The 72,089-nt window shown below is 39.8% G+C and overlaps 2 protein-coding genes and 1 non-coding gene across 3 annotated transcripts; all 3 read right to left on the bottom strand.

The window, feature by feature from the left end:
• Positions 1-7,238: 7,238 nt before the first annotated feature.
• LOC130948210 (small nucleolar RNA R71) lies at positions 7,239-7,346 on the bottom strand. The gene has a single exon (XR_009072973.1). It is a non-coding gene; the product is annotated as a small nucleolar RNA R71 (small nucleolar RNA).
• Positions 7,347-27,049: 19,703 nt separating this feature from the next.
• LOC130976084 (uncharacterized) lies at positions 27,050-27,955 on the bottom strand. The gene is made up of 2 exons (XM_057900839.1): positions 27,671-27,955; positions 27,050-27,292 (listed from the first exon to the last, which is right to left on the bottom strand). The coding sequence occupies exons 1-2, from the start codon at positions 27,953-27,955 to the stop codon at positions 27,050-27,052; spliced, it is 528 nt and encodes a 175-aa protein (XP_057756822.1).
• A 27,050-nt stretch (positions 27,956-55,005) lies between these two features.
• On the bottom strand, positions 55,006-56,664 carry LOC130939195 (protein ENHANCED PSEUDOMONAS SUSCEPTIBILITY 1-like). Its single transcript, XM_057867318.1, has one exon. It carries the CDS (start codon positions 56,536-56,538, stop codon positions 55,231-55,233), a length of 1,308 nt encoding a protein of 435 aa, XP_057723301.1. The 5' UTR covers positions 56,539-56,664; the 3' UTR covers positions 55,006-55,230.
• Positions 56,665-72,089: the final 15,425 nt, after the last annotated feature.

The following is a 72,089-nucleotide window of genomic DNA, read 5'->3' on the forward strand; positions in this document are numbered from 1 at the left end:
TACACAATAACTAACAAAGTCTTGATCAAATGAAATTCAACGACAAAAGAAATTAACATACAATAATTAAAGAAGTTTAAAAGTTCAATAGTCAATACAACAAAAAATAAATATAAATTTCCAGTGTTTCTACGAGGAGCTGGCGCAGCAGGCAATGTAATTGGAAATCTAATGCTTGTAGATTCATTTGGAAGAGGAACTGGCACAGCATCAATCCATCATCATAACACAAAAACTCTTTCATGACCATCTATATGCTATTTTTGTTTTTTGTATCCTGTAAATTTCTGCAGATTTAAACAATAGGAAAGGATATTTTTAGCTCATAAACATCATGATTCACTGAACATTAAAAATACCTGCAGTTTGATAGGTTCTCCAAAGTTGTTCATATGAACTTTTTTCAACTGAATGCATAAAATCTGCAAACAGAGATCCAAACATTTCAAGCAATTGGGAGATCCAAAACTAACTGTATCATTGAACAAGTATGTCTAGCTGATCGAAGAAATGGAACACATACCCTTGGACATCGAGTAATACTAAGCTACTTCAGAGTCTGAGAAAACCTATTTGACCAAGGTAGGTTTTTAAGATTACACATCTCTGGTAGTCACATAATTCTTGGACAGAGCATCTCCTAAGCTTTTCAAGTTCTACCTGATTAATAAAGCCATAAATTTACAACAAGGAAAGCAGTCAACTGCAAGATTCTGACCACTATTTATGCATCCCACAGCTGCCTGTACCATCTCGAAACAATTACCTCGCTTCGTTCCATTAATGAAAGATACTTGATCGCAGCATTATGCTAACAGTAGTGGCAGTGATAGTTCTCAACATGCTCACCAACAATGAACAATCAGAAGCAATTTTCCTAAATAAATACATTGAACAGTGAACCACAGAACCAATTTCCCTAAACAAATACATTGAACAATCAGAAGCAATTTTCCTAATCAAATACGTTAAACAGTGAACCACATAACCAACAATCAAAAGCAATTTCCATAAACAATGACAACAAATAAAACAATGAATAGTGAACCAGCAATCAGAAGCAATTTCAGTAAAAAATGAACAACAAATAACACAATGAACAACAATCAAAAGTTGTTGAACAGAATAAAACAATGAATCAATAATTATTGAACAAAAATTAGTCAAATTACATACCTGACTCGGAGGCTCGGGCTCCATATTTGACTTGAATCGGTGGCTAGGTGGCTCGGTACTGTGCTGTGTTGTGGGGGGGGGGGGGGCAGAAACGCTGCTGGGAAGAAAGTTTCGACACTGCTGGGCTGTGCTGTGTGTTGTTCTATGCTGGGTGGCTCGGTGGGAACTGGGAAGAAGGCTTCGGCATTGCTGGGAAGAACACTACTGCCTGCTGGGTCCGTGCTCGCTGTCGTTGAGAAGAAGGCTTCGGCACTGCTGGGTCGATGCTTGCTGGGAAGAGTGCTGTTGGGTCAGCGCTCGTTGGGAAAAAGTTTTTGGCGGTGCTGCGAGGTGGCAGAATTTAAAGTCCACAAACTAACCGGCAAGTACACTAGGTTGTACCAAGTAGTACCTCAAGTGAATGAGGGTCAATCCCACGAAGATTGATGGACTAAGCAACAATGATTGCGTGATTTACTTAGTTAGACAAACAAAAAATGGTGTTTTGAGAGTTCAAAAGCATTAACAGTAAATTTAGAATATCAGAAAGCAAGCAGTAAGTTGTTGTGAATTATATGAGTAAAACAGTTAAGTTTTCAGAGATATTTATTTTTCGGATTAACTTTTCTTACCAACTATTTTAATCATGCAAGATTCAATTCATGGCAAACTATATGTGACTAAACCCTAGTTCCTTATACCTTTTTAGTCTCCTCTAACCTTCATCAACTGCCAATTCCTTGGTCACTTGATTTCAATTAGAGGGTTAAGTTCAATTCTAGTTTATATGCCACAGAAATCCTAATTATCCAAATATAAGAGGATTATATATCACGTATCCCGTTAAGTCTAGATAATTAGAAATTTAGGAGAAATTATTTTTAAACTGTTGTTCAAGCAAAGAGCTTTTCCAAGTTTTACAAGAACTCAATTAGAACAAGGGTCATACTTCTGTTCCACTTAGATTCATAAGATAAATAACAAAAACAATTCTTGAAATTGAAATCAATACATGAATTAAAATAGAACAATAATAGTATTAATCCATAGAATAAACAGAGTTCCTAACCTTAACAGTGAAGGTTTAGTTGCTCATGGTTCAGAGAGAAAACAAGGATTCTGTAAAACTGTAAAGTGCGAAATGCGGTAAGAGAGAAGAGAAGCCCGAAGGGCTGATTCTTTTCCGCTTTGATATATCTAATCCTAATTAATGTAAAATATATTTTCTAAAACTAAATAATATCTTTTCCTATTTATAAATAAATTAAGTTTTAATAAAAAATTAATAAAGATCTTTGCATGCTGCTTGATTGAGTGTGGGAACCATTGCCTTTCCTATAGCTGGCGCCTAACTTGATGGAGATGGCGCCTAACTTGAGCCTGGCCAAATAAAATTGGATGCTGATGGTTGTCCTGGCGCCTAACTTGAGAAACTCCAAGTTAGACGCCACCTTGGCAGTGGGCACTTGAAGGCTTTTCTCTTGTCTTGGCGCCTAACTTGGGATTATGCAGCGCACAACTCAAAGCAATCTTTCTTCTGGCACCTAACTTGAGAAACATGAAGTTAAGCGCCAGTATGGCCGAATTGTTGGGAAAGAAGTGTATACTATTATACATCGTTGGAAAGCTCTGGAAGTTAGATTTTCAATGGCACTAGAATCATGTCAATTGGATCTCTGTAGCTCGAGTTTTTTTTTTTTTGGAGTGCAAGAAGGTCAGAGTTAACAGCATCATTCACTTTCTTCTCTTTTTCTACAGAAACTCTGTCAAATCCATCTAAATACTACCTGAAATAAATAGAATTGCACACAACTCAAAGTAGCATCCTTAGTGGCTAAAAGATATTTAAATCTTGATCAAACTTAACAATTCAAATACAAATTCACTAGGAAAAGATAGGAAAGATGCTCATGCATCACAACACCAAACTTGAATTGTTGCTTGTCCTTAAGCAACTAAAACTAATATAGGCTCAGGAAGTGAATTTGCATGAAAAGTGAGTGTTCCATTAAGTGCCTGCCTCTTCTTAAAGTGGGGTTTACACATTACAATCCTGAATAGTTTTGACATTTCACTATCCTTTGAATCTGATGAATATCACTGTCATTTGGAATTGGAATCCGGATAATATTATAAATTCTCTGGCCTTTATACTTTGGTTTAATCCTTGAACATAGCAAAATTTCTTTCATTCTCTTTTCCTTGGTGCTTTGCACCTTAAGCCTAGCCGTGACTTTAAGTGCTTTGTCTCAAGCTTTACTTGACACAAAAACACCACAAGCACTTAACTAGGGGACTCTCTTTAGGTTCTGATTTTTCTTTCAGTTACTCCCAAATAGTGGTTGATGAGCGGATAATTTGTACCCTTTTTGGCATTGTTTTTAGTATGTTTTTAGTAGTTTTAGTTGAGTTCTTAGTATATTTTTATTAGTTTTTAGCTAAAATTCACTTTTCTGGACTTTACTATGAGTTTGTGTGTTTTTCTGTGATTTCAGGTATTTTCTGGCTGAAATTGAGGGATCTGAGCAAAAATCTGATTCAGAGACTGAAAAGGACTGCAGATGCTGTTGGATTCTGACCTCCCTGCACTCGAAGTGGATTTTTTGGAGCTACAGAAGCTCAATTGGCGCGCTCTCAACGGCGTTGGAAAGTAGACATCCTGGGCTTTCCAGCAATATATGATAGTTCATACTTTGCCCAAGATTTGATGGCCCAAACCGGCGTTCAAAGTCACCTACAGAAATCCCAGCGTTAAACGCCGGAACTGGCACCTAAATGGGAGTTAAACGCCCAAACTGGCATAAAAGCTGGCGTTTAACTCCAAGAGGAGTCTCTACACGAAAATGCTTCATTTTCTCAGCTCAAGCACACACCAAGTGGGCCCGGAAGTGGATTTTTATGTCATTTACTCATCTTTGTACACCTTAGGCTACTAGTTTTCTATAAGTAGGACCTTTTACTATTGTATTTGACATCTTGGGATCTGAGATCATCTTTAGGTCTTTGAATCTTTTGATCACTTTGGGAGGCTGGCCTCACGGCCATGCCTAGACCTTGTTCTTATGTATTTTTAACGGTGGAGTTTCTACACACCATAGATTAAGGTGTGGAGCTCTGCTGTACCTCGAGTATTAATGCAATTACTATTGTTCTTCTATTCAATTCCGCTTGTTCTTTGTCCAAGATATCACTTGTTCTTCAACTTGATGAATGTGATGATCCGTGACACTCATCACCATTCTCACCTATGAACAAGGTGACTGACAACCACTCTTGTTCTACAAGCATATGAGGCTCCAGTGTTTATCTCTTGGATTCCTGATACACGATGCATGGTTGATCGCCTGACAACCGAGTGCTCGCCTGACAAACGAGCCAGCCATTCCGTGAGATCAGAGTCTTCGTGGTATAGGCGAGAACTGATGGCGGCATTCAAGAGAATCCGGAAGGTCTAACCTTGTCTGTGGTATTCTGAGTAGGATTCAATGATTGAATGACTGTGACGTGCTTCAAACTCCTAGCAGGCGGGGCGTTAGTGACAGACGCAAAAGGATCGATGGATTTTATTCCGGCCTGACCGAGAACCGACAGCTGATTAGCCATATGCTGTGACAGAGCATGGGAACATTTTCACTGAGAGGATGGGAGGTAGCCACTGACAACGGTGAAACCCTACATGAGCTTGCCATGGAAAGGAGTAAGAAGGATTGGATGAAGACTGTAGGAAAGCAGAGAGACGGAAGGGAAGGCATCTTCATACGCTTATCTGAAGCTCTCACCAATGATATACATAAGTATCTCTATCTTTATCTTTATGCTTTATTCGTTTATCACTATACCCATTTGAGTCTGCCTGACTGAGATTTACAAGGTGACCATAGCTTGCTTCATACCAACAATCTCCGTGGGATCGACCCTTACTCGCGTAAGGTTTATTACTTGGACGACCCAGTGCACTTGCTGGTTAGTTGTGCGAAGTTGTAGTGATCACAATTTCGTGCACCAAGTTTTTGGCGCCGTTGCCGGGGATTGTTCGAGTATGGACAACTGACGGTTCATCTTGTTGCTTAGATTAGGTATTTTTTTTAGAGTTCTTAAGAATGAATTCTAGTGTTTCAAGGTGATGTTCTTATCATCACCAAAGCTGATTGATCCTCATCAATTTAGCTCTTGAATGCAATGTCCTGCTGAAGCTTGGCTAGCTATGTCTAATTCCTTTAGACTAAAGCTTTAGACTAACATTGCATGATTCCTGGAATTCTCATTAAGAATTTTGATACCTTTATTTTCCTTTTCACCTAATTTTCGAAAAATCCAAAAAAAAAAATTTACAAAATCATAAAAACCAAAAATATTTTATGTTTCTTGTTTGAGTCTAGTATTTCATCTTAAGTTTGGTGTCAATTGCATGCATTCATTCATGTGTCTTAAGGATCTTCAAGTAATTCTTGATTATTTCTTACTCTAATCTTTAAATTCTCTTGACTTGAGTGTTTTGTTGTTTCTCATATGCATTCTCATTTTGTTAGTGTCAATAGTATACAAACTGCTAAGTTTGGTGTCTTGCATGCATTGCTGTTTGATTTTAGTTGCATTTTGATTATTCCTCATTATTAAAAATCCAAAAATATTTTTAATTTGTGTCTTTTCAAGTCAATAATACAGAGAATTGAAGATTCAGAACATACTGCAGAGGAATTATACAGAAAAAGCTGGGCATTCAAAATGCCCAGTGAAGAAGACAGACTGGCGTTTAAACGCCAGCCAGGGTGCCTGGCTGGGCATTTAACGCCCAAAAGGGTAGTAGTTTGGGCGTTAAACGCCAGAATGTGCACCATTCTGGGCGTTTAACGCCAGGATGGCACAAGAGGGAAGATTTTGTTTTGAAATCAATTTTTTTTCAAGTTTTCAAAGTTTTTCAAAATCAAATCTTTTTCAAATCATATCTTTTCAATCAAATGTCTTCAAAATCAATTTCTTTCCTTTTTCAAAGATACTTGCTAACAATTAATGATTTGATTGAACAATTCAAGTATGTTGCCTTTTCTGTTGAGAAAGGTTTAATGTTTGAATCATATCTTTTCTTGTTAGGCAAGTCATTAATTTTTAAAATCAAATCTTTTTAAAATGTTTTTCAAATCATATCTTTTAAATCACATCTTTTTAAAACCAATCATATCTTCTTAACCACATCTTTTTCAAAATAGTTTTCAATCAAATCTTTTTGATTTCTAATTTCAAAATCTTTTTCAAAAAATCACTTGATTTCTTTCCCACTTTTATTTTTGAAAATCAATTAGTGTTTTTCAAAATGTTTTCAAAATCTTTTACTTAATTTTCGAAAATTACTTCCCTTCTTCTCACATCGTTCTGTTTATGGACTAACACTATCCCTTAATGCAAAATTCGAACTCCATCTTCTTTGATAAGTTCGAATTTTCTACTTCTGTCTTCTATTTCTCTTCTTCCTCTGACACCTCAAGGAATCTCTATACTGTGACATAGAGGATTCCATATTTTCTTGTTCTCTTCTCTTTCATATGAGCAGGAACAAAGACAAAGGCATTCTTGTTGAAGCTGACCCTGAACCTGAAAGGACCTTGAAGCGAAAGCTAAGAGAAGCTAAGGCACAACTCTCTGTAGAGGACCTAACCGAATTCTTCAAAGAAGAAGAAGACATGGCAGCCGAAAACAACAACAATGCAAACAATGCAAGGAAGGTGCTGGGTGACTTTACTGCACCTACTCCCGACTTCTATGGGAGAAGCATCTCTATCCCTGCCATTGGAGCAAACAACTTTGAGCTTAAGCCTCAATTAGTTTCTCTAATGCAACAGAATTGCAAGTTCCATGGACTTCCATTGGAAGATCCTCATCAGTTTTTAGCTGAGTTCTTGCAAATCTGTGACACAGTCAAGACTAATGGGGTTGACCCTGAGGTCTACAGACTGATGCTATTCCCTTTTGTTGTAAGAGACAGAGCTAGGACATGGTTGGACTCACAACCTAAAGAAAGCCTGGACTCTTGGGAAAAGCTAGTCAATGCCTTCTTGGCAAAGTTCTTTCCACCTCAAAAATTGAGTAAGCTTAGAGTGGAAGTCCAAACCTTCAGACAGAAGGATGGAGAGTCCCTCTATGAAGCTTGGGAAAGATACAAACAATTAATCAGAAAATGTCCTTCTGACATGCTTTCTGAATGGAGCATCATAGGTATTTTCTATGATGGTCTATCTGAACTATCCAAGATGTCCTTGGATAGCTCTGCTGGAGGATCTCTTCATCTGAAGAAGACGCCTACAGAAGCTCAAGAGCTCATTGAAATGGTTGCAAATAACCAATTCATGTACACTTCTGAAAGGAATCCTGTGAACAATGGGACAAGTCAGAAGAAAGAAGTTCTTGAGATTGATGCTCTGAATGCCATTCTGGCTCAGAACAAGATATTGACTCAACAAGTCAATTTGATTTCTCAAAGTTTGTCTGGAATGCAAAATGCACCAAGCAGTACTAAGGATGCTTCATCTGAAGAAGAAGCTTATGATCCTGAGAACCCTTCAATGGAAGAGGTGAATTACCTAGGAGAACCCTATGGAAACACCTATAATTCTTCATGGAGAAATCACCCAAATTTCTCATGGAAAAATCAAGAGAGACCTCAACAAGGTTTCAACAATAATAGTGGAAGAAACAGGTTTAGCAATGGCAAGCCTTTTCCATCATCTTCTCAGCAACAGACAGAGAATTCTAAGCAGAACCCCTCTGACTTAGCAACCATGGTCTCTGATCTAATCAAAATCACTCAAAGTTTCATGACTGAAACAAGGTCCTCCATTAGAAATTTGGAGGCACAAGTGGGACAGCTGAGCAAGAAAGTTACTGAACTCCCTCCAAGTACTCTTCCAAGCAACACAGAAGAAAATCCAAAAGGAGAGTGCAAGGCCATCAACATGACCGAATTTGGAGAGGAAAGAGAGGAAGTGGACGCCACTGAGGAAGACCTCAATGGGCGTGCACTAGCCTCCTCTGAGTTCCCCAATGAGGAACCATGGGAATCTGAGGCTCAAAATGAGACCATAGAGATTCCATTGGACTTACTTCTGCCATTCATGGGCTCTGATGAGTATTCTTCCTCTAAAGAGGATGAGTATGTCACTGAAGAGCAAGTTGCTAAATACCTTGGAGCAATCATGAAGCTAAATGACAAGTTATTTGGAAATGAGACTTGGGAGGATGAACCTCCTTTGCTCACCAAAGAACTAGATGACTTGTCTAGGCAGAAATTACCTCAAAAGAGACAAGATCCTGGGAAGTTTTCCATACCTTGTACCATAGGCACCATGACCTTCAAGAAGGCCCTGTGTGACTTAGGGTCAAGTGTAAACCTCATGCCTCTCTCTGTAATGGAGAAGCTAGGGATCTTTGAGGTACAAGCTGCAAGAATCTCACTGGAGATGGCAGACAACTCAAGAAAACAAGCTCATGGACTTGTAGAGGATGTTTTGGTGAAGATTGAAGACCATTACATCCCTGCTGATTTCATAGTCCTAGAGACTGGGAAGTGCATGGATGAATCTATCATCCTTGGCAGACCTTTCCTAGCCACAGCAAAGGCTGTGATTGATGTTGATGGAGGTGAACTGATCATTCAAGTGAATGAAGAATCCTTTGTGTTTAAGGCTCAAGGATATCCCTCTGTCACCATGGAGAGGAAGCATGAAGAGCTTCTCTCAAATCAGAGTCAAACAGAGCCCCCACAGTCAAACTCTAAGTTTGGTGTTGGGAGGCCACAACCAAACTCTAAGTTTGGTGTTGAACCCCCACATTCAAACTCTAAATTTGGTGTTGGGAGGTTCCAACATTTCTCTGAGTATCTGTGAGGCTCCATGAAGAGCCCTTTGTCAAGCTACTGACATTAAAGAAGCGCTTGTTGGGAGGCAACCCAATGTTATATTTTATCTATTTTCTTTTGTTATTTTATGTTTTTTGTAGGTTGATGATCATAAGAAGTCACAAAATCAATTGAAAAAGCAAAAACAGAATGAAAAACAGGAAGAAAAACAGCACACCCTGGAGGAAGAACTCACTGGCGTTTAAACGCCAGTGAGGCTAGCAGTTGGGCGTTTAACGCCCAGTCTGGCACCATTCTGGGCGTTTAACGCCAGAAAGGGGCACCAGACTGGCGTTAAACGCCAGAAAAGGGCAAGAACCTGGCGTTAAACGCCAGAAAGGGGCACCAGCCCGGCGTTTAACGCCAGAATTGGCTCAAAACGTGTTTTTGAATGCCATTTGGTGCAGGGATGACTTTTCCTTGACACCTAAGGATCTGTGGACCCCACAGGATCCCCACCAACCCCACCACCCTCTCTCTTCTTCACCCATTCACCAATCACCTCAATACCTCTTCCCCAAAAACCCCCACCTATCAAATCCCACTATCATCATCACTCCTTCATTTTCACACACCCTAAACACTACTTCTTCCCCTAATGGCCGAAACACAAAGCCATTCCCTTCTTCCTCATTTCTTCTTCTTCTACTCTCTTCTTTCTTCTTTTGCTCGAGGACGAGCAAACCTTTTAAGTTTGGTGTGGTAAAAGCATCGCTTTTTGTTTTTCCATAACCATTTATGGCATCCAAAGCCGGTTCAATTGAGAAGGCATGACCTCAAGCCCATTACTAAAGGATGGAGCAAACAAGAGACCCCTCTCATCATGAGATCCCTGAGATGCCTCAAGGGATGCACTTTTCTCCACAAGACTATTGGGAGCAAATTAACACCTCCCTAGGAGAATTGAGTTCCAACATGGGACAACTAAGAGAGGAGCAACAAAGACAAGGAAGAGACATTGAGGAGCTCAAGCACTCCATAAGACCTTCAAGAGGAAGAACAAGCCGCCATCACTAAGGTGGACCCGTTCTTTAATCCCCTTGTTCTTTATTTTTCTGTTTTTCGAAAATTATGCTTTATGTTTATCCATGTTTGTGTCTTATGATCATTAGTGTCTTAGTGTCTATGCCTTAAAGTTATGAATGTCCTATGAAATCCATCACCTTTCTTAAATGAAAACTGTTTTTATTACAAAAGAACAAGAAGTACAGGATTTCGAATTCATCTTTAAAACTAGCTTAATTAGTTTGATGTGGTGACAATACTTTTTGTTTTCTGAATGTATGCTTGAACAGTGCATATGTCTTTTGAATTTGTTGTTCATGAATGTTAAAATTGTTGGCTCTTGAAAGAATGATGAAAAAGGAGACATGTTACTGAGGATCTGAAAAATCATAAAAATGATTCTTGAAGCAAGAAAAAGCAGTGAATACAAAAAAAAAAGAGAAAGCAAGCGAAAAAAAAAACGAAAAAGAAAGAAAAAAGAAAGAAATAAAGTTGTGATACAAGGCAAAAAGAGTGTGCTTAAGAACCCTGGACACCTCTAATTGGGGACTCTAGCAAAGCTAAGTCACAATCTGAAAAGGTTCACCCAATTATGTGTCTGTGGCATGTATGTATCCGGTGGTAATACTGGAAGACAGAGTGCTTTAGGCCACGGCCAAGACTCAATAAGTAGCTGTGTTCAAGAATCATCATACTTAACTAGGAGAATCAATAACACTATCTGGATTCTGAGTTCCTAAAGAAGCCAATCATTCTGAATTTCAAAGGATAAAGTGAGATGCCAAAACTGTTCAGAGGCAAAAAGCTACTAGTCCCGCTCATCTAATTTGGAGCTAAGTTTCATTGATAATTTGGAGTCTATAGTATATTCTCTTCTTTTTATCTTATTTGATTTTCAGTTGCTTGGGGACAAGCAACAATTTAAGTTTGGTGTTGTGATGAGCGGATAATTTGTACCCTTTTTGGCATTGTTTTTAGTATGTTTTTAGTAGTTTTAGTTGAGTTCTTAGTATATTTTTATTAGTTTTTAGCTAAAATTCACTTTTCTGGACTTTACTATGAGTTTGTGTGTTTTTCTGTGATTTCAGGTATTTTCTGGCTGAAATTGAGGGATCTGAGCAAAAATCTGATTCAGAGACTGAAAAGGACTGCAGATGCTGTTGGATTCTGACCTCCCTGCACTCGAAGTGGATTTTTTGGAGTTACAGAAGCCCAATTGGGGCGTTCGCAACGGCGTTGGAAAGTAGACATCCTGGGCTTTCCAGCAATATATGATAGTCCATACTTTGCCCAAGATTTGATGGCCCAAACCGGCGTTCAAAGTCACCTACAGAAATCCCAGCGTTAAACGCCGGAACTGGCACCTAAATGGGAGTTAAACGCCCAAACTGGCATAAAAGCTGGTGTTTAACTCCAAGAGGAGTCTCTACACGAAAATGCTTCATTTGCTCAGCCCAAGCACACACCAAGTGGGCCCGGAAGTGGATTTTTATGTCATTTACTCATCTTTGTACACCTTAGGCTACTAGTTTTCTATAAGTAGGACCTTTTACTATTGTATTTGACATCTTGGGATCTGAGATCATCTTTAGGTCTTTGAATCTTTTGATCACTTTGGGAGGCTGGCCTCACGGCCATGCCTAGACCTTGTTCTTATGTATTTTCAACGGTGGAGTTTCTACACACCATAGATTAAGGTGTGGAGCTCTGCTGTACCTCGAGTATTAATGCAATTACTATTGTTCTTCTATTCAATTCCGCTTGTTCTTTGTCCAAGATATCACTTGTTCTTCAACTTGATGAATGTGATGATCCGTGACACTCATCACCATTCTCACCTATGAACAAGGTGACTGACAACCACTCTTGTTCTATGGTGCACGAAATTGCAATAACACTTTTGCAATCCCGCACAACTAACCAGCAAGTGCACTGGGTCGTCCAAGTAATACCTTGCGTGAGCAAGGGTCGATCCCACGGAGATTGTCGGCTTGAAGCAAGCTATGGTTATCTTGTAAATCTTAGTCAGGATATCAGAAATTATCAGGATTGATTGTAAGAAGCAAAAGAACATGTAATGGTTACTTGTACTGCAGTAATGGAGAATGGGTTGAGGTTTGGAGATGCTCCATCTTTCGAATCTCTGCTTTCCTACTGTCTTCTTCATCAAACACGCATGTCTCCTTCCATGGCAAGCTCGTGTAGGGTCTCACTGTTGTCAGCAGCTACCTCCCATCCGCGCAGTGAAAGCTAATGCACACACTCTGTCACAGTGCTGCCAATCACCGGTTTGGTTCCCTCCCCTACCGGAATAGAATCACTCTTTTGCGTCTGTCACTAACGCCCAGTAGGTTACAGGTTTGAAGCACGTCACAGTCATTCAATCATTGAATCCTACTCAGAATACCACAGACAAGGTTTAGACCTTCCGGATTCTCTTGAATGCTGCCATCAGGTCCTGCCTATGCCACGAAGATTCCGATGAAAGAACCCAAGAGATAACTACTCAATCTAAGATAGAACAGAGGTGGTTGTCAGGCACGTGTTCATGGTTGAGAATGATGATGATTGTCACGGATCATCACATTCATCCGGATTAAGAACAAGTGTTATCTTAGAATGGAAGCAAGCATGATTGAATAAGAAACAGTGGTAATTGCATTAATCCATCAAGACACAGCAGAGCTCCTCACCCCCAACCATGGGGTTTAGAGGCTCATACTGTGGAAAGAACGTGTACAAAATGTTATGAGGTCATAAGGTTCGGATTACAATGTAAAAAGGTCCTATAAGTAGTAAACTAGTATCCTAAGGTTTACAGAAATGAGTAAATGACAGAAAAATCCACTTCCTGGCCCACTTGGTGTGTGCTTGGGCTGAGCAATGAAGGAAATTCGTGTAGAGACCTTTTCTGGAGTTAAACGCCAGTTCTCATGCCAGTTTGGGCGTTTAACTCCAACTTTTATTCCAGTTCCGGCGTTTAACGCTGGAATTTCTGAGGGCGGGTTGCTACGCGGGTTTGGGCCATCAAATCTTGGACAAAGTATGGACTATTATATATTGCTGGAAAGCCCAGGATGTCTACTTTCCAATGCCGTTGAGAGCGCGCCAATTGGGCTTCTGTAGCTCCAGAAAATCCACTTCGAGTGCAGGGAGGTCAGAATCCAACAGCATCTGCAGTCCTTTTCAGTCTCTGAATCAGATTTTTGCTCAGATCCCTCAATTTCAGCCAGAAAATACCTGAAATCACAGAAAAACACACAAACTCATAGTAAAGTCCAGAAAAGTGAATTTTAATTAAAAACTAATAAAAATATACTAAAAACTAACTAAAAGATACTAAAAACATACTAAAAACAATGCCAAAAAGCATACAAATTATCCGCTCATCACAACACCAAACTTAAATTGTTGCTTGTCCCCAAGCAACTGAAAATCAAAATAGGATAAAAGAAGAGAATATACTATAGACTTCAAAATATCAAAGAAACATAGTTCCAATTAGATGAGCGGGACTAGTAGCTTTTTGCCTCCGAACAGTTTTGGCATCTCACTCTATCCTTTGAAGTTCAGAATGATTGGCATCTATAAGAACTTAGAACTCAGATAGTGTTATTGATTCTCCTAGTTAAGTATATTGATTCTTGAACATAGCTAGTGTATGAGTCTTGGCTGTGGCCCAAAGCACTCTGTCTTCCAGTATTACCACCGGATACATACATGCCACAGACACATAATTGGGTGAACCTTTTTAGATTGTGACTCAGCTTTGCTAAAGTCCCCAATTAGAGGTGTCCAGGGTTCTTAAGCACACTCTTGTTGCCTTGGATCACAACTTTATTTCCTTCTCTCTTTTTTTTTTTTTTTTAAATTTTTTTCGAAAATATTTTTTTTTTGAATATTGCTTTTTCTTGCTTCAAGAATCAATTTGATGATTTTTCAGATCCTCAATAACAGTTCTCTTTCTCCTCATTCTTTCAAGAGCCAACAATTTTAACATTCTCAAAACAACAAATTCAAAAGACATATGCACTGTTCAAGCATTCATTCAGAAAACAAAAAGTATTGTCACCACATCAAGCTAATTCAACTAGTTTCAGAGATAAATTTCGAAACCCTGTACTTCTTGTTCTTTTGTGATTAAAGCATTTTTCTTTTAAGAGAGGTGATGGATTCATAGGACATTCATAGCTTTAAGGCATAAACTTTATTAATTTTATTAATTAAGAACAAGACTCAAATATAGATATAAGATGAGACTAAAAATAAAGGAAAAAAAAATAATAATAAGAAAAAACGAAAAACAGAGGCTCCTAATGATAGAGGTTTCACAGAGTTAGGACTCAACAACCTTGATTTTGAGAAGTGGATGCTCTCTCAGCTTGAGAGGAGAGCTTTTGGCGCTTTAGTTCTTTGATTTCACGCCCCTGCTTCTCTTGTTCCTTCAGCAATTTGCAGATCATGCAGTTCTGATTCTGCTGTTCTTCCTTTAGTTGCTCCATAGTCTCTTGCAGCTTGTTGATGGATGCTTCTAGGCTGGCCCAGTAGCCAATTTCAGGGAATTCAGGGAGGAACTCACGCGCCCTCCTCTTGATAGAGTTGTCTTGCACTTGTCCTTCCATTGACTTCTTGGTGATTGGATGTTCAATGGGTATGAACTCATCTACTCCCATCTTTACCCCAGCCTCTTTACAGAGCAAGGAGATTAAGCTTGGGTAAGCCAATTTGGCTTCAGTGGAATTCTTATTTGCAATTGTGTAGATCTCACAAGCAATCACATGATGCACCTCCACTGCTTTTCCAAGCATAATGCAGTGAATCATCACTGCTCTCTTGATGGTGACCTCAGAACGGTTGCTAGTGGGCAATATGGAACGCCCAATAAAGTCTAGCCAACCTCTTGCAATTGGTTTGAGGTCTCCCCTCTTGAGTTGGTTTGGGACACCCTTAGAATTGGTTATCCACTTAGTTCCAGGGAGGCATATGTCCTCTAGAACTTGATCCAACCCCTTATCTACTCTCACCATCCTCCTATTAAAGGAATCAGGATCATCTTGTAGTTGAGGCAACTTGAAGATTTCTCTTATTTTGTCCAGATGGAAGTATATAACTTTCCCTCTGACCATGGTTCTATGGGTATGGTAGGCAGTTCCAGTCATTCTTTGCTTATCTGTTAGCCACAGATTTGAATAGAATTCCTGAACCATGTTCCTTCCAACCTTTGTCTCAGGATTGGTCAGAACTTCCCAACCTCTGTTTCGAATTTGCTCTTGGATCTCCGGATATTCATCTTCTTTCAGATCAAATTTAACTTCCGGGATCACTGACCTCAGACCCATTATTTTGTGATAATGGTCTTCATGTTCCTTGGTTAAGAACTTCTCTTCATTCCAAAGATTCTTTGGATTATTCTCTTTCTTGCCTCTTAAATTGGTTTGTTTTCCCTTAGGAACCATGATATTGATGAATCTTGGTGAATCTTGGCTTAGTGATCACGGAAAAGCACACCAAACTTAGAGGTTTGCTTGTCCTCAAGCAAAAGAGAAGAGAGAAGAGAGGGGGAGGAAGAGAAAATTCGAATGGTGTGGTTGGAAGAGTGGAACAAGCGTGTATTTAAAAGGTGGGGAGGGTAGTTTTTCGAAAACAAAGAGGAATTTGAAAGGGGATTTGAGAAGATTTGAGAAGAAATTGAGAAAATGGTGAAATTTTTGAACAATGTTTGTAATTGATTTGAAATAAATTTGAAAAAGAGGTTTTGATTTTTGAAGATTTGAAAGTGAATGATGAATGATTAAAGTGTGATTTTGTAGAAAAGTATGGGTGAGAAAAGGAAAGTTTGAAAAAAATCTGATTTGAAAACAAAATTGTGGTCCCCCCACCTTTCTGGCGTTAAACGCCCAGAATGGTACCCATTTTGGCGTTTAACGCCCACTTGGCACCCTTTTTGGGCGTTTAACGCCCAGCCAGGTACCCTGGCTGGCGTTAAACGCCAGAAAACCTTTCTCACTGGGCGTTTTTCTGAACGCCCAGTGATGCTGCACACCTGGCGTTAAACGCCCAGAATGGTGCCCATTCTGGCGTTTAACGCCCAGAATGGTACCATTACTGGCGTTAAACGCCCAGAATGGTGCCCATTCTGGCGTTTAACGCCCAAAATGCCCTTTACTGGCGTTTTTTCGCCAGTAAGCTCATTTTCTCTGCTTTTTGAGCTAAATCCTTCTGTAACTCTGTGAATTCCTTCATTTTTGATACTTGCCTCTGTAAGAACTAATCATACAACTTCCTAATGACTGGGTTGCCTCCCAGTAAGCGCTTCTTTACTGTCTTTAGCTGGACTTCTGCTGAGAATCACTCAAGCCTTAGTTTTGAGCATTCCTGCTCAAAATTTCCTTCAAGATAATGCTTGATTCTCTGTCCATTAACAATGAACTTCCTGTCAGAATCAATATCCTGAAGCTCAACATATCCATATGGTGACACTCCTGTAATCACATATGGACCCCTCCAACGGGATTTGAGTTTTCCTGGAAACAGTCTGAGCCTAGAGTTGAAGAGCAGAACTTTTTGTCCTGGCTCAAAGACTCTGGTTGACAATCTCTTGTCATGCCACTTCTTTGCCTTTTCCTTATAGATCTTAGCATTTTCAAAGGCATTGAGTCTGAACTCCTCTAGCTCATTTAGCTGGAGCAATCTTTTTTCACCAGCTAACTGTGCATCCATGTTCAGGAATCTGGTTGCCCAGTAGGCTTTATGTTCCAGTTCCACTGGCAAATGACAGGCCTTCCCATACACCAGTTGGTATGGGGAGGTCCCTATAGGAGTCTTGAATGCTGTTCTGTATGCCCACAGAGCATCATCCAAGCTCTTTGCCCAATCCTTTCTTCGGGACATTACAGTCCGTTCCAGGATTCTTTTTAGCTCTCTGTTAGAGACTTCAGCTTGCCCATTTGTCTGTGGATGATACGGAGTTGCCACTTTATGGCTGATTCCATATCTAACCATAGCAGAGTATAGCTGTTTATTGCAGAAATGAGTGCCCCCATCACTGATTAGCACTCTGGGGACGCCAAACCTGCTGAAAATGTTCTTCTGGAGGAATTTCAGCACGGTCTTGGTATCATTAGTGGGTGCAGCAATTGCTTCTACCCACTTAGATACATAGTCCACTGCCACCAGAATGTAGGTGTTTGAGTATGATGGTGGGAATGGCCCCATGAAGTCAATTCCCCATACATCAAACAGCTCTATCTCTAATATCCCTTGTTGAGGCATGGCGTATCCGTGAGGCAGGTTACCAGCTCTTTGGCAACTGTCACAGTTACGCACAAACTCTCGGGAATCTTTATAGAGAGTAGGCCAGTAGAAGCCGCACTGGAGAACTTTAGTGGCTGTTCGCTCACTTCCAAAATGTCCTCCATACTGTGATCCATGGCAGTGCCATAGGATCCTTCGTGCTTCCTCTCTGGGTACACACCTGCGGATCACTCTGTCAGCACATCTCTTAAAGAGATATGGTTCATCCCAAAGGTAGTACTTGGCATCTGAAATTAGTTTCTTTCTCTGCACATAACTGTACTCTTTGGGTATGAACCTCACAGCTTTATAGTTTGCAATATCTGCAACCCATGGAGCTTCCTGAATGGCAAAGAGTTGCTCATCTGGGAAAGTCTCAGAGATCTCAGTAGAAGGGAGGGACGCCCCAGCTACTGGTTCTATTCTGGACAGATGATCAGCTACTTGGTTCTCTGTCCCTTTTCTGTCTCTTATTTCTATATTAAACTCTTGCAGAAGCAACACCCATCTAATAAGCCTGGGTTTTGAATCCTGCTTTGTGAGTAAGTATTTAAGAGCAGCATGGTCAGTGTACACAATCACCTTTGATCCCACTAAGTAGGATCTAAACTTGTCAATGGCATAGACCACTGCAAGTAACTCTTTTTCTGTGGTTGTGTAATTCTTCTGTGCATCATTTAGAACACGGCTAGCATAATAAATGACATGCAGAAGTTTGTTATGCCTCTGTCCCAACACTGCACCAATGGCATGATCACTGGCATCACACATTAATTCAAATGGTAATGCCCAGTCTGGTGCAGAGATGACTGGTGCTGTGACCAGTTTAGCTTTCAGGGTCTCAAATGCCTGCAAACACTGTGTGTCAAACACAAATGGTGTGTCAGCAGCTAACAGGTTACTCAGAGGTTTAGCAATTTTTGAAAAGTCCTTGATAAACCTTCTGTAGAATCCTGCATGCCCCAGAAAGCTTCTGATTGCCTTAACATTGGCAGGTGGTGGTAATTTTTCAATTACCTCCACCTTTGCCTTATCCACCTCTATTCCCCTGCTTGAAATTTTGTGCCCAAGGACAATTCCTTCAGTCACCATAAAGTGACATTTCTCCCAGTTTAAAACCAGGTTAGTCTCTTGGCATCTTTTCAGGACAAGTGATAGGTGGTCAAGACAGGAGCTAAATGAGTCTCCATATACTGAAAAGTCATCCATGAAGACTTCCAGAAATTTCTCTACCATGTCTGAGAAGATAGAGAGCATGCACCTCTAAAAGGTTGCAGGTGCATTGCACAGATCAAAAGGCATTCTCCTATAGGCAAACACGCCAGAAGGGCAGGTGAATGCTGTTTTCTCTTGGTCCTGGGGATCTACTGCGATTTGGTTATAGCCTGAATAGCCATCCAAAAAGCAGTAATAATCATGACCAACTAATCTTTCTAGCATTTGGTCTATGAATGGTAAAGGAAAATGATCCTTTCTGGTGGCTGTATTGAGCCTTCTGTAGTCAATACACATGCGCCATCCTGTGACTGTTCTTGTAGGAACCAGTTCATTTTTTTCATTATGAACCACTGTCATGCCTCCCTTTTTGGGAACAACTTGGACAGGGCTCACCCAGGGGCTATCAGAAATAGGATAAATAATCCCAGCCTCCAGTAATTTAGTGACCTCTTTCTGCACCACCTCCTTCATGGCAGGATTTAGCCTCCTCTGTGGTTGAACCACTGGTTTGGCATTATCCTCCAATAGGATCTTGTGCATGCATCTGGCTGGGCTAATGCCCTTGAGATCACTTATGGACCACCCAAGAGCTGTCTTGTGTGTCCTTAGCACTTTAATCAGTGCTTCCTCTTCCTGTGAATTTAAGGCAGAGCTTATAATCACTGGAAAAGTGTCACCCTCTCCCAGAAATGCATATTTCAGGGATGGTGGTAATGGTTTGAGTTCAGGCTTAGGAGGCTTATCCTCCTCCTGAGGAATTTTCGAAAATTCCTTTGCCTCCTCTGGCTCTTCCTGATCAGTTGGAGCATCTTTGAAGATGTCCTCAAGCTCTGATTCTAGGCTTTCAGCCATATTGATCTCTTCTACCAAAGAGTCAATAATGTCAGCGTCCATGCAGTCCTCTGGTGTGTCTGGATGCTGCATTGCTTTTACAGCATTCAACTTGAACTCATCCTCATTGACTCTCAAGGTTACTTCCCCTTTTTGTACATCTATGAGAGTTCGTCCAGTTGCTAGGAAAGGTCTTCCTAGAATGAGAGTTGCACTTTTGTGCTCCTCCATTTCCAGCACCACAAAGTCAGTTGGAAAGGCAAATGGCCCAACCTTGACAATCATGTCCTCTATTATGCCTGATGGGTGTTTAATGGAGCCATCAGCAAGTTGGAGGCATATCCTGGTTGGTTTGACCTCTCCAATCAACCCAAGCTTTCTGATAGTGGATGCAGGTATTAAATTAATACTTGCTCCAAGATCACATAAGGCTACCTTGGTGTAAGTGCCTTCCAATGTGCATGGTATCAGAAAGCTTCCAGGATCTTGAAGCTTTTCTGGTAAGCTTTTTAGAATGACTGCACTGCATTCTTCAGTGAGAAACACTTTTTCAGTTTCTCTCCAATCCTTCTTATGACTTAAGATCTCTTTCATGAACTTAGCATAAGAAGGTATTTGCTCAAGTGCCTCTGCAAAAGGAATCTTTATTTCAAGAGTCCTTAAATAGTCTGCAAAGCGGGCAAATTGTTTATCCTGTTCCGCTTTGCGGAGTTTCTGAGGATAAGGCATCTTGGCTTGATATTCTTCAACCTTAGATGCTGCAGGTTTATTCCTTACAGAAGTGGTTGAAGAAGCCTTGTTAGAGGGATTACTGTCAGCACTCTCAGGTGTCTGATTCTCCTTGGGCGTTTGAACGCCAGGAGTGGATGAAGTTTGGGCGTTAAACGCCAACTTCTCCCCCTTTTCTGGCGTTTGAACGCCAGAACTGGGCAGGGAATGGGCGTTTAACGCCAGCTTTCCTCCCTGTTCTGGCGTTTGAACGCCAGTATTGGGCAAGGAATGGGCGTTTAACGCCAACTTTCCTTCCCTTTCTGGCGTTTGAACGCCAATAATATTCCTCTCTGGGCTCTTACTGTCCTCAGAGGGATTTTGAACAGTGGCTTGGTCATCCTCTGTCAACTGTTCCTTAATTGACTTCTTGCTCTTTTGAGCAGTGGCATTCAGTGTTTTCCCACTCCTCAGTTGAACTGCTTGACATTCTTCTGTTATTTGTTTAGATATTTGCTGTTTTGCTTGATTCAACTGCAGTTCTATGCTCTTGTTAGCAACCTTAGTATCATGGAGCATTTCTTTAAATTCTGCTAACTGTTCTGTCATCAGGAGCAATTGTTGATTAAGCTCATTCATCTGTTCTTGAGGATCAGGATCAGTGACTACTGCCATGACCTCTTCTTGTGGAACGAATTCCTTGCTAGAATATAAGTATTGGTTTCTAGCAACAGTGTCTATAAGCTCTTGAGCTTCTTCAATTGTCTTCCTCATGTGTATAGATCCACCAGCTGAGTGGTCTAAAGACATCTGAGCTTTTTCTGTGAGCCCATAGTAGAAGATGTCTAACTGTACCCACTCTGAAAACATTTCAGAGGGGCATTTTCTAAGCATACCTCTATACCTCTCCCAGGCATTATAAAGGGATTCATTATCCTCTTGTTTAAAGCCTTGGATGTCCAGCCTTAGCTGTCTCATCCTCTTTGGAGGGTAGAAATGATTCAGGAATTTGTCTGATAACTGTTTCCATGTCTTTATGCTTGCTGTAGGTTGGTTATTTAACCACCTTTTAGCTTGATCTTTTACAGCAAATGGAAACAGTAATAGTCTATAGACATCCTGATCTACCTCTTTATCATGTACTGTGTCAGCAATTTGTAAGAACTGTGCCAGAAACTCAGTAGGTTCTTCCTGTGGAAGACCGGAATACTGGCAATTTTGCTGCACTATGATAATGAGTTGAGGATTTAGCTCAAAGCTGCTTGCTTTGATGGGAGGTATACAGATGCTACTCCCATATGCAGCTGTAATGGGGTTAGCATAAGACCCCAGAGTCCTCTTGGACTGATTAATTCCACTTAAGTCCATAATGGACAAAAGGGAAATGAGAACGATTGCAAAGAGATAAATTTTGTTTATTTTTATTTTTTTTTATTTTTTTTTTGAAATAACCGAAAAAATCAAAATATAATAAAATAAAATAAGAGGAAAATAAAATAAAATTCGAAAATTTAAAAATAAAATAAGATCAAAGCAAATTGAGAACTGAATCAATTAGTAAAAAAAAAAGATTTTGAAAACAGCAATTAAGAAGATATGATTGAAAAATTTTTATGAAAGAGATTTGATTTTTAAAAAGAGGAAAGAGAAAAAACACAAAAGACACCAAACTTAAAATTTTTAGAAAATCAAACACTAAATTTTTCGAAAATTTTAAGAGAAAAACACAAAGAGGACACCAAACTTAGAATTTTTATGAATCAAAAAGGGACTAAGAACATGCAAAAATCGAAAATTTAAAAGAAAAACAAAAGCATGCAATTGACACCAAACTTAGAATATGAAACTAGACTCAACTAAAAGACTCTAAACCAACAAAAATAAAACAGTCCTAATCTAAGCAACAAAATAAACCGTCAGTTGTCCAAACTCGAACAATCCCCGGCAACGGCGCCAAAAACTTGGTGCACGAAATTGCAATAACACTTTTGCAATCCCGCACAACTAACCAGCAAGTGCACTGGGTCGTCCAAGTAATACCTTGCGTGAGCAAGGGTCGATCCCACGGAGATTGTCGGCTTGAAGCAAGCTATGGTTATCTTGTAAATCTTAGTCAGGATATCAGAAATTATCAGGATTGATTGTAAGAAGCAAAAGAACATGTAATGGTTACTTGTACTGCAGTAATGGAGAATGGGTTGAGGTTTGGAGATGCTCCATCTTCCGAATCTCTGCTTTCCTACTGTCTTCTTCATCAAACACGCATGTCTCCTTCCATGGCAAGCTCGTGTAGGGTCTCACTGTTGTCAGCAGCTACCTCTCATCCGCGCAGTGAAAGCTAATGCACACACTCTGTCACAGTGCTGCCAATCACCGGTTTGGTTCTCTCCCCTACCGGAATAGAATCACTCTTTTGCGTCTGTCACTAACGCCCAGTAGGTTACAGGTTTGAAGCACGTCACAGTCATTCAATCATTGAATCCTACTCAGAATACCACAGACAAGGTTTAGACCTTCCGGATTCTCTTGAATGCTGCCATCAGGTCCTGCCTATGCCACGAAGATTCCGATGAAAGAACCCAAGAGATAACTACTCAATCTAAGATAGAACAGAGGTGGTTGTCAGGCACGTGTTCATGGTTGAGAATGATGATGATTGTCACGGATCATCACATTCATCCGGATTAAGAACAAGTGTTATCTTAGAATGGAAGCAAGCATGATTGAATAAGAAACAGTGGTAATTGCATTAATCCATCAAGACACAGCAGAGCTCCTCACCCCCAACCATGGGGTTTAGAGGCTCATACTGTGGAAAGAACGTGTACAAAATGTTATGAGGTCATAAGGTTCGGATTACAATGTAAAAAGGTCCTATAAGTAGTAAACTAGTATCCTAAGGTTTACAGAAATGAGTAAATGACAGAAAAATCCACTTCCTGGCCCACTTGGTGTGTGCTTGGGCTGAGCAATGAAGGAAATTCGTGTAGAGACCTTTTCTGGAGTTAAACGCCAGTTCTCATGCCAGTTTGGGCGTTTAACTCCAACTTTTATTCCAGTTCCGGCGTTTAACGCTGGAATTTCTGAGGCCGGATTGCTACGCGGGTTTGGGCCATCAAATCTTGGACAAAGTATGGACTATTATATATTTCTGGAAAGCCCAGGATGTCTACTTTCCAATGCCGTTGAGAGCGCGCCAATTTGGCTTCTGTAGCTCCAGAAAATCCACTTCGAGTGCAGGGAGGTCAGAATCCAACAGCATCTGCAGTCCTTTTCAGTCTCTGGATCAGATTTTTGCTCAGGACCCTCAATTTCAGTCAGAAAATACCTGAAATCACAGAAAAACACACAAACTCATAGTAAAGTCCAGAAAAGTGAATTTTAATTAAAAACTAATAAAAATATACTAAAAACTAACTAAAAGATACTAAAAACATACTAAAAACAATGCCAAAAAGCATACAAATTATCCGCTCATCATTCTACAAGCATATGAGGCTCCAGTGTTTATCTCTTAGATTCCTGATACACGATGCATGGTTGATCGCCTGACAACCGAGTGCTCGCCTGACAAACGAGCCAGCCATTCCGTGAGATCAGAGTCTTCGTGGTATAGGCGAGAACTGATGGTGGCATTCAAGAGAATCCGGAAGGTCTAACCTTGTCTGTGGTATTCTGAGTAGGATTCAATGATTGAATGACTGTGACGTGCTTCAAACTCCTAGCAGGCGGGGCGTTAGTGACAGACGCAAAAGGATCGATAGATTTTATTCCGGCCTGACCGAGAACCGACAGCTGATTAGCCATATGCTGTGACAGAGCATGAGAACATTTTCACTGAGAGGATGGGAGGTAGCCACTGACAATGGTGAAACCCTACATGAGCTTGCCATGGAAAGGAGTAAGAAGGATTGGATGAAGACTGTAGGAAAGCAGAGAGACGGAAGGAAAGGCATCTTCATACGCTTATCTGAAGCTCTCACCAATGATATACATAAGTATCTCTATCTTTATCTTTATGCTTTATTCGTTTATCACTATACCCATTTGAGTCTGCCTGACTGAGATTTACAAGGTGACCATAGCTTGCTTCATACCAACAATCTCCGTGGGATCGACCCTTACTCGCGTAAGGTTTATTACTTGGACGACCCAGTGCACTTGCTGGTTAGTTGTGCGAAGTTGTAGTGATCACAATTTCGTGCACCAGTGGTGCTCAAAGCCTTTGGCATACTTTGTTAAATGCACTTAATCTCGACTCTTAGTGCTCTGTCTTAAGGATTACTTGACACAATTACACTACAAGCATATGACTAGGGAAACAACTCTTTAGTCTTTTAATCATGTCTGACCTCCCTAGTCATTGATGCTCAGAGCCTTGGACCTTGCTTTTATTTTTATTTTGATGTTTGTTTTGCTTCAAGGATTAAGCTTATGTTTACTTCAGAGGATTCATAATAGTTCTCTAAATTCTTGTTCCTCATGTATCAACATCCTTTGATTCAAATTCAAATATGCACTGTTCATATCATGCATTCAGAATCACAGATAATATCACCATATTTAAGTAAACAAGAATATTTTTGAATATAACTCAATTTCTCATGCAATACATCAGTTCTTTTTATTTTTCTTTTTGGATTCAAGCTCAGTGAGCATACATGAAACAACTTTTTTTTTGTTTAGTACTAAAAACAAATAACAGAATTAAAATTAGCAAAATTAAACTAGCAACTAGGAATTAAAATAACTAAAGATCATGTAGACACTAAGACAAAACAGCAGAAAATAGGAACATAACATAGTAATGGCAGAATAAAATAGGAAGTAAAAAAGGAACTAGGCCACCTCAGTCTCCATGGTGGGGATCTCTCTCCTCTAGCTGTGATCCATATTGTCCTTTTAGGCGGCCAAAATCCTGTGTTAGCTGGGAAATCTCCTGGCGCTGAGAGTCCTGAGTAGCCCTCATCTGATCAAGGGTGGTGGTGAGATACTCCCAACGGTTGTCTTGCGTGATCCTCATCTGCTCAATAGAGGAAGTAAGCTGCTGCCAGTACTCCTGAGGTGGGAAGTAATGTCCCTGAGGTAATGGAGGCTGGTCCTGTTGAGCTTCCTCCTCAACTTGATCTTCCCTGGGGACTCTGTGTTGTTCCCTAAGACTCTCCATGGTCTTTTTCGTAATTGGCCTCTCAACAAAAATGGGGAAATCACTATACACCTTTACCTTTGCTGCTTCACACAGGCGGTAAATCAGATGTGAAAAATCAAGCCTAGCTTTCTTAAGAGGATTGGTGGCAATATTATATATCTGTTGTGGGATAATGTCTTCTACCTCCGCCACTTCTCCTTTCATGATACAATGAATTATGATAGCTCAGTCCACAGTGCATTTGAACCGGTTGCTAGTAGGCATGATAGACCTTCGGATGAAGTCTAACTATCCCTTAGCTATAGGAAAAAGATTAGTGCTCTTTAAGTGATTTGGCTTCCTCTCTGCACCTATTCTCCACTGAGAACCTGAAATGTATATTTCTTCAATTACTTGGTCTAGTTACTGATCTCTATACACCCTCTCACTATAGCACTCAGTCATGTGATTTGGAGGTGGTAGATAGAGGGCCTCTCGGATGCTTCTCGGACTAAAATTAATGAACTTTTCTCTCACAAAGCTCTGATAATTCTTTTTATTGACCCCATTAACATCCTTATAAGTGACCAAGAGATTGTCATAAAATTCTTGGACCATCAGTAGTCCAACCTCAGTGTGCGGGTTGCAAAGAAATTGCCACCCTCTCCTCTGAATCTGAAATTAGATTTCTGGATATTTATCCAATTGCAGTGCAAATCTCACTTCTGGAGTCACAGCCTTCTTGTAAATGTTCTCATAAAATTGTTCCTCATGGAGCTTGGAGCAAAACCTGTGTGCATCATAGGAATTGGTAGTTGGCTCTTTACCTTTCCTCTTCTTTGAGGACTCAATGGTTTTGGGTGCCATTACAAAGAACAAAAAAAAAACAAGCAAAGCGACAACATCAAACTTAAAACTTTTGCTCGTCCTCGAGCAAATTAGAAAATTACAAAGAGGAAGACAGAGAGAAAATCTAAAAATAAAGAAATAAAAAATAAATTTAAAATTTCTTTTTTTTTTCTATTCATCTTTTTTTCTTTTTTCTTTTTTTTTTTAGAAAAATAATGAAAATAGAGAAAAACAAGAGGGGACGGACAATGGGGGTTTGGGTTCTGAGGTTGTGGTTAATGTGTGTATAAGGCATGGGGGTAGGGGTTATAGAAGGGAAAAGGGGTTGATGTGGTTGGGGAGTGGTGCGATGAGGGTTATGTTGTGGTTTAAGAGAAGGAGGGGCTAAGGATAGTGTTGTGCTCGAAGAGAGGGGTTGATGAAAGGGATTGGAATGGTTTGTTGTGTGTGTCTTGAAGTGGGATAGAGGAAGGCTTATATAGAGGTTGGGGTGGGGTTCGTTGGGGGAAAGGGTCACGAGCTGGTCTTTGGGGGGTGAAGGAGGGAGTCACAGATAGGTCAAGGAGGGTGGAGAATATATGGGGAAGGAACGAAGGGGATAGGGAACTAGGGGTAGGGATCACGGGCATGAGTCAAGGGTTGGGAAAGATTGAAAAAGGAAAGGGAATATGGTTCAGATTTTCGAGATATGCTACAGAAATAGGATAGATTTGGTTTGGAATAAGGTACAATTAAGGAGCTGACGCCTAACTTGGTTAGAGCAGCGCCTAACTTGAGGTGAAACTCAAACTTGGCGCCTAACTTGATCAACACGGTGCCTAACTTGAGGTTGTTCTCCTCTTTGGGCACCTAACTTGACAAAAACTGGCGCCTAACTTCCCTTGTAACTCATACCTGGCGCTTAACTTGAGAATAGTGGAGTTAGGCGCCAGGCCTCCCGTATGCACTCCCTATAATGTGTCTTCATATGGCGCCTAACTTGATGGAGCCAAGTTAGGCGCCACCCATCCAGTGAGCAAATCAATTTGGAAGCATGATTGGTGCCTAACTTCACAAAGGTGGAGTTGGGCGCCACCCCTCCTGAGAGCTTCCTTCGATTTGCCTTGCATGTGGCGCCTAACTTGAGGTTTTGAAGTTAGGTGCCACCCTGTCCGCAGCAACTTCCTCCAGAGTGTCCGAAACTCTGTCTCAATGTACCTGTTTCTGTTATAATAACTCTGCATGATCCACGTAAAACAAAGGAAAAACAGTAGAAACTCAATCAAAACAAACTAAATAAAATTCAAAGTAAAAATTAAACTTAAGGATACAAAAACATCGGGTTGCCTCCGGACAAGCGTTTCTTTACCGTCACTTGCTTGACGGTCAGTTCTGCCAATTCAGCAAATGAGTGGACCTTTGGTGATCAACCTCGCGTCCAAGATAGTGCTTCAACCTCTGGCCATTAACTGCAAACCTTCTATTAGAATTTTCTTCTTGAATTTTCACATGACCATATGGTGATGCTCTAGTTACCACAAACGATACTGACCACCGGGATTTCAGCTTCCCGAGAAAAAGTTTGAGCCTTGAATTGAGTAGAAGTACTCTCTGACCTGGCTTAAAGACTCTGATGGTAATCTTCTTGTCATGCCATATCTTGGTTCTCTCTTTATAGAACTTGGCATTCTCATAGGCAGAACTATGAATTCATCAAGCTCATCCAGCTGAAGCATCCTCTTTATTCCTGCAACTTGAGCATCAAAGTTCATAAACTTGATAGCCCAGTATGCTCTATGCTCCAACTCTATGGGCAAGTGACAGGCTTTACCATAGACCAACTGATAAGGGGACATGCCAATAGGAGTCTTGTATGCTGTCCAGTATCCAGAGAGCGTCATTGATGAGCGGATAATTTATACGCCTTTTGGCATTGTTTTTAGTATGTTTTAGTTAGTTTTTATTATATTTTTATTAGTTTTTAGTTAAAATTCACTTTTTTGGACTTTACTATGAGTTTGTGTGTTTTTCTGTGATTTCAGGTATTTTCTGGTTGAAATTGAGGGACCTGAGCAAAAATCTGATTCAGAGGCTGAAAAGGACTACAGATGCTGTTGGATTCTGACCTCCCTGCACTCGAAGTGGATTTTCTGGAGCTACATAAGCCCAATTGGCGCGCTCTTAATTGCGTTGGAGACATCCTGGGCTTTCCAACAATGTATAATAGTCCATACTTTGCCCGAGATTTGATGGCCCAAACAGGCGTTCTAAGTCAGCTCAAGAATTCTGGCGTTTAACGCCGGAACTGGCACAAGAATGGGAGTTAAACGCCGAAACTGGCACAAAAGCTGGTGTTTAACTCCAAGAAAAGTCTCTACACATGAAAGCTTCAATGCTCAGCTCAAGCACACACCAAGTGGGCCCGAAAGTGGATTTTTATGTCATTTACTCATCTTTGTAATCCCTAAGCTACTAGTTCTCTACAAATAGGACCTTTTGCTATTGTATTAGGAGATCTTTTGATCATGTTTTTATGATTGAACCCTCTTTGGGAGGCTGGCCATTCGGCCATGCCTAGACCTTGTTCTTATGTATTTTCAACGGTGGAGTTTCTACATACCATAGATTAAGGTGTGGAGCTCTGCTGTACCTCAAGTATTAATGCAATTACTATTGTTCTTCTATTCAATTCAGCTTATTCTTGTTCTAAGATATTCATTCGCACCCAAGAACATGATGAATGTGATGATTATGTGACGCTCATCATCATTCTCACTTATGAACGCGTGCCTGACAACCACTTCTGTTCTACAAGCAAACAAGGCTTGAATGTTTATCTCTTGAATTCCTTAATCAAAATCTTCGTGGTATAAGCTAGAATTGATGGCGGCATTCAAGAGAATTCGGAAGGTCTAAACCTTGTCTGTGGTATTCTGAGTAGGATTCAAGGATTGAATGACTGTGACGAGCTTTAAACTCGCGATTGTGGGGCGTTAGTGACAGACGCAAAAGAATCATTGGATTCTATTCCGACATGATCGAGAATCGACAGCTGAATAGCCGTGCTGTGACAGAGCGCGTTGAACATTTTCACTGAGAGGACGGGATTGTAGCCATTGACAACGGTGATGCCCAACATACAGCTTGCCATGAAAAGGAGTAAGAAGGATTGGATGAAGATAGTAGGAAAGCAGAGAGACGGAAGGGACAAAGCATCTCCATACGCTTATCTGAAATTCTCACCAATGAACTACATAAGTATCTCTATCTTTATTTTATGTTTTATTCATCTTTTAGTCATTAATCCTCCATAACCATTTGAATCTGCCTGACTGAGATTTACAAGATGACGATAGCTTGCTTCATACCAACAATCTCCGTGGGATCGACCCTTACTCGCGTAAGGTTTATTACTTGGACGACCCAGTGCACTTGCTGGTTAGTTGTGCGAAGTTGTGATAAAGAGTTGAGATTGCAATTGAGCGTACCATGTTGATGGCGCCATTGATGATCACAATTCCGCGCACCAAGTTTTTGGCACCGTTGCCGGGGATTGTTCGAGTTTGGACAACTGACGGTTCATCTTGTTGCTTAGATTAGGTATTTTTCTTCAGAATTTTTAAGAATAAATTCTAGAGTTTCAAGGTGATGTTTTCATCATCACCAAAGCTGATTGATTCTCATTAATTTAGCTCTTGAATGTAATGTCCTGCTGAAGCTTGGCTATCCATGTCTAATTTCTTTAGACTAAAGCTTTAGACTAACATTGCATGATTCCTGGAATTCTTATTAAAAATTTTGAATCTCTTTATTTTCTTTTCCATATAATTTTCAAAAAAATCCAAAAAAATTTATAAAATCTTAAAATCAAAAATATTTTTATGTTTCTTGTTTGAGTCTAGTGTCTAATTTTAAGTTTGGTGTCAATTGCGTGTCTTTATTCTTCTAATTTTCGAAAATTACATGCATTATGTTCTTCATTGATCTTCAAGTTGTTCTTGATGATTTCCTTGCTCTAATCTTTAAATTCTCTTATCTTGAGTGTTTTGTTGTTTCTCACATGCATTCTCAATTTGTTAGTGTCAGTAGTATACAAACTTCTAAGTTTGGTGTCTTGCATGCATTGTTTATTTGATCTTAGTGGCATTTTGATTATTCCTCATCATTAAAAATTCAAAAAAATATTTTAAATTGTGTCTTTTTAAGTCAATAATACAGAGAATTGAAGATTCAGAACATACAGCAGAGAAGTTACACAGAAAAAGCTGGGCATTCAAAACGCTCAGTGAAGAAGGCAAACTGGCGTTTAAACGCCAGCCAGAGTACCATTCTGGGCGTTTAACGCCAGGATGGCACAAGAGGGAAGATTTTGTTTTTAATTCAAATTTTTTTCAAGTTTTCATAATTTTTCAAAATCAAATCTTTTTCAAATCATATCTTTTCAATCATATATTTTCAAAATCAATTTCTTCCCATTTTTCAAAAAAAAAAAATACTTGCTAACAATTAATGATTTGATTCGATATTTCAAGTATGTTGCCTTTTCTGTTGAGAAAGGTTTAATGTCTGAATCATATCTTTTAAATTTCTTGTTAGCCAAGTCATTAATTTTAAAAATCAAATCTTTTTAAATTGTTTTTCAATCATATCTTTTCAATCATATCTTTTTAATCACATCTTTTTCAAAATAGTCTTCAATCATATCTTTTTGATTTCTAATTTCAAAATCTTTTTCAAAAATCACTTAATTACTTTTTCAATCTTAGTTTTCGAAAATCACCAATCAATTTTTCAAAATTTCTTTTAATTATTTCAAAATCTCTTACTTTATTTTTGAAAATTCTTCCCCTCTTCTCACATCCCTCTATTTAAGGACTAACACTCCTCCATTATCAATAATTCAAATTCTATCTTTCTAGATAAGTTCGAATTCTTCTTATACCTCCTCCTTCTATTCTTTTTTTCCTCTGACACCTCAAGGAATCTCTATACTGTGACATAGAGGATTCCATACTTTCTTGTTCTCTTCTCTTTCATATGAGCAGGAGCAAAGACAAAAGCATTCTTGTTGAGGCTGACCCTGAACCTGAAAGGACCTTGAAGCGAAACCTAAGAGAAGCTAAAGCACTACTCTCTGTAGAGGACCTAACAGAAATCTTCAAACAAGAAGAAGACATGGCAGCCGAAAATAACAATAATGTCAACTATGCAAGGAAGGTGCTGGGTGACTTTATTGCACCTACTCCCGACTTCTATGGGAGAAGCATCTCTACCCTGCCATTGGAGAAAACAACTTTGAGCTTAAGCCTCAATTAGTTTCTCTAATGCAACAGAATTGCAAGTTCCATGGACTTCCATTGGAAGATCCTCATCAGTTCTTAGCTGAATTCTTGCAAATTTGTGACACTGTCAAGACCAATGGGGTTGACCCTGAGGTCTACAGACTTATGCTATTCCCTTTTGCTATAAGAGACAGAGCTAGGATATGGTTGGACTCACAACCTAAAGAAAGCCTGAACTCTTGGGAAAAGCTAGTCAATGCCTTCTTGGCAAAGTTCTTTCTACCTCAAAAATTGAGTAAGCTTAGAGTGGAAGTCCAAACCTTCAGATAGAAGGAAGGTGAATCCCTCTATAAAGCTTGGGAAAGATATAAACAATTGATCAGAAAGTGTCCTTCTGACATGTTTTCTGAATGGAGTATCATAGGTATCTTCTATGATGGTCTGTCTGAACTGTCCAAGATGTCATTGGACAGCTCTGTCATTGAAATGGTTGCAAATAACCAATTCATGTACACTTCTGAAAGGAATCCTGTGAACAATGGGACGAATCAGAAGAAAGGAGTTCTTGAGATTGATACTCTGAATGCCATATTGGCTCAGAACAAAATATTGACTCAGCAAGTCAATATGATTTCTCAAAGTCTGTCTGGAATGCAAGCTACACCAGGCAGTACTAAGGACGCTTCATCTGAAGAAGAAGCTTATGATCCTGAGAACCCATCAATGGAAGAGGTGAATTACATGGGAGAACCCTATGGAAACACCTATAATCCTTCATGGAGAAGTCATCCAAATCTCTCATGGAAGGATCAACAGAGACCTCAACAAGGTTTCAACAACAATAATGGTGGAAGAAACAGGTTTGGCAATGGTAAGCCTTTTCCATCATCTTCTCAGCAACAGACAGAGAATTCTAAGCAGAGCCACTCTGACTTAGCAACCATGGTCTCTGATCTAATCAAAACCACTCAAAGTTTCATGACTGAAACAAGGTCCTCCATTAGAAACTTGGAGGCACAAGTGGGTCAGTTGAGTAAGAAAGTTACTGAACTCCCTCCTAGTACTCTTCCAAGCAATACAGAAGAGAATCCAAAAGAAGAGTGCAAGGCCATCAACATGGCCGAATTTGGAGAGGAGGAAGAGACAGTGATCGCCACTGAGGAAGACCTCAATGGACGTCCACTGGCCTCCAATGAGTTCCCTAATGAGGAACCAAGGGAATCTGAGGCTCACACTGAGACCATAGAGATTCCATTGGATTTACTTCTGCCATTCATGAGCTCTGATGAGTATTCTTCCTCTGAAGAGGACGAAGATGTCACTGAAGAGCAAGTTGCTAAGTACCTTGGAGCAATCATGAAGCTAAATGACAAGTTATTTGGTAATGAGACTTGGAAGGATGAACCCCCTTTGCTCACCAAAGAACTGGATGACTTGACTAGGCAGAGATTACCTCAAAAGAGACAAGATCTTGGGAAGTTCTCAATACCTTGTACCATAGGCACCATGACCTTTGAGAAGGCTCTGTGTGACCTAGGGTCAAGCATAAACCTCATGCCTCTCTCTGTAATGGAGAAGCTAGAGATCTTTGAGGTGCAAGCTGCAAGAATCTCACTAGAGATGGCAAACAATTCAAGAAAACAACCTTATGGACTTGTAGAGGATGTTCTGGTAAAGGTTGAAGACCATTACATCCTTGCTGATTTCATAGTCCTAGAGACTGGGAAGTGCATGGATGAATCCATCATCCTTGGCAGACCCTTCCTAGCCACAGCAAAGGCTGTGATTGATGTTGACAGAGGAGAATTGATCATTCAAGTGAATGAAGAATCCTTTGTGTTTAAGGCTCAAGGATACCCCTCTGTAACCATGGAGAGGAAGCATGACGAGCTTCCCTCAAAACAGAGTCAAACAGAGCCCCCACAGTCAAACTCTAAGTTTGGTGTTGGGAGGCCACAACCAACTTCTAAGTTTGGTGTTGAACCCCCACATTCAAACTCTATGTTTGGTGTTGGGAGGTTCCAACATTGCTCTGAGTATCTGTGAGGCTCCATGAGAGCCCACTGTTAAGCTACTGACATTAAAGAAGCGCTTGTTGGGAGGCAACCCAATGTTATATTTATCTATTTTCCTTTGTTATTTTATATTTTCTATAGGTTGATGATCATGGGAAGTCACAAAATTAATTGAAAAAGTAAAAAAAGAATGAAAAATAGAAAGAAAAAAACAGCACACCCTGGAGGAAAATTTGCTGGCGTTTAAACGCCAGTGAAGATAGCAAAATGGGCGTTTAACGCCCAGTGTGGCACCATTCTAGGCGTTTAATGCCAGAAAGGGGCACCAGACTGGCGTTTAACGCCAGGAATGGGCACCAAGCTGGCGTTAAACACCAGAAATGGGCAACAGCCCGGCGTTTAACGCCAGGATTGGCAGAAGGAGCATTTTTGCTCGCCACTTGGTGCAGAGATGAATTATCCTTGACACCTCAGGATCTGTGGACCCCACAGGATCCCCACCTATCCCACCACTCTCTTTCTTCTTCACCCATTCACCAATCATCTCAATACCTCTTCCCCAAAAACCCCTCACCTATCAAATCCCACTATTCTCTTCACCACTCACATCCATCCTTCATAAAACCCCACCTACCTCACCATTCAAATTCAAACCACTTTCCCTCCCAAACCCACCCATAATGGCCGAACCTTACCCCTCTCTCCACCCCTATATAAACCCATCTTCACTCCTTAATTTTCACATAACCTACACACTACTTCTTCCCCTTGGCCGAAAAATAAAGCCACCTCCATCTCCTCTATTTCTTCTTCTTCTACTCTCTTCTTTCTTCTTTTGCTCGAGGACGAGCAAACCTTCTAAGTTTGGTGTGGTAAAAGCATTGCTTTTTGTTTTTCCATAATCATTTATGGCATATAAGGCCGGAGAAACCTCTAGAAAGAGGAAAGGGAAGGCAAAAGCTTCCACCTCCGAGTCATGGGAGATGGAGAGATTCATCTCAAGGGTGCATCAAGACCACTTCCATGAAGTTGTGGCCATGAAGAAGGTGATCCCCGAGGTCCCTTTCAAACTCAAAAAGAGTGAATATCCGGAGATCCGACATGAGATCCGAAGAAGAGGTTGGGAAGTTCTTACCAACTCCATTCAACAAGTCGGAATCTTAATGGTTCAAGAGTTCTATGCCAATGCATGGATCACCAAGAACCATGATCAAAGTATGAACCCGGACCCAAAGAATTGGCTTACAATGGTTCGGGGAAAATGCTTAGATTTTAGTCCGGAAAATGTAAGGTTGGCATTCAACTTGCCCATGATGCAAGGAGATGAACACCCTTACACTAGAAGGGTCAACTTTGATCAAAGGTTGGACCAAGTCCTCATAGACATTTGTGAAGAGGGCGCTCAATGGAAGAGAGATTCAAGAGGGAAGCCGGTTCAACTGAGAAGGCATGACCTCAAGCCCGTGGCTAGGGGATGGTTGGAGTTTATCCAACGCTCAATCATTCCCACTAGCAACCGGTCCGAAGTTACTATAGACCGGGCTATCATGATTCATAGCATCATGATTGGAGAGGAAGTAGAAGTTCATGAGGTTATATCCCAAGAACTTTATAAGATGGCGGACAAGTCCTCTACCTTGGCAATGTTAGCCTTCCCTCATCTCATTTGTCACCTCTGTAATTCAGTTGGAATTAACATAGAGGGAGACATACTCATTGATGAGGACAAGCCCATCACTAAGAAGAGGATGGAGCAAACAAGAGATCCCACTCATGGACATGAGGAAATTCCTCATCATGAAATCCCTGAGATGCCTCAAGGGATGCGCTTTCCTCCACAAAACTATTGGGAGCAAATCAACACCTCCCTAGGAGAATTGAGTTCCAACATGGGACAACTAAGGGTGGAGCACCAAGAACATTCCATCCTCCTCCATGAAATTAGAGAAGATCAAAGAATTATCAGAGAGGAGCAACAAAGGCAAGGAAGAGACATTGAGGAGCTCAAGCACTCCATAAGATCTTCAAGAGGAAGAACAAGCCGCCATCACTAAGGTGGACCCGTTCTTTAATCTTCTTGTTCTTTATTTTTCTATTTTTTTCGAAAATTATGCTTTATGTTTTATTTATGTTTGTGTCTTATGATCATTAGTGTCTTAGTGTCTATGCCTTAAAGTTATGAATGTCCTATGAATCCATCACCTTTCTTAAATGAAAAATGTTCTTAATTAAAAAAGAGAAGAATTGCATGAATTTTAAATTTTATAACAGATTAATTATTTTGATGTGGTGGTAATACTTTGACTTCTGAATGTATGCTTGAACAGTGCATATGTCTTTTGAATTTGTTGTTCATGAATGTTGGCTCTTGAAAGAATGATGAAAAAAGGAGACATGTTACTGAGGATCTGAAAAATCATAAAAATGATTCTTGAAGCAAGAAAAAGCAGTGAATACAAAAAAAGAGAGAGATTATGTGCGAAAAAAAAAGAGAGAAAGCAAGCAGAAAAAGCCAACAGCCCTTTAAACCAAAAGGCAAGGGTAAAAATAAAGTCGTGATCCAAGGCAAAAAAAAAAAGAGTGTGCTTAAGAACCCTGGACACCTCTAATTGGGGACTCTAGCAAAGCTGAGTCACAATCTGAAAAGGTTCACCCAGTTATGTGTCTGTGGCATGTATGTATCCGGTGGTAATACTGGAAGACAGAGTGCTTTGGGCCACGGCCAAGACTCATAAAGTAGCTGTGTTCAAGAATCATCATACTTAACTAGGAGAATCAATAAACTATCTGGATTCTGAGTTCCTATAGAACCCCATCATTCTGAATTTCAAAGGATAAAGTGAGATGCCAAAACTATTCAGAGGCAAAAAGCTACTAGTCCCGCTCATCTAATTGGAGCTAAGTTTCATTGATAATTTGGAGTCTATAGTATATTCTCTTCTTTTTATCTTATTTGATTTTCAGTTGCTTGGGGACAAGCAACAATTTAAGTTTGGTGTTGTGATGAGCGGATAATTTATACGCTTTTTGACATTGTTTTTAGTATGTTTTTAGTATGTTTTAGTTAGTTTTTATTATATTTTTATTAGTTTTTAGTTAAAATTCACTTTTCTGGACTTTACTATGATTTTGTGTGTTTTTTTGTGATTTTAGGTATTTTCTGGCTGAAATTGAGGGACCAGAGCAAAAATCTGATTCAGAGGCTTAAAAGGACTGCAGATGCTGTTGGATTCTGACCTCCCTGCACTCGAAGTAGATTTTCTGGAGCTAAAGAAGCCTAATTAGCGCACTCTCAATTGCGTTGGAAAGTAGACATTCTGGGCTTTCCAGCAATGTGTAATAGTCCATACTTTGCCCGAGATTTGATGGCCCAAACAGGCGTTCCAAGTCAGCTCAAGAATTCTGGCGTTTAACGCCGGAACTGGCACAAGAATGGGAGTTAAACGCCGAAACTGGCACAAAAACTGGCGTTTAACTCCAAGAAAAGTCTCTACACATGAAAGCTTCAATGCTCAGCCCAAGCACACACCAAGTGGGCCCGGAAGTGGATTTTTATGTCATTTACTCATCTTTGTAAACCCTAAGCTACTAGTTCTCTACAAATAGGACCTTTTGCTATTGTATTAGGAGATCTTTTGATCATGTTTTTATGATTGAACCCTCTTTGGGAGGCTGGCCATTCGGCCATGCCTAGACCTTGTTCTTATGTATTTTCAACGGTGGAGTTTCTACGCATCATAGATTAAGGTGTGGAGCTCTGCTGTACCTCGAGTATTAATGCAATTACTATTATTCTTCTATTTAATTCAGCTTATTCTTGTTCTAAGATATTCATTCGCACCCAAGAACATGATGAATGTGATGATTATGTGACGCTCATCATCATTCTCACTTATGAACGCGTGCTTAACAACCACTTCCGTTCTACAAGCAAACAAGGCTTGAATGTTTATCTCTTGGATTCCTTAATCAGAATCTTCGTGGTATAAGCTAGAATTGATGGCGGCATTCAAGAGAACCTGGAAGGTCTAAACCTTGTCTGTGGTATTCTGAGTAGGATTCAAGGATTGAATGACTGTGACGAGCTTCAAACTCGCGATTGTGGGGCGTTAGTGACAGACGCAAAAGAATCATTGGATTCTATTCCGACATGATCGAGAACTGACAGCTGAATAGCCGTGCTGTGACAGAGCGCGTTGAACATTTTCATTGAGAGGATGGGATTGTAGCCATTGACAATGGTGATGCCCAACATACAGCTTGCCATGGAAAGGAGTAAGAAGGATTGGATGAAGACAGTAGGAAAGCAGAGAGACGGAAGGGACAAAGCGTCTCCATACGCTTATCTGAAATTCTCACCAATGAACTACATAAGTATCTCTATCTTTATTTTATGTTTTATTCATCTTTTAGTCATTAATCTTCCATAACCATTTGAATCCGCCTGACTGAGATTTACAAGATGACCATAGCTTGCTTCATACCAACAATCTCCGTGGGATCGACCCTTACTCGCGTAAGGTTTATTACTTGGACGACCCAGTACACTTGCTGGTTAGTTGTGCGAAGTTGTGATAAAGAGTTGAGATTACAATTGAGCGTACCATGTTGATGGCGCCATTGATGATCACAATTCCATGCACCAGTCATCAAGCTTCCTAGACCAATCTTTTCTTGAAATACTGACGGTCTTCTTTAGAATCCTCTTGAGTTCTCTATTAGAGACCTCAACCTGTCCACTTGTCTGAGGGTGATAAGGGGTTGCCACTTTATGACGGACTCCGTATCTCTACAGTAGTGAGTCCAGCTGTCTATTGCAAAAGTGACTTCCTCTATCACTAATGAATATCCTTGGGACACCAAACCGGTTGAAAATATATCTCTGGAGAAAACTCATCACCACTTTGGTATCATTGGTGGGTAAATCCATAGCTTTCACCCACTTGGACACATAATCAACTGCCACTAAGATATAAGTGTTAGAGTATGAGGGTGGAAAAAGTCCCATGAAGTCAATACTCCACACATCAAACAACTCAATCTTAAGAATCTCTTGCTGTGGCATCTCATGGTTGGCAGGGAGATTCTTGGCTCCCTCACATCAGTCACAGTTCTTCACAAATGCTCTTGAGTCCCGAAAAAGAGTCGGCCATTAAAAATCGCACTGGAAGACCTTTTGTAGTTGTCCTTTCACCACCAAAGTGGCCTCTATAATTAGAACCATGACAGTGCCAAAGAATCTACTGTGTTTTCTCATCTAAGAAACACTTTCGGATTATACCATCTGAGTATCTTTTAAAAAGATAAGGTTCCTCCCAAAAGTAGTACTTTGCATCAGTCAGTAGCTTCTTAACTTGTTTACTGTACTCCTTGGAAATGAACCTCATGGCTTTGTATTTTGCAACGTCTGCAAACCATGGAGCCTGCTGAATGACAGAAAGTTGCTCATCTGGAAATGTCTCAGTCACAGCTGTGGGTGATTGCATTCCTTCTTCAGGTTCAATTCTGGAAAGGTGGTCAGCTACCTAATTTTCTGACCCCTTTCTGTCGTTGATCTCAATATCAAACTCCTAAATGAGCAGCACCCATCTGATTAATCTTGGTTTAGAATCCTGTTTGGCAGAAGGTACTTCAAAGCAACATGATTAGTATAAACAATAACCTTGGAACCAATTAAATAGGACCTAAACTTATCAACAGCATACACAACAACTAATAATTCTTTTTCTGTAGTTGTGTAATTCTTTTGAGCATCATTTAATACACGACTAGCATAGTAAATGACATGCATAAGCTTGCCTTGCCTCTGTCCTAAAAGAGCTCCTATAGCATAGTCATTAGCATCACACATTAATTCAAATGATAAATCCCAGTTAGGAAGAGCTATGATGGGAGCAGAGGTAAGGTTTGCTTTCAGAGTTTCAAAGGCATGCAGACAGTCAGCATCAAATATAAAAGGAACATCAGCAACTAATAGGTTGCTCAATGGTTTAGCAATTTTGGAAAAATCTTTTATAAATCTTTTGTAAAATCCTGTATGACCCAAGAAACTCTTGATTGCCTTAACATTAGTTGGTGGTGGTAATTTTTCAATTACCTCCACCTTTGCTCTATCAACCTCAATTCCCTTACTTAAAGTCCGGTGTCCAAGAATAATACTTTCTGTAACCATAAAATGACATTTATCCCAATTTAAAATAAGGTTTGATTCTTGGTACCGTTTCAAGACTAGAGACAAATGCTTAAGCCAGGATTCAAAAGAATTACCAAAAACTTGGGAGGAAAGGCTTCGAGCTTGAAACTCCAATGCAGAGAGCAAGAGTGCGAGACTAAGAGAAGAGAGCAGCTAGAGGCCTAGATCTAGGTTTACGTTTGGGGGTGGGGATTGGGGAGGGGGCTTAGATTATGAGTGAGTTAGGAGAGGAAAGTTTTTGGAGGTGTAATGTAAAACCCGGTTAATTAACGGCTAATTAACCCATAAATGAGAATTTATTTTAGAAAGCCTAAAATGTGATTTTTATGGCTAAATGTGATAGAGGAGACTGAGACGAGAATTTTGATACCAATTTTATAGAATTCGGACCAAGATTGGACCGAACGGGCCAAACCGGGCCAATTGGACCCAAAGTGGGCCCTTGGCCCAACATAACTTAACCAAAACCCTAGTTTTCAGCACTCTCTCTCCTCATTTGTTACACACACAAGCTGAAATTAGAGAGAAAGGGAGGAAGAACATTCTCTCAACTTCTCTCTCTCACTTGATCTTCAAATCACCATAACTTTTGATCTAGAGCTCCGATTGCCGCCCCGTTTGTGGCCACGCGTTCACCGCGGAGAGCTCTACAAAACCCATACAATCAATCTTGAGGTAAGCCACACTATGCTGTTCGAAACTTCAGCCCCTATTTTCGAATTTCATGGGTGAAATGTTGAGATTTTGGGTTCTTTGATGTTATAGGACCCAACTCTCTTGAAGGAGAAGGTTAATCTTGTCTCCTTGGACCTTGGGTGTGGTAAGATTCTCAACCCTAGTGTATTTTGTTGTTTTATGATGTTTGGGTTTTGAGATGTTGTGTATGGGTATGATGTTTGTGGCTTAGGTTGTGTATGTGTGTATTTTGGAGCTTGATTGGTGACTTTGAAAAGCTTGGAAAGGGTTTGGTGGTGAAAAATCTGTTCTTGGAGGTGTTGAGACCTTGAGAGCTTGTGGATAAGTGGTTTGGAAGTGCTCCGGTGGAGCTTGGGAAATTCGGCTAAGGTATGGTTTCGGTTTCCCGTATCTAATATGTAATGTGGTAGGAAATACTTAGGCTAGAGGCCCTAAGATAGGCATTGAATGGTTGATGTTGTTGAATGATTGAGATATATGATGTGGTCATATATGTGATGATGATTATTGATGCCTTGGTGGTATGATGTATGAAAAATATGCATGTTGTGATATATGCTTGATGATTGGTTATGGTTGAATTGTGGGTTGAACCATGTTGATGGTGAGTATGATGTTGATTGTGTACAATAAAGATTTATTGGAATTGATGTTGTTGAGAATTGGCATGAGGAATAGTATATGGTATGTCAATGTGTTTGAGTTTGAGCCACTTGGGTGAAGTGGGGTAAAATGATGAGATAGGGATTTTGGTAAGTTGTGGTTATGTGTCAATGTGTGAGTTGAGGAGGCTTGATGTTGAATTTGATATATTTTGATTGATTTCAAAGAAAAGGGATGAAATTGGCATGTTTTGATTGATTTTGAAAAGGGTTGAAAATGGTTTACTTTGAAAATGGCATATTGTGGTTTTGTATGAAAATATGGTTTTTTGGGCATACTTTGACGGGACATAACTTGGACTACGGATCTCCGTTTTGTACCAAATCTGTTTAGAAATGAAATTGGATCCGGGATGTCCATACCGTTCGAAGAACGGGCGAAAAACGATTTAAAATGAGGAAGTTATGTCCGTTGGAAGATTGGGGTCTAAATCTGTGAAATTCTGCAGCTTTTAACTTAGAAAATTTTTAGCAGAATAACCCCTTGCGCGTGGGCGCACCTGGCGCGTACGCGCCGATCTTCCGAGAAGTGCCATCCACGCGTACGCGTGATGTGCGCGGGCGCGCCGATTGTGCTGCACCCAATGCCCAGCCATTTTCCCGAGAGTTATGCCTGAACTGTGCCGGTGTTGTGCCTGGGGCACGAGAACACCCGCGCGTACGCGTGGTTGACGCGTGCGCGTCGATGGGCAAGTTTGGAATCCACGCGTTAGCGTGCATGACGCTTATGCGTTGATGAGTTTTTGAGGCCATCCGCGCGTGGGCGTGGAGTGCGCGTACGCGTGGCCCTGTTTTCATCCCAAAGTTGATTTTTGAGTTTTAAAAGCCAAATCTCATACTTCTAAGCCTCCGATCTCACCATTTATGTCTGAAATCATTATGACATGCCTAGCTATTAGAAAGGGGCTAGTGAATGAGGTAACTTGCGAGTGAAGCAAGGGGAATATGAATGATCAATGAGGATCAAGATGATTATGTGAGATGCGGAGGATGGTGGTGGAAGTGCTTGTGATGCCATGGGCCGAAAGGCTATAATTGTTAATGAAATGGCTGGTTATGGATTTAACCGTGAGCCGGAATAGCTGTGTATGCTATGAATATTGGCTGGTTCTGGATTGAACCGTGAGCCGGAATGGCTGATATGGATGTTGATCCATGGATGAGAATTCATGCATGTTGATGCTGAATTATTGATAATTGTGAAATTGCACTTCCACTATCTGAGGTACGAGTTTCCTTGGGTAGTAGCAGTGGCTAGCCACCACGTGCTCCAGGTTGAGACTCGAAGCTCTGTTAACCCTATGTCGTAAGTGTGGCCGGGCACTGTGAAAGGCCCGGATGAGCTCGAACCCCCGTAAATATTCACCAGTGAGGGTGATGGATATGGATCATGTTTATGATCAAGTTTATAACGAGTATAACTCGAGTTTGGGGATGCACGACAGAGGGACAGTCCAATGGTTAGCGACCAGGACTTGTCGGGTTGGCTATATAACCGACAAGATGATATCATCGGCCACTAGGGACAGGCATTCATCATATGCATACTATGTGAATTGTTTGAGATCGCCTATTTGACTGCATATTACTTGCTAATTATCTAAATGTCTTAACTGCTCCTATTTGTATATTCTTGTTTGATATAACTGTGTTTGTTACATTATACTCCTGCTGGTGGTTGGGAGGTGAGAAGGAATTGGAAAGGGAAGTATTAGTTAGACTGAAGAATCTTTAGTCAGATGCCCTTATATGGTTTAGCTTGTTTATAAGCTTTGATATTATCTGGAGGAAGTTCTAGGATTGCCTTTGGCTTTCCTCTATTATTATGTATTATATATGTGGAAGCTGTTACCATGCTGGGGACCTCTGGTTCTCACCCATGCGGATTTTGTGGTTTTCAGATGCAGGACGTGAGGTTTCCCGTTGAGACATGCTGGAGACTTCTACCTTTGCGAAGATCCTTTGTTCTCGGGACTATGTTTTTGGTTTATATGTTTTGTTTAGATACTTTTATCTCCATTAAATAATACAAACTGTGATGACTCCTCTTATGGGAGATTTTGGAGAATAGGTTTTATGAATTTGTGTCCCTTTGGGTTTCCTTTGGGGTTTTTCTTTATTTTATCATATGTATATATTGCTATGCTCGGACCGGTTATCTTCGCAGCCGGATCTTGAGTCTTGATATTCCTGTTTTTGACACTCCTTTGTATATATATAACCTCGCGTTGGTTTATCTTTGTTCGTTACGTTATCGATCGGAGTGTTGCGCTTTTGAGTTGCAATTTTTATTTACCCTTTTTTTACAAAGGCTCCTAGTTATAATCAATCATTCATACTACTATACGTACTAAATTTTTATTTTTTAGAGGTCGTAATACCTTGCCATCTCTGAATTATGACTTAAGCATAAGTCTCTGTATGGTAGGGTGTTACATTATGGTATCAGAGCAGTTCGTTCCTATAGAGCCTGAGGAATGGACTGACTATGCTTCTGTGCATTCTCTGTGTGTGTGTTATGTGCTATTAGTATATCTGCTTGATATAATTGGCATAAACATTCATGAGCATGCATTTGGGACTTTGAAGCACTGGACTTCCGATATTGAGACTGATCAACTTAATATCGATTGTTGGGTGTGTATAGGAACCAGATGGCGCCTCGTGGACGCGGTAGAGGTAGTGTGAGAGGTCGTTCGAATGCTCGTGCACCGAAGAATAACCCTAATGACCCGGTGAACTTTATGGATGCGTTGGAGAACATGGCTGCTGCTATGCAGGCCACTGCTGAGGCTCTTGGCCAACAAATGAACAACCATGGTAATGATGGAGGTGGAGTTCAGGGCCCGATGACTCTAGCAAACTTTTTGAAGGTTAATCTGCCTAAGTTCAAGGGAACTACTAGCCCGACTGAGGCTGATACATGGTTTCAGGCTATAGAGCGAGCGCTGCAAGCGCAAGTGGTGCCTGAAGGACAGCGTGTCGAGTTTGCTACCTATATGCTTGTCGGTGAAGCATCGCATTGGTGGCAAGGCATCCGACGTCTTCTGCAGCAGGGTGATGACTATATCACCTGGAATGTCTTTCAAGAAGAGTTCTATAAGAAGTACTTTCCGACTTCGGCTAGGACAGCTAAGGAACTTGAATTGTTACAGTTGAAGCAGGGTACCATGTCCATATCAGAGTATACGGACAAGTTTGAGGAGCTGTTCAGGTTCTCTCGCATGTGCCAAGGGACCCCGGTGGACTATGAGGAATGGAAGTGTGTTAAGTATGAAGGAGGACTCCGGAGTGATATCTTCAGTTCAGTGGGACCAATGGAGATTAGAACTTTCTCCGAATTGGTGAACAAGTGTAGGGTTGCTGAAGAGTGTGTGAAAAGGGCAACTGCTGAGAAAGGGAGTCAAAAGGGATCATTTCCACAGAACCGAGGGAAGAGCTTTGCACCTAGAGGTCCGTCTTTCAAGAGGGGAGGCTCTTTCAGGAGGCCCAACAACAACGACTCCCAAGGAAAGAAGTTTGGGAAGCAGCCTCAGAATGATCAAGCTTGCGCTAGGTGTGGGAGTCACCATCCGGGAGCACCATGCAAGGCCGGATGGGGTTTGTGCTACAATTGTGGAAAAGCGGGGCATAAAGCCGCCAATTGTCTGGAGAGGCAGAAACAAGGTGCTGGGAAGGCACAACAGACTGGTCGGGTGTTCACCACTTCAGCTGTAGGAGCTGAGGGATCTGAGACACTTATTAGAGGTAACTGTGAAATAGCTGGTCAAACTTTAAATGCTTTATTTGATTCGGGAGCATCACATTCATTCATTGCATTTGAGAAAGCTCATGAGTTAGGCTTGAAGATTGTAACCTTAGGTTATGATCTAAGAGTGTACAATGCTACCCACGAAGCCACGGTAACTAGGCTAGGATGCCCGGAAGTTTCCTTTAGGTTCAAGCAGCGAGATTTTGTTCATAATTTAATCTGCTTACCGATGGTCGGTCTTGATTTTATCATGGGATTGGATTGGTTATCTAAGAACCATGTCCTACTTGATTGTTCTACAAAGTCGGTATACTTTATGCCGGAAGATACGGAAGGGCCGGTCGTGGTGAATAATTATTACTTGAACTCGATGATGGTGAACTGTTCTGGGATCGAATGTCAAGGCATCATGTTGTTAACAGCGGGCGTTTCGGGTGATGATCAAAGGTTGGAACAGATTCCGGTTGTGTGTGAGTTTCCGGAAGTGTTTCCCGATGATATTGATGAGTTTCCACCTAACCGAGAGGTTGAGTTTGCTATTGAGTTGGTGCCCGGGGCGGGACCAATCTCAAGTGCTCCTTATAGGATGTCACCGTTAGAGATGAACGAGCTAAAGTCTCAGTTAGAGGACTTGTTGGGAAAGAATTTTATACGACCAAGTGTCTCTCCGTGGGGTGCTCCAGTGTTACTGGTAAAGAAGAAAGATGGGAGTATGCGGCTCTGTGTGGATTACAGGCAGCTGAACAAGGTTACAATAAAGAATAAGTACCCATTGCCGAGAATTGATGATCTTATGGATCAGTTACAAGGAGCTGGAGTTTTCTCTAAGATTGACTTGCGATCCGGTTATCACCAGATAAGGGTGAGGGGTGAGGATATCCCTAAGACCGCTTTCAGAACTCGTTATGGTCATTACGAGTACACTGTGATGTCCTTTGGATTGACGAACGCTCCTGCAGTGTTTATGGATTACATGAATAGAGTCTTCCGTCCGTTTCTGAATAAATTCGTTGTTGTCTTCATTGATGACATATTGATTTATTCCAAGACTGAAGAAGAGCATGCGGAACACTTGAGGACCGTGTTGCAGATTCTAAAAGAGAAGAAACTTTATGCAAAACTGTCTAAGTGTGAGTTTTGGAAGGGTGAGGTGAAGTTTTTTGGCCATGTGGTGAGTAAGAAGGGAATAGCAGTAGATCCAACTAAGGTGGAGGCGGTGATGGATTGGAAACAACCAACCACCATAACAGAGATAAGGAGTTTTCTGGGTCTAGCTGGCTATTACCGAAGGTTTATCAAAGGCTTTTCACAGATAGCTTTGCCAATGACAAAGTTAACCCGCAAAGACACTCCGTTTGTTTGGACTCCTGAGTGCGAGGAGAGCTTTCAGACATTGAAGAAAAAGTTGACTACTGCACCAGTGTTAGTGTTACCCGAGCCGAATGAGCCATTTGAGGTGTATTGTGATGCCTCATTAAAGGGTTTAGGGTGCGTGCTGATGCAGCATCGTAATGTGGTGGCGTATGCCTCACGACAGTTGAGACCTCATGAAGTTAGTTACCCTACGCACGATTTGGAACTCGCTGCGGTTGTGTTTGCCTTGAAGGTGTGGAGGCATTATCTCTATGGGGTTAAGTTCCAAGTTTTCTCTGATCATAAGAGCTTGAAGTATCTCTTTGATCAGAAAGAGCTTAATATGAGGCAGAGAAGGTGGATGGAATTGTTGAAGGACTACGACTTTGAGTTGCATTACCATCCGGGAAAGGCGAATGTAGTGGCGGATGCGTTAAGTCGAAAGTCATTATATGCGGCTTGGATGATGCTTCAAGAGGAGAAGTTGCTCAAGGGATTCGAGAGTCTGAAAATTGGTACTCAAGAAGTATCCGGAACCTTGTGTTTGAGCCGATTAGAAATCTCAAGTGACTTTAAGTCCGAACTCCTAAAGGCTCATCAAAATGATGAAGCTTTATGGAAGGTGTTACCGGCCATTGAGCAAGGAAAACAGTGGAGGGTGTCGGAAGAAAAAGATGGGTTATGGAGATTCAAGGGTAGGATCATTGTGCCGGATGTTGGCACTTTGAGGCAAGATATTTTAAAGGAGGCACACAAAAGCGGATTCTCCATTCACCCGGGAAGTACTAAGATGTACCATGATTTGAAGGCGATGTTTTGGTGGCCGGGTATGAAGAACGATGTGGCGGAATATGTTTCAAAGTGCTTAACTTGTCAAAAGGTAAAGATTGAACATCAAAGACCTTCCGGGATGTTGCAACCTTTAGAGATTCCGCAATGGAAGTGGGAAAGTATTGCAATGGACTTTGTGTCGGGATTGCCAAGGACTAGGGCTGGTTTTGATGCTATTTGGGTGATTGTGGACCGACTGACGAAGTCAGCTAACTTTTTGCCCATTCGGATGACTTACACCCTTGAGGAGCTAGCACGGTTATACATAAAGGAGATTGTGAGACTCCATGGTGTACCTGCTACTATAATCTCTGATAGAGATCCTCGTTTCACTTCAAGGTTTTGGGGTGCATTTCAGAAAGCTTTTGGAACCCGATTAAGCTTGAGCACGGCTTACCATCCTCAAACAGATGGTCAATCTGAGAGGACGATCCAAACACTAGAGGATATGTTGAGAGCTTGTGTTTTGGACCAACCGGCGAGTTGGGATCGGTATATGCCATTAGTGGAGTTTGCATACAATAATAGCTATCATGCGAGTATTGGAATGGCTCCGTATGAGGCCTTGTATGGGAGGAAATGTCAATCTCCGCTATGTTGGTATGAAGCTGGAGAGAAAAGCTTGTTGGGGCCGGAGATGATAGCTGAGACTACTGAACAAGTCAAGAAAATCCGTGATAGGATGCTTACGGCGCAGAGTCGTCAAAAGAGTTACGCCGATCAGAGGCGAAAGCCCTTAGAATTTGAGGAAGGAGACCATGTTTTCCTTAAGGTTACTCCGACTACGGGAGTAGGTAGGGCGATTAAGGCAAAGAAGTTGAATCCTCGATACATTGGTCCATTTCAAATCCTGGAGAGGGTTGGACCGGTGGCGTATCGAATAGCTTTACCACCTCATCTTTCGAACCTGCACGACGTGTTTCACGTGTCGCAGCTTCGGAAGTACACTCCTGATGCTAGCCATGTGTTGGAACCCGAATCGGTTCAGTTAAGGGAAGATTTGACGCTTCCAGTGGCTCCAGTCAGAATTGATGATACTAGTATTAAACGGTTGCGTGGAAAAGATGTTTCACTAGTCAAAGTGGCATGGAGTCGAGGCGGCGTTGGGGAACACACTTGGGAACTTGAGTCAGAGATGCGATCGGATTATCCGCATTTATTCTCAGGTAATTGCATTTGAATTTTGTGGGCAAAATTCCCAATTAGGTGGGTAGAATGTAAAACCCGGTTAATTAACGGCTAATTAACCCATAAATGAGAATTTATTCTAGAAAGCCTAAAATGTGATTTTTATGGCTAAATGTGATAGAGGAGACTGAGACGAGAATTTTGGTACCAATTTTATAGAATTCGGACCAAGATTGGACCGAACGGGCCAAACCGGGCCAATTGGACCCAAAGTGGGCCCTTGGCCCAACATAACTTAACCAAAACCCTAGTTTTCAGCACTCTCTCTCCTCATTTGTTACACACACAAGCTGAAATTAGAGAGAAAGGGAGGAAGAACATTCTCTCAACTTCTCTCTCTCACTTGATCTTCAAATCACCATAACTTTTGATTTAGAGCTCCGATTGCCGCCCCGTTTACGGTCACGCGTTCACCGCGGAGAGCTCTACAAAACCCATACAATCAATCTTGAGGTAAGCCACACTATGCTGTTCGAAACTTCAGCCCTTATTTTCGAATTTCATGGGTGAAATGTTGAGATTTTGGGTTCTTTGATGTTATAGGACCCAACTCTCTTGAAGGAGAAGGTTAATCTTGTCTCCTTGGACCTTGGATGTGGTAAGATTCTCAACCCTAGTGTATTTTGTTGTTTTATGATGTTTGGGTTTTGAGATGTTGTGTATGGGTATGATGTTTGTGGCTTAGGTTGTGTATGTGTGTATTTTGGAGCTTGATTGGTGACTTTGAAAAGCTTGGAAAGGGTTTGGTGGTGAAAAATCTGTTCTTGGAGGTGTTGAGACCTTGAGAGCTTGTGGATAAGTGGTTTGGAAGTGCTCCGGTGGAGCTTGGGAAATTCGGCTAAGGTATGGTTTCGGTTTCCCGTATCTAATATGTAATGTGGTAGGAAATACTTAGGCTAGAGGCCCTAAGATAGGCATTGAATGGTTGATGTTGTTGAATGATTGAGATATATGATGTGGTCATATATGTGATGATGATTATTGATGCCTTGGTGGTATGATGTATGAAAAATATGCATGTTGTGATATATGCTTGATGATTGGTTATGGTTGAATTGTGGGTTGAACCATGTTGATGGTGAGTATGATGTTGATTGTGTACAATAAAGATTTATTGGAATTGATGTTGTTGAGAATTGGCATGAGGAATAGTATATGGTATGTCAATGTGTTTGAGTTTGAGCCACTTGGGTGAAGTGGGGTAAAATGATGAGATAGGGATTTTGGTAAGTTGTGGTTATGTGTCAATGTGTGAGTTGAGGAGGCTTGATGTTGAATTTGATACATTTTGATTGATTTCAAAGAAAAGGGATGAAATTGGCATGTTTTGATTGATTTTGAAAAGGGTTGAAAATGGTTTACTTTGAAAATGGCATATTGTGGTTTTGTATGAAAATATGGTTTTTTGGGCATACTTTGACGGGACATAACTTGGACTACGGATCTCTGTTTTGTACCAAATCTGTTTAGAAATGAAATTGGATCCGGGATGTCCATACCGTTCGAAGAACGGGCGAAAAACGATTTAAAATGAGGAAGTTATGTTCGTTGGAAGATTGGGGTCTAAATCTGTGAAATTCTGCAGCTTTTAACTTAGAAAATTTTTAGCAGAATAACCCCTTGCGCGTGGGCGCACCTGGCGCGTACGCGCCAATCTTCCGAGAAGTGCCATCCACGCGTACGCGTGATGTGCGCGGGCGCGCTGATTGTGCTGCACCCAATGCCCAGCCATTTTCCCGAGAGTTATGCCTGAACTGTGCCGGTGTTGTGCCTGGGGCACGAGAACACCCGCGCGTACGCGTGGTTGACGCGTGCGCGTCGATGGGCAAGTTTGGAATCCACGCGTTAGCGTGCATGACGCTTATGCGTTGATGAGTTTTTGAGGCCATCCGCGCGTGGGCGTGGAGTGCGCGTACGCGTGGCCCTGTTTTCATCCCAAAGTTGATTTTTGAGTTTTAAAAGCCAAATCTCATACTTCTAAGCCTCCGATCTCACCATTTATGTCTGAAATCATTATGACATGCCTAGCTATTAGAAAGGGGCTAGTGAATGAGGTAACTTGCGAGTGAAGCAAGGGGAATATGAATGATCAATGAGGATCAAGATGATTATGTGAGATGCGGAGGATGGTGGTGGAAGTGCTTGTGATGCCATGGGCCGAAAGGCTATAATTGTTAATGAAATGGCTGGTTATGGATTTAACCGTGAGCCGGAATAGCTGTGTATGCTATGAATATTGGCTGGTTCTGGATTGAACCGTGAGCCGGAATGGCTGATATGGATGTTGATCCATGGATGAGAATTCATGCATGTTGATGCTGAATTATTGATAATTGTGAAATTGCACTTCCACTATCTGAGGTACGAGTTTCCTTGGGTAGTAGCAGTGGCTAGCCACCACGTGCTCCAGGTTGAGACTCGAAGCTCTGTTAACCCTATGTCGTAAGTGTAGCCGGGCACTGTGAAAGGCCCGGATGAGCTCGAACCCCCGTAAATATTCACCAGTGAGGGTGATGGATATGGATCATGTTTATGATCAAGTTTATAACGAGTATAACTCGAGTTTGGGGATGCACGACAGAGGGACAGTCCAATGGTTAGCGACCAGGACTTGTCGGGTTGGCTATATAACCGACAAGATGATATCATCGGCCACTAGGGACAGGCATTCATCATATGCATACTATGTGAATTGTTTGAGATCGCCTATTTGACTGCATATTACTTGCTAATTATCTAAATGTCTTAACTGCTCCTATTTGTATATTCTTGTCTGATATAACTGTGTTTGTTACATTATACTCCTGCTGGTGGTTGGGAGGTGAGAAGGAATTGGAAAGGGAAGTATTAGTTAGACTGAAGAATCTTTAGTCAGATGCCCTTATATGGTTTAGCTTGTTTATAAGCTTTGATATTATTTGGAGGAAGTTCTAGGATTGCCTTTGGCTTTCCTCTATTATTATGTATTATATATGTGGAAGCTGTTACCATGCTGGGGACCTCTGGTTCTCACCCATGCGGATTTTGTGGTTTTCAGATGCAGGACGCGAGGTTTCCCGTTGAGACATGCTGGAGACTTCTACCTTTGCGAAGATCCTTTGTTCTCGGGACTATGTTTTTGGTTTATATGTTTTGCTTAGATACTTTTATCTCCATTAAATAATACAAACTGTGATGACTCCTCTTATGGGAGATTTTGGAGAATAGGTTTTATGAATTTGTGTCCCTTTGGGTTTCCTTTGGGGGGGGTTTTCTTTATTTTATCATATGTATATATTGCTATGCTCGGACCGGTTATCTTCGCAGCCGGATCTTGAGTCTTGATATTCCTGTTTTTGACACTCCTTTGTATATATATAACCTCGCGTTGGTTTATCTTTGTTCGTTACGTTATCGATCGGAGTGTTGCACTTTTGAGTTGCGATTTTTATTTACCCTTTTTTTACAAAGGCTCCTAGTTATAATCAATCATTCATACTACTATACGTACTAAATTTTTATTTTTTAGAGGTCGTAATACCTTGCCATCTCTGAATTATGACTTAAGCATAAGTCTCTGTATGGTAGGGTGTTACATAGGGGGTTAGTTTTTTAGAGTTTTTAATATGCCGGTTCGGTTCGGTTCGGTTGGAATTTTTATTGTCAGAACCGAAAACTGAACCCAACCGCAATAAAAAGAGCAAAATATATTTTTTTGGTTATTTTTTTGTGTTTTGATTTGTTCAGCTTTTGATTTTTTCGGTTCGATTGATCGGTTTAAATTGGTCCAGATCGGTATTGAACACCCCTAACCTATATGGTATGAGATTTGGTATTGATTTCAAATTTGAATCTTAATTCAAATTTAAATCAACTTTTATTTTAAATCTGAATCTTATCTTATTTCAAATTGAAATCTTATGAATCATATTATATTATAATTCAATTTAAAACAGAATCAGTTAAAATCTCATCCAAACTTAGAATTCAAATTTAAAAATAAAATAACTATTTTTTTATTCTCATTTACCCCATATATTCAATATTAAGCGGGTAGTAACTCCTTAACTACCCGATAGTATGAAGTAATATATTTTTACAAAGAATTTGAAAAGAACAAAGTATAATTTCTTCCATCTTTCTAGCTTTTGGTTAACCTTTAGAGTATGGTTTAATTGTCAAACTCTAATTTGTTACCATTATTATAATGAACAGTGAATAACCTAAGAATCTCATTTCTTCATTCATTCAATTCCCTGGACCAAGGTTTTATTCATCTCAGTCATTATAATCATAGAGCTCAAATTCTTTACCGAGAGTTGACGAATTTTTTATTTATTAATTATTAATTCTATAAATATTTAGATCATATCTAATATCTATTCAACTAGCACTCTAAAGTATTAAGTATCTAAAATCAAAATATAATAAATATATTGTTAATTGCTATGACTACTGTCACAAATTAGAAGAAACTTTATTACCATATTCATTTTTTGAATATCCTATTGACAAATATGCAGTAATTAAGTAATTAATGTGGTGAATCACCTATTCTCCCATCATCAATCTTAGGTTAAAATCATACAAAACACTAAACAATCCATTTGAAGCACATGACTAAGTCTTATATAACCACTACTCCACTAGCTCATTCGGTTCGTACTACACAGCATGGTTCTGAAAACCAAACCGGGCTGGCCAGTTCAACCGGAATAACCAGAAACCGGTCACCTAACCGATCCGGGTAACGTCAAAAACCGTCTGGCAAAAAATCGGTGAAAAAACCGGTCGAACCGGTAGTTAACCGGTGAACCGGGAGAACTGTCTGGTTTTTTGACGGTTTTTTGGTTTGTAATCTGAGATGCTAAACAACGTCGTTTTGGATTTAAAAAAAAGAAAAAGAAAAAGGATAAAACGGCAAAATGTGTTACCCTAATCAGTTTCTCTTTTCCCCTTTCCACTTTCCAGAGAGCATTCACCCACCAAGCATTCGCCCACCAAGCATTCACCACCGAGCCATCCACAGCAGCGACGGCGTTGAGGGCCGCAACCACCACCGCGTCCTGTTTCGTCGTCGAGCTCTCCCTTCTCTCTCTGTCGCGCTCTTTGTCTCTCTGTCGCTGCTTCGCTGCTCGTCGCCGTGGGTCGTCTTCGCCGCTTCTCTGCTCGTCGTCGTGGGTTGTCACTGCTTCTCCCCTCTTTGCCGTGCGTCGTTTCTGCTTCTCACCTCCTCGTCTTTTTGGCTGTAGCCCCTTCTAGTCTCCCCACCAGTCTTGTCGTCGCTGCCTCTCTGCTCCGCACCGTGTCTCACCATCGTTGCTTCTCTGTTTCACATTACTAAAATTTCCAATTTGAATTTCTCTGTCTCGTTGGCTCTATGCTGTCTTTTCCTCTCCTTCGCTGGCAATCCAGATAACGTAAAACCTCCCCTTTATCCTCTTCAATAATGTTCAATTCGTTGTAATTGTATTACATTGTTTTCTTCTTTATTTTTTCCTGATATACATATGATATATTATTGATGATTCTGCTAAGTTTTGAGATATTCATTTCTGAAGTTTTATTTGAGTTTAGTCAGTTGATATTGAATTAATTCTGCTGAGATTGAGTTATAAATTTATTTTTTTAAGTTTAATTTATTAATTATGCTGAGATTGATATTGAATTAATTCTACTGAGATTGAGTTATAAATCCAATCTGTTTTACTTGTTATTTTGCTGTCATTGATTCAAAAGAGAAACATTGCTATAATTCTGCATTGGATTTACTATATGGCTTTAAAATAAGGGTTGGATGAAGTTCAGCCAAGGAGATAGTTTACTCATAGGAAAAAAGAATGAAGTTAAGAAGTAAAGAACAAAAAGATTACCTAATTTATGAACATGAAAAATTCAGGAATGAAAACCTAATTGTTCAGCTTTTGTGTATTCTGAGCTTCTTATTGTGCTGTGGAATTGCTTCTTCTTGTTCAATTGAAAACTATACTGATTTCTTTTTCTCCCTGCACCATACTAAAATTTTGGGCCTCAAATTTAGGTAGCCTATAATAGATGATTATCTTCTGTTATATCTGGAACTGATATTGTTTGACCAAGCTTAGAAGTTGCTAATGTATTATATATACATGAAGATTGAAAAACTTAGATGAAAGAACCAAGCTTCCACCAATATTAACTCATACAATGCTTTAATTGCTCTACACTTTATCTCACAATATATGCCACTTTGAATTTTTAATAATTTTATGTTATATTTTAACTTAACCGGTTCAACTTCGGTTAAACTCTGATTGGATCATTGAACCATTAAATCAGTTATTTGACCGGTTTATTGATCGATCCGGTTCTCACAACCTTGCTGCACAGTGAAAATTCCACCAATTAGATGAGTAAACATCAAAGGCTAAAACATGGCTTACTCGCTAACCGATCGTGAACCTCGCCGGGACAGATTTCAATGCTGCTCTTCGTATGGCTTCGCTCCGGTGCAAGGTACAACCCCCTTTGTTGCTGTTAGGTGAGGCCGCTTCAAACAACGACGCTGTCCTCCACCGAAACCTTCCTCAACGACTACACTACCAGACATGGCCATCGAAAATGGCCTCCGTCCACCTTCCGCAGCTGAAACTCCAAATTTAGAATGAATCCTATTTTCATTCAGGTCATAGATTCGAAAAATTTTTATTTTTTTCTTTAATTTTTGTTTCTATTTTCTCATGTTTTAAATTTGAGAGTGTTAGAAAATTCAAAAGATTCAGTTTTCCAAATTAAATTTGTTAATCCCTTTAATTTGGTAATCAACCTTGTTCACTCGATTTAAAAATTTACTGTAGATCATTAGCAAGCTAAGAGATTTTTGAGAATGGAGTTACTTTTGTCCGCGTATGAAGCTCCAATAATTGGACGATATTTCTTAGCCACCATGTCCACCAAACCGCATTGGTTACCACAGACGTCACTTTCAAAGAATGGGAATTTAATATTACTAAGACATTACCTCAAACTAAAACCAACTAGTAGATATCATTGTTCATAATTTATTACAAACAAAATAACAACATAGCCAATTAGCAATTGACAAGAACTTTCAAAACAAAAACATTTTATAAGCAACCATGATCGATTTACACAAAATTTAGTTAAAATAAAAATATATTTATACATAAATACATGATAATTAATTTGGTTGCAGATAATTCTTAGGTGAACGTAGTATTTTTGTTTTACAAGGCAGATATGAACTCGGAATCACTTTCCATGGCCTCCAAGATGTCATAAGGGAGGCAAACTTGAACGTCAACACTCCCTTCTTCCTTCCCTCCAAATAAAGCAACCATTCCTTCTCCAATATTCGAACCAGCCCTAACCGCCACAGGCTTTCCCCAACCAAAGTCATTACCATAAACATTGAACCTTGGCGAGCTTCCAGTGGCCAAAGCCTTCGCACCAACGGCACCACCGGGTTGAAGCAAGACCGGCTTCTTCGCCATAGAAACATATTGGCTCCTCACCTTCTCATCGCAGTGCGAAGCCACCATCTTGTTCATTTCCATAGCACCCTTTCCGATCCCACTTTGAAGCAGCTCCCCTGCTTTAATTCTCACAACTCCAATCTGCAAAGCGTTCCCGAAATAATTCTCTGGCAACGGCGGAACAATTCGCCTTCTAACGCCAATCGGCAAGAAGATGAAAACCTCTTCTTGCGCGTCCACAGAACTGCAACGAATCACGGATATCCAAAAGTGAGTCAAAAGCGCTTGCAGCGAAGATATATTCTCTGTTTTGGCCTCTGCATTAGCCTTTGCTTTGAGTTGTGCTATTTTCTCTTTTGTGTAATGAAACACCCTCACTGGTGTTTCTGGTGTTGAGTTTTGCGAGTTTTGATTCTCCTCCTTTGTGAATGGAGAGGGTGCTGGTATTGGAAATGGAGGTTCAACGGTATCAAGAAAAAACCGCTCCATCGAAGGATCTTTAGTTAGTTTATGGCAGCCACGTGAAATTTCCGACCATGAATTGATGAACTGCCATAATGACTCTCCGTCGGCGACCACGTGGTTGATCGTGAAGCCGATGAAGACGCCGTCAACTAGCTCCGTGACCTGCACCGCAAGCAACGGCTGAGACGTGCCTTCGCAGTTTCTAACTCCGTTAAGTGGGAAGAAGGAGTTGACAATGGAAGGAACGTACTTTGGCTGAAGAATATCATCAACACTTGTGTTCTCTGCTATGGCATGGACAAAGAGGGATCCTTTATTGTTGCAGAGAATATGACAATAGGTGGTGTTGTTTTCGCCTTCAGTAGCCATGAGACGGCCGGCGAGGAGTGGAAAGAAAGCGAGGGTGGTGGAAAGGGAGTGTCTGAGATGCTGAATTTGTGATGATGATGGTTTGTGATGAAAGAGAAGGCCTTTTTGGTTCATCTTGATTGGGAGGGCCACAAGATCCCATGGTGTTAAGTGGATTTTCTGAGCTGAGTCGGCTTGACTCGGTGCTTGGATTGTGCTGGCTGAGATGAGTCGGATCACAGCCATGGCTGAAGCCTAAATCATTTCTGAGCTCTACTACTGTTAAGTGTTAAGTGAGAATGTGAGAACTATAAGTCATTGTTGATTATGTAATCTACTTATCCAACTCTTGCCTGTGTCGATGGTTTCAGCTGTATTCTTTCACCTACTCTTTTTTTTTTTTTTTTTTTTTTGGGTGACTAATTCACCTACTCTCGTTTATTTTTACTTCTTGGTGCACTAGTAATCACGTTGCTATCTAATCACTCGGATAAAGAGGTTTTTTTATATTTTTAATAATTAAAATTTAATATATATATATATATATATATATATATATATATATATATATAACTGATTAAATTATGTTATTTTTGTCAAGTATTTCAGTCATTTTTTATAATATAGATATTATAGTTATTTTTTATAAAAAAAATTAATTTAGACTAATTTAAAATTTGGTTCATTAATTTTTTGGCCAAATCGGTTTGTTTGATCTAATTATGACAGAAATAATACGGTTCAATTGATTATAGATGTTAAATTTTAATTATTAAAAAATACCTTAAAAAAAGACGTTTTAGGCATCTTTATTTGAGTGGCTCTTATCTAAAAAAGTAGCATCTAACCTATTAAAAAAATTTAAATTTACTATTTAATTTTAAAAATATAAAATTAAATTATTTTTAAATATTTAAAATTAAACATATAAGACTACAAAATCACTTAGAATAAGAAGAAAAAATGTAGTAATAATAGCACTTATAAAAGAATGATGATGAGAAAAAACAAAAAAAAAAAGAAGGAAAAACACCAAAAAAAGGAGGAGGAACGCGAGGAGGAGGAAGAATGAGAATACTAATATTTACATTAGTAGAGATAGTTAGATCATATATCTATACTCTCATTAATTGGACTTTGACTAATTTGATTAGATTTGATTACCAAAAAAAATATATATTTATAGCAAGATTGTTTATTAAAAAAATATAAATTACTATTTAATTTTAAAATATAAAATTAAATAATTTTTAAATAATTAAAATTTATTACAAAAAATAAGGTAAAAGAAAAATTAGACAGTAAATTATAAATATCATAAAATTTACCAAATTATTTACCAAATCAGCTTCATCCCAACTTCTTTGCCTCTCCACTTATTTGCACCATTATTATTCGAATCAATTCAATACTTCAGCTGATATTATATATCAATTATTCTCCACATACAAATAATTTTTTATACAAGTCATTTATATTCACGCGCGCATATTTTTTTGTGGCGTTTCTTCTTCTTCGTTATTTTTCTCTTTCATCATTGTTGTTACCAACACCACCTCCTCCTCCTCATCTTCTTCATTTTTTCATTGGAATTTCTCTTCCTCCTTCTCCTCCATCATCAGTTATCTCGTTGTTGAAGATAATGAATAATTCAAGTTCATATTGTCAATTGAACCAGAAGGAAATTGATTATTGTTTTAAATCCAATCTAGTGGTTGAGGTGTGGTTCGATTCTAGCTAATTTTTTCGAGTAGTTTATGATTCTGTAGGTGAATAATGTTTCATCATTGATGGTTAGAATTGAATGTATTAAAGAAAATATTTTTCTGTATTTGCAGCAAAATTAGGTATAACATGAAGATATTTGGGTGTATTGTTTAAAAAGTTTCGGTGTATGTGTGTGCTAATAAGTTTTGCATAATTCAAAACTCTTCTTCTCCCCCCTCTGGTGTGGTATTTATAACCCACACTTACTAACCGGCAAGTGCACCGGGTCGTACCAAGTAATACCTTACGTGAGTAAGGGTCGATCCCACGAGAATTGATGGATTAAGCAACAGTTATTGAGTGATAAGCTTAGTTAGGCAAGCAGAAATTGGTTTTGAGATGTTCAAAAAGTTTAAGTGTAAATTCAGAATATCAAAGACAAGCAGATAAATAAGTTGGGAATAAAATATTTGAGAAAACAGTTAAGGTTTCAGAGTTATCTATTTTTCCGGATTTATTTTCTTACTAACTATTTTAATCATGCAAGATTTAATTTCATGGCAAACTATATATGACTAGACCCTAATTCCTTAGACCTTCCTAATCTTCTCTAAAATTCATTAATTGCCAATTTCTTGGTCAATTAATTCCAATTAGAGGGTGATGATCAATTTCTAGTTTATATGCCAAAAGAATCCTAATTATCCACAAATAAGGGGGATTATATGTCACATATTCCGTTAAATACAAACAATTAAAAATCCAGTATAATATATTTTCAAGTTGTTGTTCAAGTAAAGAGCTTTTCCAAGTTTTACAAGAACTCAATTAGAACATGGGTCATACTTTCGTTCCACCCATATTCATAAAATAAAGAGCGAAAACAATTATTGAAATATAAATCTAAACATGGATTAAATTAGAAAGATCAAACGAATAAATCCATACAAACAGATAGAGCTCCTAACCTTAACAATGGAGGATTAGTTGCTCATGGTTCAGAGTAGAAAACTAGGATTTAGGTAAACTGTTTTTGATCTGAATGTCTCTCTATAGAAGAGAAGTCTCTCCTTTTTATAACTAATCCTAATTAATTTAAAATCTAATCTCTAAAACTAAAAATAATATCTTTTCCTAAAAGATAATATTTGAATTTAAATTTGAATGAATTAACAGATCTTCAGTTGATGGGTGGGGACCACTTGATTTGTCCATTCTGTAGCTTCTAATCTGTGTTTTCTGGGATGGAAATTGGGTAAAAAACAGCCCAGAAATCATAACCAGTGTTTTCTGTATTATTGCAGATCGCGCATGTGACGCGTCCGCGTCGTCCACGCGATCGCATCATTTGTGCAGATTCTAGTCTACGCGTTCGCGTCAGGCACGCGATTTCGTCATTGCAATTTCTCCATTCCATGCGGTCGCGTGAGCCATGCGTCCGCGTCGGTCTTCGCTGGTCATCTCTTTGGTTTCTTCTTTTTCTCTGCAGAAACTTCATCAAATCCCTCCGAATGCTACCTAAAATAAATAAAATTGCACAAAACTCAAAATAGCATCCATAGTGGCTAAAATATAATTAATTCTTAATTAAATTCAACAAATTAGATGCAAATTCACTAGGAAAAGATAGATAAGATGCTCACACATCACAACACCAAACTTAAACTGTTGCTTGTCCTCAAGCAACCAAAACTAATATAAGCTTAGGATGTGAATTTGCATGAGAATGAGAGTTCGATTAAGCTCGTGTCTCTTCTTATAGTGGGGTTTACAACTGCAATCCTGAATAGGTTTGGCATCTCACTCTCCTTTGAATCAAGAATGTTATTGTCATTCAGAATTAGAATCCGAATAATATTATTAATTCTCTGATCTTTATATTTCAGTTTAATCCTTGAACACAGCAAAATTTACTTTAATTTATTTTTCTTTGGTGCTTTGCACTTTGAGCCTAGCTGTGACTTTAAATATTTTGTCTCAAGCTTTACTTGACACAGAAATACCACAAACACTTAACTGGAGAACTCTCTTTGAGTTCTGATTTTTTTTTCAGTTACTCCCAGACAGTGATGCTCAAAGCCTTTGGCATACTCTGTTAAACGCACTTGATCTCGACTCTAAGTGTTCTGTCTCAAGAGTTACTTGATACAATCACACCACAAGCATATCACTAGGGAAACAACTCTTTGAGCTTTTAATCATGTCTGACCTCCCAAGTCATTGATGCTCAGAGCCTTGGACCTTGCTTTTATTTATTAATTATTATCTATTTAAATTTTTTTTTTTGCTGTTTCTTTTGCTTCAAGGATTAAATTTTTCTAAATTTCAGAGAAGTCATAATAATTCTCTAAATTCCTGTTCCTTATACATCAACATCCCTTGATTCAAATTCAAATATGCACTGCTCATATCATGCATTCAAAAATCACAGAAAATACCACCATATTTAAGTAAATAAGACTATTTTTAGAATTAAACTCAATTTCTCATGCAATACATCACTTCTTTTTCTTTTCTTTTTGGATTCAAGTTCAGTGAAAACTAATCCTAGGATTCTAACTAATAAAAGATCATGCAACAGACAAAGTAAAATAGCAGAAAACTGGAACATAACATAGAAAAAGAAAGGAGGAATAAAAATGAAAGGAACTCAACCACCTTAGTTATCCTAGTTGTCGCTTTATTCTTCAGGTTGTGCTCCTCAATGAAGATGATTCGCCTCCCTTTTGTGCCAGAAAACCAATAAGCGTAGCGTCAACACCAAACTTAAAGGTCTGCTTGTCCTCAAGTAAAGAAGAACTGAAAATAGAAGGGACAAATATTATGAGGAGAGAAAAAGAAGAGGTTAAAAGAATAAGAGAGAATAAGGGTTGAGAGAGAGAGAGAGAAATGAAATTGGGCAGCTGATAAACCACTATTTTATGGTTTATAATGTGTTTAATTGTGTGGTTTTATCATGATCTTTACCCACTTATTCATATAATTAGCATACATTTATATTTCCTTCCTAAAATTATTACATGATTGAAAACATGCTTCTTTGGTCTTAATTTAGCTAATCTTAATCCTCTCTTATTACCATTCGATGCCTTGATCTGTGTGTTAAGTATTTCAGGCTTTATAGGGCATGAATGAGTGAGAGATTGGGAAGGAAGCTTGCAAAAATGGAAGGAACAAAAGAAGTTGAGGAGATGACCAGCGAGAAGTGACGCGTACGCATCAGCGATGCGATCACGCGGAAGAAAGGAATCCGCAGTGATGCGGCCGCATGGCTCATGCGACCGCGCGGATTGGAAAAGCACAAGTGACGCGGAAGCGTGGACGACGCGAACGCGTGGCAGGGAAAAACGCGAATGACGCGTCCGCATGGATGACGCAATTGCATGGCGTGTGCGATTTGCAGAATTACAAAAGTCGCTGGCAGAGATTATGGGCCGCATTTCAACCCAGTTTTCGGCCCAGAAACACAGATTAAAGTCAGGGAACTTGCAAAGACTCATCATGCTTTTGATAATTCACTTTTTATGTTTTAGATGTAGTTTTTAGAGAGAGAGGTTCTCTCCTCTCTCTTAGGATTTAGATAGAGTTTTTAGAAATTAGGTGATGAGCGGAAATTTTATATGCTTTTTGGGGATAATTTCATGTAGATTTTAGTATGTTTTAATTAGTTTTTAATAGAATTTTATTAGTTTTTAAGCAAAAATCATATTTCTGGACTTTACTATGAGTGTGTGTATTTTTCTGTGATTTCAGGTATTTTCTGGCTGAAATTGAGGAAGCTGAGCAAAAATCTGACTTAGGCTGAAAAAGGACTGCTGATGCTGTTGGATCCTGACCTCCCTGCACTCGAAATGGATTTTCTGGAGCTACAGATGTCCAATTGGCGCGCTCTCAACGGCGTTGGAAAGTAGACATCCAGGGCTTTCCAGCAATATATAATAGTCCATAATTTGTGCGAAGATAGACGACGTAACTTGGCGTTGAACGCCAATTACATGCTGCTGTCTGGAGTTAAACGCCAGAAAAACGTCATGATCCGGAGTTGAACGCCCAAAACACGTCATAACTTGGAGTTTAACTCCAAGAAAAGCCTCTACTCGTGGATAGCTTTAGTCTCAGCCCCAGCACACACCAAGTGGGCCCCAGAAGTGGATTTCTGCACCAATTATCTTAGTTTATTCATATTATGTAAACCTAGGTTACTAGTTTACTATTTAAACAACTTTTAGAAACTTATCTTGTACCTCATGACATTTTCAGATCTGAATTACATACTTTTTGACGGCATGAGTCTCTAAACTCCATTGTTGGGGGTGAGGAGCTCTGCAGCGTCTCGATGATTTAATACAATTCCTTTGTTTTCCATTCAAACACGCTTGTTCTTATCTAAGATGTTCATTCGCGCTTAATTATGGAGAAGGTGATGATCCGTGACACTCATCACCTTCCTCAATCCATGAACGTGTGCCTGATAACCACCTCCGTTCTACATCAGATTGAATGAGTATCTCTTAGATTCTTTAATCAGAATCTTCGTGGTATAAGCCGGATTGATGGCGGCATTCATGAGAATCCAGAAAGTCTAAACCTTGTCTGTGGTATTCCGAGTAGGATTCTGGGATTGAATGACTGTGACGAGCTTCAAACTCCTGAAGGCTGGGCGTTAGTGACAGACGCAAAAGAATCAATGGATTCTATTCCAACCTGATTGAGAACCGACAGATGATTAGCCGTGCTGTGACAGAGCATAGGAATGTTTTCACTGAGAGGATGGGAGGTAGCCATTGACAACGGTGACACCCTACATAGAGCTTGCCATGGAAGGACCTTGCGTGTGTTGAAGGATTTCAAGGAAGAGTTGAAGTTCAGAGGACAAAGCATCTCCAAAACTCCAACATATTTCTCATTACTGCACAACAAGTAACACTATTATTCTCTTTTATTTTTCCAATCTAATAATTCCAACTGATAATTTTGATTAACATCCTGACTAAGAATAATAAAATAAACATCGCTTGCTTCAAACCAATAATCTCCGTGGGATCGACCCTTACTCACGTAAGGTATTACTTGGACGACCCAGTGCACTTGCTGGTTAGTTGTGCGAATTGTCAAAGAGTTAGATTGCATTTCGTGCACCAAGTTTTTGGCGCCGTTGCCGGGGATTATTCGAGTTTGAACAACTAAAGGTTTATTTTATTTCTTAGATTAGGAATAATTTATTTTTATTGTTTTAGAGTCATTAAATCTTGATAGGATAGTTTCTTTTCAAAAATTTCTTTTCAAAATTTATTATTCTTCTTAATTGATTGCTAATTTTCGTGAGTTTTAGTGTCTTATTCTAAGTTTGGTGTTAATTGCATATTTTACAATTTACTTCAAATTTTCGAACTTGTGTTCTTCGTTCTTCATTGATCTTCAAGTTGTTCTTGTTTATTTTTCTTGTTTGATCTTGAGTTTTTTTTTGTTTTGTGTCTTTTCTTGTTTTTCTTGTGCTTTTTCAGAACATTAACTTTCAAAAATTATACTTTTATCCATAAAAATAACACATCTTTAAAATACATTACATTTTTAACTCAGTTGGTTATAGCGGGGGTTTATGTTCTTAACAATTGGGCACTTTCTTTTTAAAATCCTTTTTCAAAAATAATTTTTCTTGATTTAATCTTGCGCCAAACTTTAAGTTTGGTGTTTTCTTGTTAATCTTTTCATAATTTTCGAAAATTTTATTAAAGTTTTCTAAAAATTTTAAGTTTGGTGTTCTTCCTTTCGTTCTTGGTGTTCTTGTGAATCTTCAAGGTGTTCTTGTGTTTTTCTTGTGTCTTGATCTTAAAATTTTTAAGTTTGGTGCTCCTTGGTGTTTTCCCTCCAAAAATTTTCGAAAATAAGGAGCATTAGATTTAAAAATTTTAAGTCTTGTGTCTTTTGTGTGTTTTTCTCTTTCATCATAAAATTCAAAATTCAAAAAAAAAATTTATTATATTTTCTAACTAATTTTGAACTAATTTTTTTTGAAAATTTTATATAAAAAATCAAATTTCAATTTCAAAATATTTCTAATTTCTTTTATTTAGCTTGTCTTTTATTTTATTTTAAAAAAAAAATATTTTAAATCAACATATAAATTATCCCTTGTATTCCATTATGGAAGCAAGTAGGAATGAACAGTCCAAGAGGACTCTGGGGTCATATGCTAACCCCACTACTGCTTCATATGGAGTAGTATCTGTATACCCTCCATTGGAGTTAGTAGCTTTGAGTTGAATCCTCAGCTCATTATCATGGTGCAGCAAAACTGTCAGTACTCTGGTCTTCCACATGAAGAACCTACAGAGTTTTTGGCACAATTTTTGTAAATTGCTGACACAGTACATGATAAGGAAGTGGATCAGGATATCTACAGATTATTACTGTTTCCATTTGCTGTAAAAGATCAAGCTAAGAGGTGGTTAAATAACCAGCCTAAGAACAGCATAAAAACATGGAAGCAGCTGTCAGAAAAATTCCTGAATCACTATTTCCCTCCAAAACGGATGACACAGCTAAGGCTAAGTGGTGGACGAAATTGTGATCCATATTCTAATTATTTTGAGATGAAGGCTTCTAAGGGGCAACAGCTGAATTCACAACTCCGTTCAACTAACCAGCAAGTGTACTGGGTCGTCCAAGTAATAAACCTTACGTGAGTAAGGGTCGAATCCACAGAGATTGTTGGTATGAAGCAAGCTATGGTCACCTTGTAAATCTCAGTCAGGCAGATTAAATTGTTTATGGTTCGAAAATTAATAATAAAATAAGAAATAATAAAAGGGATAGAATACTTATGTAGATTCATTGGTAGGAATTTCAGTTAAGTATATGAAGATGCTGTAAGGCTCAAGGATGCCTGCTCTCCTACTGCTTCAACTCAATCCTTCTTACTCCTTTCCATGGCAAGCTGTGTATAGGGGTTCACCATCAACGGTGGCTACTTTCAATCATCTCGGGAAAATGGTCCTCTGCGGCTGTCACTCGCATGGCTAATCGTCTGGAGGCATCACCCATGGTTGATGGCTACATCCCATCCTCGCAGTGAAAACTATGCTCACGCACTCTGTCACAGCACGGCTAATCACTGGTTGGTTCTTACTCATACTGGAATAGAATCCCTTGATTCTTTTGCGTTTGTCACTAACGCCCAGCACTTGCAAGTCTGAAGCACGTCACAGTCATTCATTACCGGAATCCTACTCGGAATACCACAGACAAGGTTAGACTTTCCGGATTCCCAGGATCCTACTCGGAATACCACAGACAAGGTGAGACTTTCTGGATCCTCATAAATGCCGCCATCTATCTAGCTTATACCACGAAAATTCTGTTGGGGAATCTAAGAGATACACATTCAAGCTCGGTTGCATGTAGAACGGAAGTGGTTGTCAATCACGCGCGTTCATAAGTGAGAATGATAATGAGGGTTATTGACTCATCACATTCATCATGTTCTTGGGTGCGAATGAATATCTTGGAATAAGAATAAGAGAGATTTGAATAAAAGAAAATAGAACTTCATTAATACTTGAGGTACAGCAGAGCTCCACACCCTTAATCTATGGTGTGCAGAAACTCCACCGTTGAAAATACATAAGCAAAAGGTTCAGGCATGGCCGAATGGCCAGCCCTCTCCATGATCAAGTGACCGAATGATTCAAAGACTTAAAGTGGTCAAAAGATGTCTAATACAATAGATAAATGTCCTATATATACTAGACTAGCTACTAGGGTTTACATGAGTACGTAAATGATGCATAAATCCACTTCTGGGGCCCACTTGGTGTATGCTTGGGCTGAGCTTGGTCAATCCACAAGCTGAGGCTTCTCTTGGAGTTGAACTTTGAGTTATGACATGTTTTGGGCGTTCAACTCCGGATCATGACGTTTTTTTGGCGTTTAACTTCAGAAAGGAGCATGTACTTGGCGTTCAACGCCAAGTTACGTCGTCATTCTTCGAATAAAGTATGGACTATTATATATTGCTGGAAAGCCCTGGATGTCTACTTTCCAACGCCGTTGAGAGCGCGCCATTTAGAGTTCTGTAGCTCCAGAAAATCCATTTCGAGTGCAGGGAGGTCAGAATCCAACAGCATCAGCAGTCCTTTTGTCAGCCTTTTTCAGAGTTTTGCTCAGATCCCTCAATTTCAGTCAGAATTTACCTGAAATCACAGAAAAACACACAAACTCATAGTAAAGTCCAGAAATGTGAATTTAACATAAAAACTAATGAAAACATCCCTAAAAGTAGCTCAAACTTACTAAAAACTATCTAAAAACAATGCCAAAAAGCGTATAAATTATCCGCTCATCACAACACCAAACTTAAATTGTTGCTTGTCCCCAAGCAACTGAAAATCAAATAGGATAAAAAGAAGAGAATATACTATAAATTCCAAAATATCAATGAATATTAATTATAATTAAATGAGCGGGACTTGTAGCTTTTTGCTTCTGAATAGTTTTGGCATCTCACTTTTTCCTTTGTAGTTTAGAGGGATTGGCGTCTCTGGAGAACTTAGAATTTGGGATAGTGTTATTGACTTTCTTAGTTAAGCATGTTGATTCTTGAACACAGCTACTTATGAGTCTTGGTCGTGGCCCTAAGCACTTTGTTTTCCAGTATTACCACCGGATACATAAATGCCACAGACACATAACTGGGTGAACCTTTTCAGATTGTGACTCAGCTTTGCTAAAGTCCCCAGTTAGTGGTGTCCAGAGCTCTTAAGCACACTCTTTTGCCTTGGATCACGACTTTAACCACTTAGTCTCAAGCTTTTTACTTGGACCTTCATGACACAAGCACATGGTTAGGGACAGCTTGATTTAGCCGCTTAGGCCTGGAATTATTTCCTTGGGCCCTCCTATCCATTGATGCTCAAAGCCTTGGATCCTTTTTACCCTTGCCTTTTGGTTTTAAGGGCTATTGCCTTTTTCTACTGCTCCTTCTTTTTCTATATACTCTTTTTAGCCATTTTTTTTTTCACTGCTTTTTCTTGCTTCAAGAATCAATTTCATGATTTTTCAGATCATCAATAACATTTCTCTTTGTTCATCATTCTTTCAAGAACCAACAATTTTAACACTCATAAATAACAAGATCAAAAGACATATGCACTGTTCAATCATTCATTCAGAAAACAAGAAGCATTGTCACCACATCAATATAATTAAACTAAATTCAATAATAATTTCGAAAACTATGTACTTCTTGTTCTTTTGAATTAAAACATTTTTCTTTTAAGAGAGGTGAAGGATTAATGGAATTTATTCATAGCTTTAAGGCATGGTTACATACTAATGATCATGAAATAAAGACACAAAACATAGATAAACACAATAATTAAAAACCGAAAACAGAAAGAAATAAAGAACAAGGAATGAATCCACCTCTAGTGGCGTCTTCTTCTTGAAGGACCAATGATGTTCTTCAACTCTTCTATGTCCCTTCCTTGCCTTTGTTGCTCCTCCCTCATTGCTCTTTGATCTTCTCTTATTTCTTGGAGAATGATGGAGTGCTCTTGATGTTCCACCCTTAATTGTTCCACTATGGCTCAAATCTTCCAAGAGGTGTTGAGTTGCTCCCAATAATTGTTGGGAGGAAAGTGCATTCCTTGAGGCATTTGTTGATGATGAACTTCCTCATGTTCTCCTTGAGGGCCGTGAGGAACTTCTCTTGATTGCTCCATCCTTTTCTTGGTGATGGGCTTGTCTTCTTCAATGGAGACATCTCCTTCTATGATAACTCCAGCTGAGTAACATAGATGGCATATAAGGTGGGGGAAGGCTAGCCGTGCCATGTGTGAAGGCTTGTCAGCTATTTTGTAGAGTTCATTGGAGATGACTTCATGAACTTCCAATTCCTCTCCAATCATGATGCTATGAACCATGTTGGCCCGATCCACAGTAACTTCAGATCAGTTGCTTGTAGGGATGATGGATCTTTGGATGAATTCCAACCATCCTCTAGCTACAGGCTTGAGGTCCAGTCTTCTTAGTTGGACTGGCTTGCCTTTGGAGTCTATTCTCCATTGGGCGCCTTCCACACATATGTCCATTAGGACTTGGTCCAACCTTTGATTAAAGTTGACCCTTCTTGTGTAGGGGCGTTCATCACCTTGCATCATGGGTAAGTGAAACGCCAACCTCACATTTTCCGGACTAAAATCCAAGTATTTCCCCCTAACCATTGTGAGATAATTCTTTGGGCTTGGGTTCATACCTTGGTCATGGTTCCTAGTGATCCATGCATTGGCATAGAACTCTTGAACCATTGAAATTCTGACTTGTTGCATGGGGTTGGTTATGACTTCCCATCCTCTTCTTTGGATCTCATGTCGAATTTCCGGATACTCATTCTTTTTGAGCTTGAAAGGGACCTCAGGGATCACCTTCTTCTTTGCCACAACATCATAAAAGTGGTCTTGATGGCTCTTGGAGATGAATCTTTCCATCTCCCATGACTCGGAGGTGGAAGCTTTTGCTTTCCCTTTCCCTTTTCTTGAGGAAACTCCGGCCTTAGGTGCCATTGGTAATGGAAAAACAAAAAAAAGCTTATGCTTTTACCACACCAAACTTAAAATTTGCTCGTCCTCGAGCAAGAAAGAAAAGAAGAGTAGAAGAAGAAGAAGAGAATATGGTAGAGAGGGAGAGAAGTGGGTTCGGCTATATGGGTGAAGAAGGGGTTTGTGTTGTGTGAAAAATGAAGAAGAATGGAAGGTTATTTATAGGGAGAGGGAGGGTGGGAGTTCGGCCATTTTGGGTGGGAATGGGTGGGTAATTGAATTTGAATTTTATGAGGGTAGGTGGTGTGTATGGGGAAGAGGAGGTTGATGTGAATGGTGAATGGGATAATTGGGAAGAGGATTTGAGGTGATTGGTGAAGGTTTTTGGGAAGTGTGATATGGGGAAGAGTGGAATGAGATTTGGATTAGGAGAGTGTGATTAGGATTAAAAGGTAAGGTGGGAATATGGTAGGTGGGGATCCTGTGGGGTCCACAGATCCTGAGGTGATCCTGTGGGGTCCACAGATCCTGAGGTGAAAACAAATACCATTCCTTCACCATATAGGCATGTAAAATGCCTTCATGCATCATTCTGGCGTTCAAACGCCCATTGGTGCATGTTCTGGGCGTTCAACGCCCATGTAATGCATGTTTCTGGCGTTGAACGCCAGTTTCATGCTTGTTTCTGGCGTTCAGCGCCAGTTTGTCCTCTCTGTGCACGTTCCTGGCGTTTAACGCCAGGTTGTTGCTTGTTTCTGGCGTTCAGCGCCAGAATGGTGCTCTGTTCTGGCGTTGAACGCCGGCCAGATGCACCTTACTGGCGTTGAACGCCAGTCTGCGCTACCTCCAGGGTGAAAATTTTTTTCTTCTGTTTTTGACTCTGTTTTTAATTTTTTTTTATTTTTATCGTGACTCCTCATGATCATGTACCTAATTAAACACAAAAATAACAAAGAAACAAAATAAAATAAAATTAGATAAATAAAATTGGGTTGCCTCCCAACAAGCGCTTCTTTAATGTCAATAGCTTGACAGTGGCTCTCATGGAGCCACAAAGTGATCAGGTCAATTTAGTGTGTAGTCCCAACACCAAACTTAGAGTTTGGATATGGGGTATGAACACCAAACTTAGAGTTTGGTTGTGGCCTCACAACACCAAACTTAGAGTTTGACTGTGGAGGCTCTTCTTGACTCTGAATTGAGAGAAGTTCTTCATGCTTACTCTCTTCTGTCACAGAGGGATGGCCATGTGCCTTAAACACAAGGTATTCCCCATTTAATTGAAGGACTAATTCTCCTCTGTTGACATCTATCACAGCTCCTGCTGTGGCTAGGAAAGGTCTTCCTAGGATGATGCATTCATCATCTTCCTTCCTAGTGTCTAGGATTATGAAATCAGTAGGGATGTAAAGGCCTTCAATCTTTACTAGCACGTCCTCTACTATTCCATAAGCTTGTCTCATTGACTTGTCTGCCAATTGTAATGAGAACAAGGCAGGTTGTACCTCAATGATCCCCAGCTTCTCCATTACAGAGAGTGGCATAAGGTTTACCCCTGACCCCAGATCACATAGAGCTTTTTCAAAGCTCATGGTGCCTATGGTACAAGGTATTAGAAACTTGCCAGGATCTTGTCTCTTTTGAGGTAGAGTTCTCTGAATCCAAGTATCTAGTTCACTAATGAGCAAGGGAGGTTCACTTTCCCAAGTCTCATTACCAAACAGCTTGGCATTCAGCTTCATGATGGCTCCTAAATATTGAGCAACTTGCTCTCCAGTTACATCTTCATCCTCTTCTGAGGAGGAATAGTCTTCAGAGCTCATGAATGGCAGAAGGAGATTGAATGGAATCTCTATGATCTCTGTATGAGCCTCAGATTCCTCAGGATCCTTAATAGGAAACTCCTTCTTGCTTGAGGAACGTCCCAGGAGGTCTTTCTCACTAGGATTTTCGTCCTCCTCCTCCCTTGTGCATTCGGCCATATTGACTATGTCAATGGCCTTGCACTCTCCTTTTGGATTCTCTTCTGTATTGCTTGGGAGAGTACTGGGAGGAGTTTCAATGACTTTCTTACTCAGCTGGCCCACTTGTGCCTCCAGATTTCTAATGGAGGATCTTGTTTCATTCATGAAACTGAAAGTGGCCTTTGACAGATCAGAGACTATATTGGCTAAATTAGAAGTATTTTGTTCAGAATTCTCTGTCTGTTGCTGAGAAGATGATGGATATGGCTTGCTATTGCCCGGCCTAGTACGTCCACCATTGTTAAAACCTTGTTGAGGTTTTTGTTGATCCTTCCATGAGAAATTTGGATGATTTCTCCATGATGAGTTATAGGTGTTTCCATAAGGTTCACCCATGTAATTAACCTCTGCCATGGCAGGGTTCTCAGGATCATAAGCTTCTTCAGAAGCTGCCTCTCTAGTATTGTTGGATGCATGTTGCAATCCATTCAGATTTTGAGAGATCATATTGACCTGTTGAGTCAACACTTTGTTCTGAGCCAATATGGCATTCAGAGCATCAATTTCAAGAACTCATTTCTTCTGAGGTACCCCATTATTCACAGAATTCCTCTCATAGGTGTACATGAACTGGTTGTTTGCAACCATGTCAATGAGTTCTTGAGCCTCTTCAGGCGTTTTCTTCAGGTGAATAGATCCACCTGCAGAATGGTCCAATGACATTTTCGAAAATTCAGAGAGACCATAATAGAATATATCTAATATGGTCCATTCTGAAAACATGTCAGATGGACATCTTTTGGTCAGCTGCTTATATCTTTCCCAAGCTTCATAGAGGGATTCACCATCTTTTTGTTTGAAGGTTTGAACATCCACTCTCAGCTTGCTCAGCTTTTGAGGAGGAAAGAATTTATCCAAGAATGCAGTGACAAGCTTATCCCATGAGTCCAGGCTATCCTTGGGTTGTGAATCCAACCATACTCTAGCTCTGTCTCTTACAGCAAAAGGGAAAAGCATGAGTCTGTAGACTTCAGGATCAACTCCATTTGTCTTTACAGTCTCACAGATCTGCAAGAACTCAGTTAAAAACTGATAAGGATCTTCAGATGGAAGTCCATAAAACTTGCAGTTTTGTTGCATTAAAGCAACTAGTTGAGGCTTAAGCTCAAAGTTATTGGCTCCAATGGCAGGAATGGAGATGCTTCTTCCATCAAATTTGGACGTTGGTTTTGTGAAGTCACCAAGCATTCTCCTTGCATTATTATTATTATTTTCGGCCATCTCCTTCTCTTGTTCGAAAATTTCTGAAAGGTTGTTTCTGGATTGTTGTAATTTAGCTTCTCTTAATTTTCTCTTCAGAGTCCTTTCAGGTTCTGGATCAATTTCAACAAGAGTGCCTTTATCCTTGTTCCTGCTCATATGAAAGAGAAGAAAACAAGAAAAGAAAAAGGGATCCTCTATGTCACAGTATAGAGATTCCTTTATGTTAGTAGAAAAAGAAAGGGGTAGAAGAATGAAGAGGGAGATTCGGATTTTTGGATGAAGAAAGGTGGAGAGAAGTGTTAATAATTAAATAATTAAATAAAAT

This window comes from Arachis stenosperma, chromosome 1 (genome assembly GCF_014773155.1).
Source record: "Arachis stenosperma cultivar V10309 chromosome 1, arast.V10309.gnm1.PFL2, whole genome shotgun sequence".
Lineage (NCBI taxonomy): Eukaryota > Viridiplantae > Streptophyta > Magnoliopsida > Fabales > Fabaceae > Arachis > Arachis stenosperma.

Excerpts from the sequence above, each read along its gene's own strand:
- LOC130939195 (XM_057867318.1), bottom strand. The coding sequence starts at position 56,538 with ATGGCTGTGATCCGACTCATCTCAGCCAGCACAATCCAAGCACCGAGT.
- LOC130976084 (XM_057900839.1), bottom strand. The coding sequence starts at position 27,955 with ATGACGCTCTCTGGATACTGGACAGCATACAAGACTCCTATTGGCATG. Across the intron at positions 27,293-27,670 it reads CATCAGAGTCTTTAAGCCAG|AGTTATTATAACAGAAACAG; the intron begins GTCAGAGAGTAC and ends TGGATCATGCAG.